Raw genomic sequence first — 70,791 nt, forward strand, 5'->3', positions numbered from 1 at the left:
ACTGGGAGCCCTGAAGTGAGAGTTGCACCACAGAAGTTGCTACACTGAGACGGGGCTGGGCTTTTATACTCCTACATCAGTCAGTGATTGCCCACTAGTCTCCCAGGCTTGTCTCTGTGAGGAGACCGTCCTAGGCTAAGGGCTGGCCTCTGGAGAAGTTTGCTAGGAGATGGGGAATGGGTATGCTGGCCCAGAAATGGGGGTCTGGCAGGGCACCAACAGCATTTGCTACAGAGCTCTTCCACTCCCACATTTGTCCTCTCCTCTTTCTCTCCATGAAACATCACATTAATTAAACTCAAGAAATTCCTCATAGGGACTTCCCTGGTGGCACAGCGGTTAAGAATCCGCCTGCCAATGCAGGGGACACGGGTTCGAGCCCTGGTCCAGGAAGATCTCACATGCAGCAGAGCAACTAACCCCGTGCACCACAACTACTGAGCCTGCACTCTAGAGCCCACGAGCCACAACTACTGATCCCATGTGCCACAACTACTGAAGCCCGAGTACCTAGAGCCCATTCTCCACAACAAAGAGAAGCCACCGCAATGAGAAGCCTGTGCACCGCAACAAAGAGTAGCCCCTGCTCGCCGCAACTAGAGAAAGCCTGCGTGCAGCAACGAAGACCCAACACAGCCAAAAAATAAATAAATAAAATAAATAAATTTATTTTAATAAAAGTGATTAATTGCTGGGATAATTCTTCCTTGACTAATCACATTTAAATGCTTATTTTAATAAGCATTCTTAAAATGAATTTTCATGTTAATTGGATTCTCATGAGGGCACTAAGAACCCGTTTTGTTATTATTATTCCCATTATACAAACTGCTGCTAAGGTGGTTAAGTGTTTTACTTTATGGGACTTAGCTAGTCAAAGTAGTCCATTTCTAATAGTAAAATTTCAGGTGTACTACAGATATCAGGGACTATTCCTTTTAGGGGAACTCTTTTCTGAGCAACTCTTTAAATCATCAATGTCTTAGCACCCTTCCAAAGCATCAACCTCAAATGAAAATATTTATCAACAATCTTCTGTGTTCAAGACACTGGTATTTTGTGGGGGCTTTAAAAGGGTTGCGGCGTCTGCCTGAGAGGCTTTCAGTCTAATCAAGGAGCCAGATATGTAACAAATGGGGAGGTTTGATCTATCGCCAAATAAGACGGTAGGTGGGCATAGTAGGAATAGGGTATGGGGGAGCTTCTGAAGGGGAGAGAGATTCCAGGCTGGCTTTCGGAGAAGGATGGGTCTTGAATCAGTTAGATTCAAGCTAGCTGCTAGACAGTCCCTTCCTGCCAGCTGGTTGTCACTGGGACACCTGTGCCAGGAAGTGGCACATCCATCCATTTATGTATTCATTCACAAACACATGTCAGCTGAGCTCCCACTACATGGCACGCTCTGTGCTTGGCTCTGGGGAGGCAGTGAGGAGAGGGCTCCCCTCGGAGCTCACAGTCTAATGCAGACATGGCCCACACTGCTGTCAATTGTCCAGTCCCTCATCCCAGGTCCTGGGCAGTTCAGGCTGGCAAATGCACCAGTGTCTGCTCTTGACCTCACTCAACTCTAATTAAACAAGGGGTCAGATCGATATCTCCCTGGAAAGCGGAGGTTCTACAGGAGGGAGTGTATCACTTAGGAATGTTTTTGGCTGCAAGAAACAGAAAACACTGCTTAAAATAACTTTAGACATAAGGACTTATTTAATCACTTAACAAGAGGTTTGGAGGTGGCAGCAGCTGCTGCTCTTCGCTCACTGACTCAGCAGCAACAGGAGAGCCTTTTGTCCTCCTGGTCTGTCTCTCATAGTATCGAAATGGCTGCTACAGCTCAGGACATCACATTTTTCTGCATGGCAGGAAGGAAGGGGTTAGAGACAGCTGAGTCTATTCTCTTGTAAAGAAAGCAGCACTTTTCCAGAATCTGTAGTTGCCTGCTTAGTTCTCATTGGCCAGAACTATGCACATGGCCACCCCTAACTGCAGGAGAGGCTGGGAAGCGTCTCACCTGGCACTGGGAACGTTGCCACTCTGTGCAACATGGGGTTCGTTACCCAGGACGATGGGGGAATGAATAGCAGGGAGGCAACCAGCAGCGTTGCTGCAGGAGAGCTGTGGACTTCCTTGTGCAATCCTAGGCGCTGAGCTTCTGCTGAAGAAACTTCTGGATGGGGCTTCCCTGGTGGCACAGTGGTTAAGAATCCACCTGCTAATGCAGGGGACACGGGTTCTAGCCCTGGTCCAGGAAGATCCCACATGCTGCGGAGCAACTAAGCCCGTGCACCACAACTACTGAGCCTGCGCTCTAGAGCCCACATGTCACAACTACTGAAGCCCACACGCCTAGAGCCCGCGCTCTGCAACAGGAGAAGCCACCGCAATGAGAAGCCCACACACTGCAACGAAGAGTAGCCCCCTGCTCAATGCAACTAGAGAAAGCCCACACGCAGCAACAAAGACCCAAAGCAGCCAAAAATAAATAAATAAATTTAAGAAAAGAAAGAAAGAAAGAAACTTCTGGATGAATCAGAGTGACTCCTGATGAAGCACAAACCTGCATCTTCCCAGCCTGTCCTCTTCCCCTTTAGCACACGGGGACCATCACTTCCCTCCCCTCCCCTGCCCTGCCTCCAGCCAGGACCTCCCATCCCATTTCCCAAGTCTGCCCTCCTGGTTTCTGCTTCAGTTTCACCCACCAGGGAGTCCCTGGGAAAGGAAGACGGGAGGGAGGATGAAAGAGGAGGGAAGGTGTTAATTAAACACCAGATGTTTAACTTTGTTAAGTAATGGCTCTGTCACCCTGAGTGGCACCAGCCTTCTCTTCTCTGTCTCTTTCACCCTCACCATTCTCCCCACCTCTGGAGGGCCTGACCCTAAGGCTGAAAAGCCCAACATTGGTTCAGTGGGGCCTGAGATCAGCAGAGGGAAGAGGAGAAAATGGCCCAGGGAGACCTTGAGGAGGTGGTTCCCTTGGCCAGGAGGTAGTGAGGACATACTGGCACTGGGGACGGAGAGAAGGAAGAGTGGGAGAGAGACTGAAGGGGGAAGAGCCCTGAGGTCACAGACAGACAAGTTTTGTTTGGCACACATCGGGATTTCCAAAAATGCAAGTAATTGCTTGCATTTAAATATAAAGGAATTTCACATAAATCCAGAAGCACAGACTTTCTTTACAAATGGGTGGATCTGGGCCCCTGTCCTCAGAAGGCAACAGTCTGGAGAAGAGGAGAGCTGAGTCCCAGCTGTCCTGTCCAGATGGGGATGTCCTGTCCCACCTCCCCTGCCCCTGTCCCTCCCCACCTCACCCCCCACCCCCACCTCGTGCACTTAGCTCATGTGTTGCCCGCCATCCCTGGGTTTGGGATCCAGTATTAAAGTACAAGTGCCAGGACTTGACAATGGGTTGGACATGGGAGATGAGGGAGAGGGGATCTGGGAATGCTGAGATGTGAGTCAGGATACCTGAGGGGTAGGGGGTGGGGCTGGGGGTGGTTCCATTGACAGAAATGGGGGATGTGGGAGGAGCAGGTTAAGGGAGAAAGGTGACAATTTCATTTCGGGCAGGCTGCAGTAGAAATGTCTGGGTGCCGCTGAGATGGAGATGGCCTTGTGGTCTGGAGTCCAGAAGAGTAGGGCTGGTGACCTGGGGAGGTGATGGAGCTGGGGTGGAAGTGGAAACCCTGGAGAGGAAGGAGCAGGGACCACCCAGAGCAGTCAAGAGTGAGAGAAGAGGGGATTGAGAGGAGAACCTTGGAGAATCACAGATCTGGGAGAAAGAACTAGAAATGAGAGTTAGGGCCAAGTGAGAGGTTGCAGGGAACCTGGACAGTGTAATGACAGAAAAGTAGGTACAGGGTCCAAGATTTTTATGGCACTGTCATCTATATTATCCGCTCTGCAGCCCAAGGAGTGTTTCCCGCAGGCTCCATGGCCAAAGCCCTTGTTCCTGCTGGTGTTGCGTGTTTGCTGACTCCCCAAAGAGACAGGAAATCAGCCATTTACATCATGGCCGTTTTACCCCTTTCAGGCCATTTGGAGCCTTCTGTCTAATAACTTTAGAATGAAAGGCTTTGTCCCTAACTGAAAATTTCAGTATCATCCCAGAAATGGGGAAGCAGGTTGTGTGCACGTAGGAAGGATGTAGCTTCTGCTGCTGACACAGACACACAACTCCACTGCTCCAAAAAAATCTCTCTAAGGAAAGGCAGAAGGCACCAGGATCTGGAGTCAGAGAGCCTGACCTGTGGCTTTCCTTCCCTCACCTCTACCCTTGGGTCGTGCATGTGTGAAATGAGGGAAGGTTGCCTGAGGATTAAATGGAGGCTGGAGTCTGAGCCCATCCCTCCCACCGGCAGTTCCTTCCCGCTCCCTCTGACACCACCAGCACAGAAGGCGGCAGATGTTACTGGTCTCACTTCATTTCCATAGATTTACAAGCATCCCTTTATGTGTTACTGAAAAATTGGGTGTAAATCCTATTTTAAGAACACAGTGGAACTCATTACTTGAAGAATGCTTTAGAAAATCCTTTTGGGAAGTGAATAATAATCACCCTTTGGTAAAACTTTGGTGCCAATGTTCATGAATTTCTTTGTCTGGAGTGCAGTTCACCTGTAAGGTCTTTCCCGCGGTCTCCCTTTGCATTTTGTGACCTCCTTCTTTCCCACGGGACACACTGCTCCCCTTCCCTGTGCTGTCATCTCCCATCTCTGGTCCTCTCTCCCCACCCCCTCAGGCTCTGAGCTCCCTGACCGTCCCCTCAGCAGTAGCCTCTTTCTTCCTCCCCAAGACTGTGGCCGTGACTTGATGGTGATCTTTTACCTGCTACTGCTCTTCCTTCTTTAGAAATTCAGGCACAGATGAGTCTCCAGGTGCCAGAAATGTTTGCTGCGTGTGAACGACTGGGTGGGAGTACGTATGGTGGGTGTAGTAGGCAGAATAATGGCCCACCCAAGACATCCCTGTCCTTATCCCTGGAACCTGTGAATGTGTTACCTTATGTAGCAAAAGGGCTTTGCAGCTGCGATTCAGTTAAGGACCTTGAGATGGGAGAGCATCCTGGACTATCCAGGTTGTCCCACTGTGATCACAAGGGTCCTTAAAAGTAGAGGAGCTTTCCGAGCTGTGATAGAGGGCCATGTAACTACCAAAGAAGGGTTAGAGAGAGGCAGTTTTGCTGGCTCTGAAGATGGAATGTGGGTGGCCTCTAGAAGCTGGAAAAAGCAAGGAAATGGATCCTGCCCTAGAGCCTCCAGAAAGGAATGCAGCTCTGCCTACACCGTGATTTCAGTCCAGTGAGACCCGTGGCAGACTTCTAACCTACAGACTGGAAGAGAATAAATGTGTGTTCTTTGAAGCCACCAGGTCCATGGTAATTGGTTACAGCAGCAACAGGAAACGAAGACAGCGGCCAGCACACAGTTCGCCTGGACGTCAGGCCTCACACCTAACCTGTCTCTTTTGCCTTGTTCACTGGATATCCAGGGACTCACCCAAAATTGCCCCCTGTGGTTTCAGCTAGTCCTGGGTCTGCATCTAACTCCTGTTGCCCACACCTCTGCCTGGGCTGCGTGATGCCCCAGCCAGGTAGCCAAGGTGCGATGGACAGTAGGGGGCTCACTTCACTCACTGATCAGTAGCAAGCACGCCCTGGGGGGGAGTGAGGGTCTGGCAGTGGGCTCCACACTGCGGGGAGAGTGGGAGAAGACCCGATCCTCTGGGGTGGGGCTGGGAGGTCAGCCGCACACCCCCTGGGATCTCCTGGTCCTCCTCAATCCCGTGGATTTTAGGAGCTCTTCTTTAAAAAATTGTGGTAGCATACACACAACATAAAACTTACCATCTTAACCATTTCTGTGTACAGTTCAGTAGTATTATGAACATTTGCATTGTTGTGCAACCATCACCATCACCCATCTGCAGAACTCTTTTCATCCTGCAAACTGAAACTCTGTACCCAGTAAATAGCAGCTCTCCATTCTCCTCTCTCCCCAGACCCTGGCAACCACCATTCTACTTTCTGTCTCTGTGAATCTGACTACCCTTCATATGAGTAGAATCATACAATATTTGTCCTTTTGTGTCTGGCTTATTTCATTCACCATAATGTCTTCAAGGTTTGTCATGTTGTAGCGTGTATAAAAGTTTCTTCCTTTATAAGGCTGAATAATATTCCATTGTATGTTTATACCACATTTTGTTTATTCATTCATCTTTTGATAGACACTTGGGTTGCTTCCCCTTTTGGCTATTGAGAATAATGCTGTTATGAACATGGGTGTACAAATATCTTTTCGAGTCCCTGCTTTTGATTTTTGGGGGTATATACAGGCATAGCTTGGAGATGTTGTGGGTTCAGTTCCAGATCACAGGAATAAAGTGAATATCGCAATAAAGCAAGTCACACGAATTTTTTGGTTTCCCAGTGGGTGTGAGAGTTATGTTTATACTATACTGTAGTCTATTGTGTGCAACAGCATTATGTCTAAAAAACTGTACATACCTTAATTTAAAATACTTTATTGCTAAAAAATGCCAAAACAGGAAGTTCCCTGGTGATCCAGTGGTTAGGACTCAACACTTTCACTGCTGGGGCCCGGGTTCAATCCCTGGTGGGAAACTAACAGCCCCACAAGCCGCACAACCGGAAAAAAAAAAAAAAAAAAGCCAAAACAATGACAATAGTAACATCAAAGGGCACTGATCACAGATCACCATAACAAATATAATAATAATGCAAAAGTTTGAAATATTGCAAGAATTACCAAAATGTGACAGAGAGCAGAGGAAATGAAGTGAGCAAACGCTGTTGGAAAATGGCACCGATAGATTCATTCAAGGTGGGGTTGCCACAAACCTTCAATTTGTTAAAACAAACAAACAAACAAGCAAAAACAAAACAGTATCTGCTAGGCACAATAAAGCAAAGCGCAATACAATGCGGTATGCCTGTACCCAGAAGTGAAATTGCTGGATCACATGGTAATTCTATTTATATTTTTTTGAGGCACTGCCATACTGTTTTCCATAGCAGCTGCACCGTTTTACAGTCCCACCAACCTATTTTAACCATTTTAAAGTCAGTGGGATTAGGAACATTCACACTGTGGGTAACCATCAGCACCATGCCTTTCTGTAGGGGTTCTTTGGGTTATAGAACTGCCTCTCCAGGTGTTGAGAACCATGCTCTGGTGAGTGAATAGAAATGGACCCTCCCCACAAAGGTTTCTTTTGAGCAAGTGGATCTGTCATTGAAACCCCAAGGAAGCGCACGCCTTTAGCTGGATTCGTGGGCTGTTTTTGAGCTGTAGGCATGTTTTCAAATGCAGTTTTCATTTTATACAGCAACTGAATATCTGATAGCAAAATATTTCCATGGAGAGAGCTTGCCCACGGGGAGGAGAAAAAGGAGGCTGCTCTAATGAATAGATAAGCTTGATTTGTGTTTGGCAACATCCTTAGCATTTAATTCCAGCAATTAAAGTAGGCAAGTCTCCTTTGTTTCCTTCTCCTTGCCAAAACAATTAAATATTACAGAATGTTTGGAAAACAGAAAAAATTCCTACTCATGGACATACCACCTGAGGGTGAGCACCGCCATCACCATTCACAGTATTTGTCCGACAAGGTATGAACCAAATATGCTGCTCACCTTATTTCATTTAAGCTGCGCTGCAACCGTGAGGCAGGGTCCTGGTCCCAATCCATGGCGTGTCCCTGAACGCCAGGTTCTCTCCTCCTGTGTCTGGTCCGCCCGCCTCCACCCACATGCCGTCCCCTACAGAGTTGCCCTCACGAGGTTCACACTTGCTTGTTGTGCAAAGTGATGTAAATATTCCATTTCTATTCTTGTTTTCAGTCCTGACCTCGTGTTGACATACTCTGTTCATAGGAGCAAGTCCAGACTGATGATAAATGCAGAATGGCTGTGGACTGCACTTTTAAGATTTCCCCATCTGCAAATGTTTGCTGGAGCATCCTGAGCTCCGGCAAGAAGCCCTCCAGGCCTGGACTCTGCTCACAGGGCTTTGTCCAATAATGCCATTTTCCTGTGTGGTGCTGAGACTGTGCAAGGGGCAGGCTCTGGAGCTCGGCTGCCTGGGTTTGGGTCTGACTTCTACCTGTTTGGCCTTATGTGAGTTACTTAGCTGGTCTGTGCCTCAGTTTCCCCATCCATGAAATGGGAATGAGAATAGTACCTGCTCCATAGGATTATTGTGTGGATTACATGGCATAATATAAAGAGCATAGAGCACTGCCTGATACATAATAACATGGTCTTTGTTGTTATTATTTAGTCTTGGTTTTCCCACCAGCTCCCTGCCCAATCTCAAGCTTCACTTTCCTCATCTATAAAATACAGGGTTGAACCAAATGATCTTTAAGAGCCCTTCCTATTAAACTTTCTGTGATCACACTTTTCCTTTTATCTTCCCCATAGGTTTACTTGCAGTTAGGGGGATGCGGGTGGGACTGCAGGAAGCATGCCAAACACTGATGGGACAAATGCATGACTTGGAGTTTGCTAGGAATAGACAGAGGAGAGGAGATGCCAGCCTAGCCCGGCCCAGCCCGGAGAGCAGAGTGCAAAGACAGGGAATGAACTTGCCCCTGGGAAAGGGGGTAGGGGTGGGGGTGGCATCCCATACCCTCACCCTCAGGTTACAGAGCTGAAAAGTGCTGGGAAGTCTTTCGAGCCTCTGCCCCTCACCCACCTGGTCCCAGCCTTCTCTGGGGCCCCCATCGACCAGATGGTCTAAATGGGAAGAATAGAGAGAAATCCGTATCCAATCTGCTCTATTCAGAGCAATGGGAAGGAATCTGCATCTCAATTTTATCTTTGTGCTGAGCTTGGCTAAGCTTTGCCCCCCCAAGTGGTGAGTGATGGGTGGGTGGGAAGATGGCATTCCTGGTCCTGGGCAGGAGCAGGGGGAGGGGGAGGGAGGAGCGCCCCCTCTCCACACCTTCCCCTCCCCACCAGACCGCAGGCAGATTGCATTCTTTCCTGCTCTTGGTTCCCCCTATTTCCTCTTCTTTTCTTTTCCTTCTCTTTTTCTCCTTTCCCAGGCAGGCAGCCAAGTGGAGACTTTGAATCGAAGCAAGGAGGGAGGGGCCCGGGAAGGAGGACCAGCTGAGCCCCCTTCCCTGAGGGTCCCCAAGGGCTCGAGGGCTGAGCTGAGGTGGGGACAGAAAGGAGCATCTCACTCTCTCCCACCCACCCTGGCCCCTGGCTGTCCAGTCTAGGCTGGAGCCCAGGGCTGCCAAGCGACTGTCAGTGCCCTGGGTGTGGGGCTCTGGACCCTGCCCTGACCGTCCAACCTCTGGAATGTCTTTCTCCAGAGCCGCTCAGGACCTGGAAAAACTGGCCTCCACAGCCAAACTCACAGGAGACTGATTTGCGGCAGGAAGTCGGCTTAATCGCAGGAAAGCACTCTCCCTGGTCTGGAAGCCGACTCAGGAAACCAAATGAAACTCCAAAGGCTGCTTAGAGAGTGTACGCAGCCAGGCAGCCAGGGCTCGGCAGGTGCCAGGAGGGCTGGGACCAGTCCTCCTCGTGGGAGGGCGGTGTGTGGAGTGGCCCAGAAGTGGGCTTCTGCAGCACACAGCCCGGGGTTCAAATCCCCACTCTGCTATCAACTGGTGCTGGGAGCTTGGGCACGCTGCTCAGTTTTGCTCACCTCTGTTTCCTCTCATCAGCTGAGAATGGTGGTCTCTTGGCAGCTCTCAGCTTTCTTGCCGAACTGCTGTGAGATCTTGCAGGGAAAGAGTTTAGCACAGTGCCTGGCACAATCTCAACAGGCAGCAGCCACGTTTATTCGAGGTCATTGGTTGTCTTTTCCTTTCTCATTATCCCTTTTTTTTAATCAGTCAAATGAAAAGAGATCCCTGGCTGCTCTGGAGACAACCCCCTTGCAGCAGTAATTTGAGGGGTCTCCACTGCTGCCTTGGTTCAGCTCTGTGACCCTTGCCCCTCCTACCTGGTCCTCCAGGCCCTCCCGGCTTCTATGCAGGGCCACCCACTGCAGTTGGGCTGTTGTGTTCTCCACTGGGTGCCAGTGGGGGCTGAGATCCAGCTGCGCTCTGAGTGCACCTAATTCCACTCCTCAGGGTTGTCCTGCAGACAGGTGGCCTGCTCTAACCCGTCCCACCCGCCGCCCGCTGCCACCTAACTTTCCAAAGCACAGGTCCAGCCACGTCCTTCCCCTGCCCCAAACCATCAACATGTCCTCCTTTTCAGCAGAAGAAAACCTCTTGATGCTTCAGGTTCGTGCTAAAGTCTCCATGATTTGACCTTGGTCTTCCTTTCCAGACTCATCTCCTGCTGCCCATTTCTCCAGCCTCGTTAGTTTATGCGAGGATGGACAAGGGCCAAGTCTCTGCCTGTGCCCTTGCCATTCCGACAGTCTGGAATGCGCTTTGCCCTGAAGGCTGGGCGAGCTCCTCTTCCTTCCTCAAGGCCCTATTTGAGTTCTACCTTCTACATGAGGATCTAGACCTCCATCCCACTGGCATCCTCTCACTTCCCTTTCCCAGGGCACCTTGGAATCTGCTTCCTGCTCATCCTCTCCTCATGCTTCAATCTCTTGTGGGACCATAACCTGCAGGAGAACTGGGACACCCCTTCGTTCATCCTTATACTGAATGGAATGACGGATGACCTGATGGTCCTCAGTGCGGCCTTTCAGTGTCTCCTGCCAGAGGCCAGTGTGGGCAGTGGGCTCTGGCAAGCAGGGAGGGCCCGGTTGTGCAGGGAACGTGCTGGGAGGCCAGCGTGGGCTCTGTGGGGCTCGGCTCACACACACACACACACACACACACACACACACACACACACACACACACACACACACACACACACACTCTCTCTCCACCCCTGTCTCCCTCATCTTTTGCCCCAGAGAGCCAGACAGGAGCAAAGGTCCCTCTAGGACTGTGGGCCTTCCAACAGCCCCAGACCTGGCCCTCTGTGCTTCTTTCTCTCTCCTTCACTCTCTGTCAGCAATTTCATCCCCTCCCACGGTTGCAGCTAATCCTCCTCCCACTATCTGAGCTGGGAAAATGAGCCCTGGACAAGTCCCATAGAAGGCGAGGAGTCTCAAGGGGCGGTCCGCGTGGGTGTGCATTCTCTCTCTCTCTCACACACACACACACACATTCACATGGCTTCAGGCACCATTACGGTGACCCCATATTGAGGACCACGGGGAATTGGGGCAGCAGCGGGAGAGAAGGCAACAGAAGCTCTGGCCAAGGCTTTGGGAAAATGCTTTCCTTGTCACTGAGGGTTTCCCAAAATAGCAAGTCAGCTCGTGCTGCTCTCCCTCCCCCTCTCCTAGAGCACCCCGCCCCGGTGCCAGAGACAAGCGCTTGGAGACAGGGCGAAGCACAGGCTTTTAGTGACCCCTTACCATCCAGACCCCAGGCCCAGGTCACTGTCTCTGCCTAGTGACTTCTCGTGCCATGGGAGACTGTCTCCGCTCCTCTAGTGAACCATAAGCTCCTTGAAGGTAGGGGCCAAACTTTTGTCCTGTGACGTTCCACCTCCCTCGCATCCTTTATCTATATAGGAACCTGCACATAGTAGGTATTCAGCAAATGCTCAGTAAAGTATTGTATTAACAAATGCCATGGGTGAACCTGGGAAGACATTTAGGTGACTAGTTGAATGTTTTATGTACGTGAAACTTTCATACAAATGGATTTCATAAAAGACCTACTCTGTGCTAGACTTAGTTCTGGGAGCATGACAAGCATTCTATCCAAGGCAAGGACATATTAGCCGTATTTTACAGGTGACAAAACTAAGATTTGCACTCAGGTCTGGCAGCCTCCCAAGCTCCAGACTTTATGTGGTACTCTACAAGCCTCAAGAAGGTGGGATGACCTCTGCTATGCACTGCCAGTGGAGAAATTCTGTGATTATTTTCATGTCAGACTAGACAAACATATTAGAAATAGAAATTTCTGTTTGTCTTAGGCGTGATGGTTGTAGGTATGAGAAACCAAACTGTGTGGAATAGGAATCGTGCTTGGCTAATGATATCTGAGGCCTGAAAAAAAGGGCTTAAATTAGGAGTGAATTATTCAATAATAATAATAATAATAGCCAACCCTTATACAGCGTCTGCTTTGTGGCAGGTGCTGATCTAAGCCTATTAGACAGAATAACTCATTCAGTGTTTGCAGCAACTCTGTGAGGGAAGTATTATTATTCTCCCTATTTTACAAACAAGGAACAGACACAGAAACGTGATGGTCAAACATGAGAAAGACGCCTGGCGGTAGGCAGAGCAGAGCTGATTCTGTCATCAACAGCCCAGGTTCCACCTGTCTTTCTGCACCACGATCCTTATCATGTGGCTAGAGGTCACCTAAAGATGCAAGGCTGTCCTATCTGCAGGCCAGGCGGGAAAGGAGCCTTCTCAGATATGTCCCCGCAGGCCCCAAGCGACTTCCTTGCGCGTCTCACTGGCCACTGGTCTGAAGGCCAGGACAGGCCCTGAGCAGGGCAAGCTGCCCCCACTTCACCCCCAGTGATGCACGGGCACCTTTAGGAAGAAGGAGGGCAAGAATGGACACCCAAGAGGCAATAGTGTGTAGGCGACTCCTGGTCTGGCACAACTCCAACAGGCTTAGGCAAAAACAGGGACTTTGATTACAAGGATCTGGGAGCGGGTGGCTCACGGAAGTAGAACGTAGTCAGACCTCAGGAAAGGGCTAGAACTGGGAACTGGAAGGCTGGCAGCGTCCCAGGGAGACTGCTCTCTCCTGCCACTGGTCTCTGACTTCTGCTCCTCTCCTCAGCCCACAGGACAGGTGGAAGACAGCGCCCCCATGGGGCCATTAGTGTTCCAGGTTCCTCTAAAAAGACTGACTTGACCCTGGGGTTGGGGGTGGGAAGCATACACCCAAATGACCAGGGAGAGCATCTGATTGGTCTGTTTTGACCACATGACTTCCCTGGGTGCAGGCAGCTATGGTGGGGGGGGGGATAAGGTGTGTAAGGCTGCTGAGGGTCCACCCCTTTAACGTGTGGATGGGGGGGAGATCATTTCCAAAGATGGGGAATTCTTGGGAGCTGGGAAGTCAGGCCCCACCCCAAGTATCTAGAAAGGGTTCAAGAAGTCAGACCCTGTAACCCTCTCAGTGATGTGCAGGTTAACTGCCTCCTTTTTTCACTATGGCAGCCCCTGCTCTGCTGGCATCTGCAGGCCCTGGTTCCCGGAGCCCTGGCCATCTGCACCCCATGCTCCGGCCCCATCCCTTGCCACCCTGTTCCTTCTGTCCCTCCTCTGTACCCCTCTTAGGGTCTCCTGGCTTCCTTGCCAAGGGCAGAGGAGGTCCTTGAAGGTGGTGGTCAAAGAGGCTGGGCACGGCCCCTGTGGCATTGCTGAAGTCAGCACCTCGGCCACCCCGCATCCTCAGGATCAGAACCCTCCCCAGAACAAAGACTCTTCCTGTCTGCTCCCTAATCAGAGTCTGCCTGTCTCTGGGTGACTCTGGTCTGCGTGCCGCTTGCATGTCCATCGACTGCTCGACTGCTCGGGCTCTCTCTCCCTCTTTTCTCCTCCCTCGCCTGAGCAGAGGAGATCGGAATCCAGGCTCTGCCCTCACTCCTTCCCGCCCTCATTCCTGTGCCGTGTACCCTTCCCTTCTCCTCAAGCAGCAGATGTGCTGTGCTGGGGCCAGGTGGACAGAGTGATATTAATCTAGCAATTATTGATTCAGGAGGGACTTGGAGGGCATATTTACATGGAAACCATAATGTGAGCAGAACTTCTGCTGCGGAAATTAGGTATTTTTAGGCCTGGGGTCTGGGGGAGAGGAAGGGGCCTAGGATGTGCTCCTAATTCAGGCTGGGGGGACTCAGAATCTGGCCACACAGAGGGCCAGGCCTGGGGACTCTGGGGGTGGCAGGGAGGCCTGGGAAAGAAGCATAGCGCAGGGGGAGGGTTGGGAATAATGGGGGGAGGGCAGTTGCCTTACCACCTTCGATGTCCTGAGAGGCCAAAGGAAGAAACACCCCAGCTAAGGTCTAAAAAGAGTATACTTGCATATGCATTGAACATTGACAATTAGGGGTTAATATCAGTCAGGGTCCCCACAGGAAACAGATGGCACATGCAAATTGGGAAATGTGAGGGCAGTTTAATAAAGGAACTGTTGACAGTGGTGTGGGAAGGGTTTGGGGAACCATATGGGAAGGCTCACTGTGCAATACCCTGGGGCCGATAACCAGGGGCAGTACACCCCCAGGCCTGAAGGGAGGACGTGGGGAGCGATTGTGGAAACCTGGAGGCCGAGAAGCTGCAGGAACGAGCTCTGACCTTCTGTGGAGGGATGCAGCGGCCCACTCTGCTGCCTCCTTCCTCCCTCCCTCCCTCCCCCTCCCCATCTTCTGCCAGTGCCCCCCATTGACCAGAGGGAAGGAGGCCCCCATGCAGTCCAGACACAGAACAGGGAGGGGGAGGGAGAGTGGAGGGAAGAATAGAAGGCATCCATCGCAAGGGCGCAAGGGAGTTTCCCCAGTCCTCCCCGCTCCTCTTCCTTCAGGGCACCAGAATAGCTCTAATTGATGTTCACTCTCTGCCGGGCACTGTTCTAGGCCTTTAAAAGGTAGGGAGGGAGACGCAAGAGGGAGGGGATATGGGGATACATGTATACATATAGCTGATTCATTTTGTAATACAGCAGAAACTAACACACCATTGTAAAGCAATTATACTCCAATAAAGATGTTTAAAAAAAAAAAAAAAAAGGTAGTACACTCCAATATCCATGGAGGATTGGTTCCAGAAACAGCGCCCCCATACCAAAACCCTCAGATGCTCAACTACCTTATATAAAATGGTGTAGTATTTGCATATAACCCATGCACATCCTCCCATATACTTTAAATCATCTCTAGATTACATATAATACCTAACGCAATGCAAATGCTGTGTAAATAGTTGTAAATGCTATGTAAATAGTTGCTGGGAGCATGGCAAGTTCAAGTTTTGCTTTTTGGAACTTTCTGGAATTTTTTTTCCCCAAATATTTTCGATCCATGGTTGGTTAGAGGCAGAACCCGCAGATACAGCCACCTGTAACTCCCTTAACTTTTACAGCTGCTGAGGGAGTTGATATTGTTATGCTCACTCCCAATTCGGGGAAACTAAGGCAGGGAGAGGTTAAGTATTTTTTCCTAGAGTCACACAACTGGTGAGGAGAAGGCTGGGATTTGAACTCAGGTTGACTGACTCCAGAGGGTTGGCCTTGCCTGTTGATTCCTCACTCCCCCAAGGCCAGCAATCAGCGTCAAGGAAAGGAGATGATGGGCACCCAGGACAGGACAGCAGTGCCAAGCCCTCTGCAGCAGGAAGGACCCAGCTTAGCGCTGAGGAATAAGTTCCAGTGAGCAAGAGTGTGAAACATCGCTCCAGGGAGTAAGTTTGAGCCAAACCTCCCTCCCAGAGGGTCTCTGCTCAGAGAGATGGCCAGGCTCTACTGGGGAGGGACAGAGAATTGAGCCTAGGAATGAAGGAATGAAAGAGGTGCTCTGGGGACTAATGACCCGTGGGGTGCAGGATGGGGTAGGGTAAGTAAGGGTGCCTGGACGGTGTGGTCACTGGGGTACTTCTGGAAGCCTTGCAGCAATGCAGTGATAGGTTTTAATACCATTTCACACACAGGTGAGGGGACTTAAGAAGAAAATCATCCTGCTGTAGCTTTCCAGCCCTGGAGTAAGTAGTGGCAGTAGGGAGGGAAGAGAGAGGAGGCGTTAGGAGCAAAAAAGAGCACGAAGGAAACCCAGGGGCCTCTAGGGCTTGGAGAGGCTCATCACAATCACCTTTGGGACCACTTACCTGCTGGCCCCAGGACTCTGCCCCCAGTGGAAGTGATTCTGATTTGCTCCTATCCCAAAGGGGAATCCCTGATCTAGTTCAACCTTTCCCTTCACAAATAATGAAAGTGACATCAAAGAGGTCACTCAGTGGGTTAAGGACATGTGAGGGATGTGGGATCAACAGGGCTTGGTGACACATTGGATGGGCCAGGGAAGGAAAGAGGGGGGAACTGATTCAGAGGAACCATTGGGCAGCTCCATATTAGAAGTTTCAGGGAACCAACACTAATTTTTAAAAGGTTTTTAAAATTTTTATTGAATAGGTATTGTTAGACAAATTTAATATTCAAAAATGAAAACAATATAAAAAGGTATATATTGAGAAAACTGGATCCCCATTTTGCTACTTTTAAGTAACCTTTTTTTAAAGAATTAGTTTTGGTTTATTTTTCCACTGTATCGTAATGCTAATACAGCAAATATAAATATATATTCTTATTTCTACCCTCTTTTTTAAAAAAAATTTATTTATTATTTATTTATTTTTATTTTTGGCAGCGTTGGGTCTTCGTTGCTGCGCACGGGCTTTTCTCTAGTTGCGGCGAGCGGGGGCTTCTCTTATTGCGGAGCACAGGCTCTAGGCACGTGGGCTCAGCAGTTGTGGCTCACGGGCTCTAGAGCGCAGGCTCAGTAGCTGTGGCGCACGGGCTTAGTTGCTCCGCGGCGTGTGGGATCTTCCCGGACCAGGGCTCGAACCCGTGTCCCCTGCATTGGCAGGCGGATTCTTAACCACTGCGCCACCAGGGAAGTCCTCTACCCTCTTGTTTTACACAGAAGGTGCTATTACACTGTTTTGCACCTTTCTTTTTTCGCTTAATATACCTGGAGATTCCTCCATAGCAAAATCTGGAGCAAACCCCCATTCTTTTCTGGAGCTGCATCGTATTTCCTTCCAAAGACACACCGTGGCGTGCTTAAGCAGTCTCCAGTTGCTGGATATTTGGTTGTTTCCTGTCTTTTGTTATTTCAAAAAATACCACAAGCAATAATCTTGTGCATAAGTCACCTTGCCTGTGTGCAGGTGCCCTTATAGTCTATTTTTGTTTCTTAACTAACTGTGGTGAAGGAGCGGGTGTTACCTTTCAATTTACAGTCTGTCGCGGATGGATACTTATGTAAAATTCAATAAAAGCGAATTCCTTGAGGAGTGAATTGAAAAAAAGAATCTAGGCAAAATATAAGTCCACATATTTTGTTATTACATCCAATAGACATACAAATTGCTCTGTCAAATTACTATACAGGTTTTAAAAACCACTCTCCAAATTCATTTATCTTATCTCAGACTGGTCACAGCTTGTGGATCGGGCTACCGCTTTACTCCCAGGAATTAGGTCAAAGGGTAAATGCCTCTGTTGTTTTGCCAGATGTTGCCAAATCCCTCCCCACCGGGTTGTACAATTTTGCCCACCCACCAGCAGTATGTGAGAGCGCCCCTTTTTCCACTGCCTCACCAAGAGCTGTCATCTCACTTGGATATGTGCTAAACTGACAGCTGAACAGCGATATCTCAGTCCAAGTTTTCATTTGTGTTGCTCTTATTATGCGTGAGAATAGCGTCATTCATATTTTTAAGTCCTGTTTGTATTTATATTCTTTGCCATTTTTCTACTGGATTGTTCGTCTTTCTCCTCTTAATTCTCAGGAATTCTTTGTGTATTAGGAATATTAGCCCCTTGTCTCTGACATGAACTGCATTATCTTTTTCCCTTTCTTGTCATTTGCCTTTTGATTTTGCTTGATGTTTGTTTTGGGGAGAGAGGGAGCATGCAGCAGTTTGTGGTTTTTATGTAGTTGAATTTGTCAATCTTTTCTTTAATAGCTTCTGGATTTGGAGTCATGGTTCCCCACTCCAAGGTTATAAAGAATTCTGCCCACATTTTCTTCTAGCATTTTTCTGGTTTTATCCTTAACATTTAAATCTTTCATGCAGTGGAATTTTTCCTAGTTGGTGTGAGTTATGGATCTAAATTTATCTTCTTACAAATGACTACCCACTTGTCCTAACTCCATTTATTAAAATCCCTAAGATACCACCTTTATCATTAAAATAAATTTTAAACCATTTGGGATCATAATAGAAAAAGCTCTATAATTTGTCAGTTTTGTCCAGAATACCATTACAAGAGAAATTAGCTTTCAAGATATGATCTATAACTTTACATTATTAGAGCAGAGCAAACTCTTAAGTATTGTAAAAAAATTAAATTTATTTAAACAAACAAAAAAACAGATCCCGTGGGGCTACCGACAGGCACGGAGGAGATCAGGAGAGGTGGGCCCTGCCGAGGGAGCGTGTGGTGAGAGTGAGTGTTTGCATTGCAGGTCTCCCCCCAGCCCGCCTCCAGGAGCTGGGAGCACAGAGGGGCCCACCATGGTGTTCCCGGGACCCCTGGCTATCACCCTGCTGCCGCCCAGCCTCACACTGCTGGTGGTGCACCTCGCCAGCTCCCAGGATGTCGCCAGTGAACCCAGCAGTGAGCAGCAGCTGTGCTCCCTGAGGGAACACCCCATCGTGGCCTTTGCAGGTGAGAGCCACTTCCCTCTCGGTCCTTTTTTGCAATGACTGTGTCCTGAAGGACTTAGGTGGAACCTCCGCAGGGTCTCTTTGGCTGTTGGAAGTCATTTCCTGTAGGGTACGGGAGACTCTTCCTCTGGGGATAGATGTAAGAAGGATGGGCAGCCATGGGCTGGAGGGATCTGATTTTAGTCTCCAGACAATTTGTTCAGGCCCTTCTTCCATTTTTCCCTGGGGAAGGAGGTGGTCTTTCTCTGGAATTCCTTTGCTGGAGAATGAGGTTATGGATGCCCGGGGTGCTGTAGCCAAGGGTTGGTTGGTCATCTTGTGCTTCCAGCTCTTCTGGAAGCACAAGCTCTATTTCTTGGCTACCCTGGGAAAGAATGAAGCTGACTCACTCATTAGGAAGTGCCTGGAGATCTCTGGAAAGGTTCCCTGTGCTCTAAGATGGCTGCAGGGATGCCCGTCTGTGGCGCCTTGGGAGCCCCCAGGAAAAGGGGCCTTGATGACAAATAACTCCTTCTGTCAAGGGAGGGCATGAGAGTGTCTTATCATAGTCTTTCCCAGACTGGAGTTTGTGAATGGCTGGACATATTCTGAGGGGTCCATAAGTTCTCAATAAGTTTCTAAAATTAGTGTATACATTTGATGATAATCTAAAAACATAACAAAACACAAATTCTGGAGTATCCTGCATGTTCTCCCTCAACCTGTTAGCCAGTTTGGTGGTCACTGGGGGTGTTAGGACCACATCGACACTTCAGGGTCCATCACCTAAATGATGGAGCTCACACTGGGACCTGCAGATGTGGTCTCAGGGGTCCCCAGGTTCTTAAGTTTGATAAACACCCATCCTATTTCCTCTTCACAGTAACGCTGGCAGTGAGGCAGGGCAAGGGCTCTCACCTCTGTTTACAAATGGGGAGGGCTGAGGTGTAGACGGTTGGAGGGACTTGTCAGAGCCAGGTCTCCGTATCCGCCTCCTGACTCCGTCCCGGGCTCTTCCCACCCCCCGCCGCAAAGGGACCAGGCGCTCCACCGTCAGATGCACAGCAGCCCATCCTCTGCGATTCCACACAGCCAGCTGAGAGGGGCCAGATGGAAACCAGAGTGGAGAAATGAATCCACAAGACCGAGGCGGGCATGGGATTCGGGGGGTGGGGAAGGCAGTATGGATAGGAGTTGGGGCAGCGAGGTGGGGAGGCTGGAGGCGTTTCAGATGTGTGGGATTCCCAGCTGTGGGCTGCCTCCTGTCTCGGGGAGGAGGGTTTCCAGCTGTCTTCTCCGAGCTGTCTTGTTTGAGCTGGGATCTGAGGCTTCGAAGGCTTAAGTGGATTAAAGCAAATTAGTAATGTCCTTAAACCTACAAAACGCACGCACACTCTCCGACTTCTGATGGCTCCCGGAGGCTGTCACTGAAGGGAGGGACCAAGGAGCAGAATTCTGAGGGTGTCCTCCTCATGCGGGGGCCGCCTGTGGCAGCTCCTAATGAAACCTTTCTTCTCAGGGGCTTTGCTGGGGCACAGTTGGCCTGGCTGATCCTGGGGGCCATGGACAATGGAAGGAGAGCAGGGAAATCCCTGTCACCCAGCCAGGCTGGTCTGTACTGGAACAAACTGGCTGGTGATGGGAGGAGGGTGGAGAGGTGGAAGATGTGTTCCTTGAAAGCCTGGCTTCCTTGACACCATTTCTGATCTTCAGCTGTAAATTACTTGAATGAAACTGACTTCCCACCCCGCCCCCTTTCAGAAGGAAGGAATGAGGCTCAGAGTGACATAGGCAGTTGACACAGAGTGACTAAGAAATCCCATGAGTCCCAGGTGAGCAGAGATGGTCCGTCATAGACTGACAGCCCTGGAGACGGGAGTCATCTCTGTTTTTCCTCCTCAGGCCTCCTGGCTTCCCCAAAATTCACCCGTTCCCTCTTTCTGATGGCTTTGGGTTTTCCTGTCTATTGGCCAAATTTTTCTTGGGCCCCTGACCCAATACCTGACTCCAGGCACGGAGCTGGATGCTGCGGGGCCTCAGAGGTGAAGAAGTTTCCTTTGAGTACTCGTGTCCCTGTTGTTCCTTAAATGTCGCTCCTTTTGGTCCCCCAGTGCAGTTAGTCCTGGATGAGGGCTGGCCCTCTTGTCTCCCCACATCCTTTAGTTCTGCTGGGCACAGACTAGGGACTCCATTCATGTTGGGTGACTATGTTCTGGGTGATGCCATGTTCCAGAGAAGCTGCCATAATCCAGCCCCGCACCAACCCCCAGCTTCCAGATGTTACATTTTACTTCTGACAGTTGAGTAGGCTTCTAACCCTGTAGCTGTGAGTTTCCCTCTCCCCTGACACCTGGCTGATCTGTGAATAACCCCTAAATACCCCAGAGGAGCTGCCAATTGCAGAATCTGACAGACGTTTTTCTGTTTTGTAAGGTTAAATTTTCTCCTATGGGTTTCTTTTAAGGGGATCCATCTGTGTTTCCCTCTGGCCTAAACGTTATTCCTTTTGCCACAGCTTGGCCTTTCTAGGTGGTGGGGAGAAGCCAGTATGGGGTTAACACTGGCAGTGGTTAATCCACAAAGTGGGTAATTGAATTGACTATAATTAAAATCACAGGCACGTCATGGAGAATGTCATTTTTCTCTTAAAGTCACTGTCCAAAGCGTTCACTGCACACGGAGCTCAGAACGTGCTCGGTGTTTTAACAACAGCCTTCCCTCTGGTCCTCTTTGCCTGTGTAATAAGAGGAATCTGGCTCCCTTCCCAAGACAGCTCCCCCAGGATCACCGCGCTGTGCCCACTGCATCTCCCCCCTTGCCCCTTCCCCCTTGCCCTTGTCAGTCACTTCGGGGTAAGGAAGAGGGACAGAAACTGGAAGGGACCGCCCCCCCTCCTCCACCCCCACCTCCCACTGTCATCCTGGCTCCTGCCCTGTTTCCTCTTCCTCTCCCTTCACCCCAGGAAAGGGCTGGAATGAAGGCTGAGCTGAGCTATCTCCAGATGGAGTTTCTCCTGGTTTGCCGCAGACCAGTCATGCCACGTCTTCCCCTGTTCAGCTGCCCACATCTGGAATACCCCTGTCAGAAGGGAAGAAGGGGATTAAAGTGCAAGCCGGTTGCTACTATTGGAGAGACCCAGTATGCTGGGGATGGCAACCCCTCTCACACACACATACACATACCCCACCCGGAAAACAGATGAGCACATTCAGAGTGACAAAAACGTGCAGTGTGAATGGAACACGAAGGGTGGAGAGAATATGGAACAAAATAAGATCAGGATGGAGAGGTTATAATCCAGGAAGCCTTCCTGGAGAAGGAGGACCCTTGGCTTAGTCTCTAATGTACCATGATATCCTATCAGGGTTTCTGAGAGCGGCCCTGAGGTCAGCTAAAAACCTGGCCTACCTGACTCCAGATCCACTCCTTATACTGTGATCACCCAAATGCCATTGCAACTTCGTGGTGGTTCTTGCCAACCTATAGTCACCTGCTGAGGGCAGAGGCAGACACAAAGGATTTGCTTCATTTTGCTGCAGTTTTTCTTTCTTCTTTTTTTTAATCGTGCATATCACAGTTTTCTGAAAAACATCCAACTCGCAAAACCTTCAGTTCTCCAGGGAGCGATTAAGTGTTTGCCTGCCATGCAGAAATGAAGGGCTGCTTTTACTCTGTAGTGGAGGGATAATGAGCACTGATTTATTTCCCTTGGATTACACACACACACACACACACACACACACACAGAGACACACACTACTCTGAGCCTTCTGGGAGCCAGTTACTAATACACCGTGAGGAAGAAATCTCAGGGCCTCCCTCCTCACATTCCCCTCATCTTTACCCTATCGGCGTGAAAGTTCCTCTGCCCCACAGCTTTCTCTCTTTACTGGTCAGTTCCCTCACATCCATGAGGAAGGGGCTGAAGGAGAGCTGTTAAGGGGCTGTGAGCCAAGATGGGGGAAGTGGTTGTCCATTTGGAGGGAAAGTCAGCTGGGCACTGTTCCCCAGGTGTACCCTCTCCAGACCACTGCCCCATCCATCCAGAGGGCTTCGAGGTCTCCTCTGCCCACCTGGTCCCCATGAAAGACTTTGGCCTTGGCTGGGAAGATCCTTCTTGGAGACAGAGATGGGCACTGCCCACCCACCCTCCATTTCTTCCACCTCTGTGGAGTCTTGTCTGAAAACCTGAGGTTTCTTGTACAAAAGGGAGTTGACGATTATTCATACATTCATTCAAATACTTCCAGGTGCAGGTGCTGGGCGGAGGCTAGAGCTCCGAGAAGCAAGATTTTCCCTGTCCCCCAGGGCAAACTACCAGATTAGACACCCAGTGAGATAGGAGCTTTGATGGCAGTCAAGAAGAGGTCTATAGGAGCCGGTCACCTTGTGTGGGGGAGTCAGGGAGGCCTTCTTGGAGGAGGTGGGGTGGGGACGGGGACAAACAGGAACTGTTCCATTGAGGAAGAATAGAATTGCAAAGGTTTGCAGGCTCCTGCAGGATAGATCTGGAGATGTGCACTGTGTTCTGGTTGAGTGTGGCTGGAGTGGAGGGTTTAAGGGGGAATGTATAAGCAGAAGCATCATTCTTTCAGTGGATCACTAGATCACTAATGTGCCAGGCATTCATTCTACTTGGGAGGACAGTGGGGCCAGAACCAAAAGGAGTTGGGACTTTTCCTGGAGGAAACTGGGAGCTATTAAAGAGTTCCAAGCTAGAGAGTGACATAACCAGCTTTGCATTTTAGAGAGATCACTTTGTTGCTGTGTGGGAAATGGGCTGGAGGGGCGAGAGTGGAAGCCATGCCAGTTAGGATGCTGTTGGCACCAGTCCAGGCAAGAGATGATGGTGGCTTGGCTGGGGGATAGGGTGCGGAGGGCGAGATGGATGGATTTCAGAGAACGGACAGGATTTGCCAGTGTGTTTGGTGTGGCTGGTGAGGGTCTCGGGGGGTCAAGGATGATTACAGGTATCCCTTTGCGCAGCTAGGGGGTGGGTGGAGCCCTTCTCTGAGCTAGGGAACAAAGCAGGAGCAGTGACACCACCCCCACTCCCTGTCCCCCAGCCGGCTGCTCACAGAGGTGGGCAGGTAGAACCCAGGTCTCCGGGGTGCCCCTGCCTCACTGCAGCCCTTCCGTTCTTGGGTCCGATGCTGGTGCAGCTGGGAGCCCCTGGGCCAACAGTAACCGAATGACTGCTTCTCCCTCCCCCAGATCTGAAGCCATGGGTCTCTAACTTCACCTACCCTGGAGCCCAAGATTTCTCCCAGCTCGCTCTGGATCCTTCCAGAAACCAGCTCATCGTGGGAGCCAGGTAATGAGGTACAGGAGGGTTGGGGCCAGGACTGGGGGATCAATTCTAAGCGAATTGAGTGGAGGGAATATTATTTGGGATGACCCTCTGTGGGCAGACCCTCACCCTGGGCTCCTGTTCCACCCTACCAGGCCCTCTCTGTGTCTGAATGTCTGTCCCCCAGAAAAGGAAGCAGTGGATGGGTGGGTGGGGGGAGGTGGGAAGGAAGTGACCTCCAGATCTCAGCAAGCCACATTCCTCAGTGTCTGGCAGTTATTAAGGGCAGGAATGCCCGCTAGCAACCTCCTAGCCCCTGTCCCTGCCATCCTGCCAGGACCTACCTAGCTGGTGTCCTCCCTGGGAGCTCCATGCAGAGAAGGTGCCCAGGAGCCCCCTGCTGGCCGGCTGGCTGCCTGCACCTGGGACATGGGACACAGGCCATGTGCTTCTTTTATGAAGGACCTCACCTCCCTGTTGCCTGATATCAGTTAGCCCCACTGCCCAGGCCTGGTATTCAAGGGATAATACACTCTAGGGAGGACTTGTAGAGACTTTACAGAGTGGAGTAGGAGGAGAGAATCCTCACAAAATCATAGACCGTCAGCTCTGGTAGGGAAGGGAGCTTAGAGATGGTCTGTTCCAGTGGGAATAGCAGCATCGGTAGCATTGGGAAACTCGTTAGAAATCAAATTCTTGGGCCCTACCCCAGACCTGATGAGTCAGAAACTCTGGGGGTGGGGCCCAGCAACCTGTGTTTTAACAAGTGCCCCAGGTAAGCCTGATGCACACTGGAGTTTCAGAATCACTGGCCTAATCCAACTGTCCTCGATTTAAACATGAGGAAGCAGAGGCTGGAGTGGGGAAGGTGACCTTCCCAAGACCACGTAGCAAGATGACAACAGAATCTGGGGACGAGAACCCAGGTCCCCTAACCTCAGGGCTAGAGTTTTTTCTGCCAACCCACGTTACCACCTCCAACTGCACTGGTGTTTTTCAGAAGCTCTCCGCCCCAGGGGTTCTGATTCAGCAGGTCTGGGGTGAGGGAGGACGGCCACTGGGTTGGATGCCTCCAGGCTCCACTGTGTAGCTGACCATCCTTGACTTCTGGGCTTTCCTGAGTGGCCCCACCCCTTCATTTGCCACGTGAAAAGGAGGCAAGTCGAGGACAGAGCTCTGGACCAGATGAGCTGCATTCTTGTCCTGGGTGGTCTTGACCTGTGAGCCTCAGTTTCCTCATCTGTAAAGTCCAGGTTATGTGATGCTGCCAACATCACAGGGCTATTAAGAAGCTGGGGCGGGGGCTTCCCTGGTGGCACAGTGGTTGAGAGTCTGCCTGCTAATGCAGGGGACACGGGTTCGAGCCCTGGTCTGGGAGGATCCCACATGCCGCGGGGCAACTGGGCCTGTGAGCCACAACTACTGAGCCTGCGCATCTGGAGCCTGTGCTCCGCAACGAGAGGCCGCGATAACGAGAGGCCCGCGCACCACGATGAAGAGTGGCCCCCACTTGCCGCAACTAGAGGAAGCCCTCGCACAGAAACGAAGACCCAACACAGCCAAAAATAAATATAAAAATAAATAAATAAATAAAAGAGCCTTCCCTAAATTAAAAAAAAAGAAAGAAAGAAAGAAAGAAAAGCAGCTTCATTATTAAAAAAAAAAAAAAAAAGAAGCTGGGGCAGGATGCATTTTATTATTTTAATTTTGAAATTAACTTATTATTTTGCATCAGTGATATGTGTTATGGTATAACATTCAGAAGGTACAAAAGTGAAAAGCAGGGCCAGCCCGCTATACACCAAGCAGGACCCCTCACTGGAGGCATGCCCTGTGGTGAGTTTGCATGTCCTCTCCAAAGTAATCTCTACATATGCAAGTATACAAGAGTGTGGACCTTATTTTCCCAGCAAAGAGAATCATTGTTTTACTTTTTATGTTGAGATAATGGTAGATTTACATGCAGAAGTAAGAAATAATACAGAGATCGCATCCTTATATCCTTCACCCCGTTCCCCCCCAACAGTGGTAACATCTTGCATAACCATAATACAACACTGCAGTCAGGAAGCTGACATTAATGCCATCCTTCCACCTGATTCAGTGTCCACCAGCTTTACATATGTAGTTTTTAGAATCCTGATGCCTTTGAAATAAGTAAGACAGAGAAAGACGAACACCGAATGTTATCATTTATATGTGGAATCTAAAAAATAAAACAAATGAATTAATATAGCAAAACAGAAACGGACTCACAGATATAGAGAACAAACTAGTGGTTACCAGTGGGGAGAGGAAAGGAGGGGGGCGATAGGAGTAGGGGATTAAGAGAAACTACTGTGTATAGGCCACAAGAATAAACTGTACAGCACAGGGAAATAAAGCCAATATTTTATAATAACTTTAAATGGAGTATAAACTATAAAAATACTGAATCACGGGGCTTCCCTGGTGGCGCAGTGGTTGAGAATCTGCCTGCCAATGCAGGGGACACGGGTTCGAGCCCTGGTCTGGGAAGATCCCACATGCCACGGAGCAACTGGCCCCGTGAGCCACAATTACTGAGCCTGCGCGTCTGGAGCCTGTGCTCCGCAACAAGAGAGGCCGCGACAGTGAGAGGCCCGCGCACCGCGATGAAGAGTGGTCCCCGCTTGCCACAACCAGAGAAAGCCCTTGCACAGAAACGAAGACCCAACACAGCCAAAAATAAATAAATTAATTAAAAAAAAAAAACTGAATCACTATGTTGTACACCTGGAACTACTGTAATATTGTAAATCAACTAGACAATAAATAAATAAATAAATAAATAAATAAATAAATAAATAAATAAATAAATAAATTTTAAAAATCCTGGTGCCTTTGCTCTGAACCTTGTGGAAGCATTTTGAAAGCTGCCATTCATTCTGCACCTGCCATGTGCCAGGCACTATTTTGTGTACCAAATGTATAGTAAAACGTCTAAAATGTATAGTAAATCAGGCATGTAATAAGTCATGTCATCTTCACGGTAACCCCAGGCAGTAGGTTCTATGATTATCCCCATTGTATGGACCAGGAAACTGAAACGCAGGAGGGTTGAGTCACCTGCCTGTGCTCACACTGCTCTTCCTGATCCTCTTCCTCCCCCACATGCGGGTGAGGGGAGACATCCCTTTGCCTGGGTCCTTGAGCCTGGCTATGTCCACAGAGAACCGGGGGAAAACCTGGACCGGGTCCCTTGCACCGCTTACAGCAAATGAAGTGGGTCCTCAGCTTCTTCCTTCTCCCCCTTTCTCTTGGAGCTTCTTTCCTTCCTCCTTCTCTTCTCCCTGACATTTTCCCCCTTCTCTGTGACCCCTCTGGAATTCAGGCCAGGGAAATTTTTTATTCATTTATACCCCGCCTTGTTGCGTAAGGGGTTTAGGATGGGTCAAGCTTCAGAGATTTCTCTCTGTTCTTATCTCCCAGGGAAGCAGACTTCGATGTTGTGATGAATGATTTTTGTTGAGATAAAAATGAATAAAGTGATGCAATGTTTCCCCTAATTTTTTAAAGCTGTGAGCAGACGTCTGTGTTACCTGAGCAGACAGCTGGGGCAGAGCCTTAAGCTGGAGCCCATCCGTCCCCAGGCTGGGAGGGTGGGGGCAGAGGAGGGGCCTGGGGAGCTACCTCAGAGGCCTGGAGCCAAGGTCCCCTAGTGAGGCCCACCAGGACAGAAAAGCAGCCGAGTGGGTCCTGGACCCAGAGCCAGAGGTGTCTCCTTCAGGCCCCTGGATTCATTCAGCAGGGCCTCTCCCTCTCTTTCTGACCCACTCTACAACCTTTCCCCTCATTTCTCAGCACAGCTAAGGTGGGCCAGAACTTTCTAAAGCGATCATTCCTGAAAACTTCAGGAACCAAGAGGAATGGCCAGAAGAAGATGTAAGAAGGAAAGAAAAATCTTAGGGAAAACCCAAACTTTACATCTGTTTGACATTAATAAAGCCTTTCACATGCGTCACACCATTCCTCTGTCTCCATGGCCCTATGAAATAAGAATGACAGGCATTAGTTTCTCCATTTTACAGATGCGGACACTGAGCCCCTCAGAAGGCCCCCAGCAAGTGGCTGAGCTGGAAGTCTCTCTGCCTCTGCCACAGGGGCTACTCTGAACCTGCAATCACTTTCATGTGGCTCTCTGACCCGGGGGTCCTGCCACCCTCCGAGTTCACGCGTAGTGCCTTGTGGCTCCAGAGTCTGTGCAAAGCAGTTTCAGCAGCGCCTGACACCATGAGCGCTCAGTAAGTGGGTGATAGTCATAGTAGTGATGGTATCATCATTACTATTATTTAAGGTTTTTGTTTTTTTTTTTAATTAAGACTTTATTTTTTTAGAGCAGTTTTAGGTTGGCAGCAAACTTGACAGGAAGGTACAGAGAGTTCCCATAGGCACCCCCGCCCCACACAGGCCCAGCTTCCCTCACCACCAGCAGCCTCCACCGCAGGTGCATTTGTTACGATTGATGAACCTACACTGGCACATCATCATCACCCAGAGCCCAGAGTTTACCTCAAGGTTCACTCTTGGTGGTGTACATTCTGTGGGTCTGGACAAATGTATAATATCATGTATTCATCATTAGGGTGTCATACCTAGTAGTTTCACTGCCCTAAAAATCCCCTGTGCTCTGCCTGTTCATCCCCGCCGCCACCCCACCCCCTGGCAACCGCTGATTGTTTTAATGTCTCCATAGTTCTGCCTTTTCCAGAATATCATATAATGAAATCATACAGCATATAACCTTTCCAAATCGGCCTTTTTCACTTAGTAATATGTATTTAAGCTTCCCCTACGTCTTTCCATGGCTTGATAGCTCATTTCTTTTTAACACTGAATAATATTCCATTGTCTGGATGCACCACAGTTTATCCACGCAACTACTGAAGGACATTTTGGTTGCTTCCAAGTTCTGGCAATTATGAATAAAGCTGTTATAAACATCCGTGTGCAGGTTTTCGTGTGGATATGAGTTTCCTTATTTAAGGTTTTCGAGCAGCAGGCTGGTATGATGAAAGCAGCGTTTGAGGAGGGTGAATCTGGCAGCCCCGTGCAGGTGGCGATGTGGAAGAGAGGAGCCACGAGGTGGCAGAGGGGCAGTTTGGGCAAGAGGAGACAGGCTGGTCCAGGGAGGTGGCCGTGGAAAGGTCAGATCCAGAGTCACTGACCGCAGGAGGGACTGCGGGAGATGAGGAAGCAGACAGGACCCCAGGGGCCCAGGCCGTGGAGCCAGGACAGATGGCTGGCCTGTCTGAGGAGGGGAAGTGGGTCAGGGAGGTAGTCGAGGGAAGGAAGAAGATGACCTGCCTGGGTCCCCACAAGAGCTCCATGAGGCTTTATGTTGAACAGAAACAGATTCCACGGTTGGGAAAGGGGTGTGGGAGGCTCTGCCCTGGGCCTGCTGGGGTGGCAGGGAACAGAGACAGCGTGGGCTTTGGGGGCAGATGCGTCTGGGTTTCAATCCCACCTCCTGCACTTACTATCTCTATGATTTGGGCCATTTACCCAAACTGTTTCCTCGTCTGTAAAATGGAGTTTTCTTTCTACTCCCGGCGTGGCAGTGCAGATTAAATGAGCACACGGAGGTGGAGCTCTCCCTGGGGTCGGCCCACTGGCAGCCGTCTGCAGTCGGCACCCAGTCCTGGCACCCCACGAGGCAGGAGCCGAAGCTGTTCCTGGAGACCTACCTGCAGAACCGGCCTGACTTACCATCTCTGTTTCTGTTTTCACAGGAACTACCTCTTCAGACTCAGCCTTGCCAATGTCTCCCTCCTTCAGGTACATTTGCTTCCCTTCCCTGTAATTTCCCTGGTATTTGGGGGCTGGGGCCAGGGCAGCACAAGGAGCGAGATTCAGAATTGAACCCCCAAGGTTGAAAACAGGAGCCCTGTGTTCTTTTCACTGGCTGTGGGCTCACACCGGCGGTCGGGGTAATGGCTGGGAAGATATTTGGAAGTGGGGGCGCGGCCACAGGAACATGGGGGCACACTCAGGGCTCCTGCGCTGTGAGGACAGGAGCTAGGTGCTCCTGTTTGCCTGGACTGAGGGGTCCCAGGACGCAGGACTTTCACTAGAACCAGTACAGTACTGGGCAAACTGGAACGGCTGGTCATGCTAAGTCCAGCTGCTAAATCCACAGGAGGGTCTCTGGGTTTGGGCCTCGAGGGAAAGGGTGTCCCTGGTTCCTTTCTTAGCCTGGCCTGAGTGATCCCATTGTAGCTCAGCATTTTCACTGAGCTGCGATTGATTTGTTATCTGCTGCCAAGAAGGACTCCCCCAGCATAATTCCCTAAGTGCTTTGGGAGGCACTTTGATGGGACTCCTTGATCCAGAACATTTATCCCAGATTGAGAAACAGATGCCATATCATCTCTGCAGAGGCTGGACATTCTAGAGAAAGGAAGGCCATCTCTTTGTCAATGAGGGGAGGGCCTCAGTTCCTGTGTCCAGGGGAGGCTTGCTGGTCTCCAGTGATCAAGTGTTGCTTGAGCACTTGCTGTGTATCAAAAGTGAGCTGGGGGAGGAGGGGCTATAAGACAAGCAGAGTCTCTGGCCTCTCTCACAGCACAGCCAGGAAAAGATGATGTGTGATACACAGAACCTAATTAGAGAATGGTACAAGGAGTTAGTCAGGGCCTGGGCTATTTGGTGTAGTGTTTCACAACAAAGGGCAGTTGGGGAAGGGGAGACCTCCTTGGTGAGCTAGTGTGACACTCTGGTCTAGTTTCTTCTAGCTGCACCTGGGTCTAGACCCCAGGGGCCATTGCAGCTGGTTGCCACAGAGGAGGTGCTCCACAGGGAGCAGAAAAGGTATGACCATCCGAAAGGAGGAGCCAGGAAGAACTAGGGGAAATTGAAAAGAAATTCCATTCATCCATTTTTAATAAACATTAATAAACATTAACAAACATTTATGGAATACCTACTAAATGCTGGGTCCAGTCCCAGGCATGGTACTAGGCATTTGAGATCCAAAGGTGAATCAGGCTCTGTCCCTTGCCTGAAGGAGCAAGCACATAAGAGATCATAAATGATTCCCTTTCCTGGATGGGACATGTTCCTGGGGCCTGGGCTGGAGCAAGGTGGAGTAAATTCCCAGAGGTAGCATCCCATGTCCTGCCAGCTTGCTCGGTCACAAGCAGCCCAGCCAGAGCCTAGTTTCCAAGTGACTTCCATGGGAAATGAAGTCAAGATGCCAAACCCTGCAGGTCAGGGCCTGGGGGCAGCCAGTGCAGAGATGGTCCAAAGTGGGTGGGAGGAAGTGGATCCAAGGGTCCTGCCTTGTGCTCAGGAGGCAGTTGGCTTTTTATTAAGTTCCCATGGTCTGCAAATGAAAGTCTACTGGGAACAGTAAAGTGGCCAAAGTGGGGAAAGAGAGACAGATGCACAGAAATAATGGCAGCGCTGTGGGAAGCATGTAAGAAGGGGTGCATGCCAGGTGCCAGGTGCCCAGAGGCATGAGGAACCCACAGGCTCCACAGGGTCTGAAAAGTCTTCCCAGAGAGCTGCCCTTGGGCTGCAGTTTGAAGGATGGGGTTTGGCCAGGCAGCTAAGGAGGCGACAAGGTGTGAAATAGCATGGAGCACCGAGGGGGGCAGTGTGGCAGGATCATGGGGTGGGAGTGGGATAAAGGTAGGAGATGAGGCCCAGGAAGAGAGAGAGGCTACGTCACAGAGGGTCTTCATGGCTGAGCAGAGGGGTCCATATTTTATTTTGAAGGCAAAGAGGTATAAGCCGAGAAGTGGCATGAACAGATCTGGTGTTCAGATCACCTAGCCCAATGCAGAGAATGGATTAGCAGAGGAACTGGTTGGGAGAAACGGCAATAACCCAGGTGATTGATGGGGAGAATTGAATTAAGGCAGCAGAGTGGGGATGGAGAGAAGAAAGGAAATGATCTTCCGGTGGCAGAATCATACAGCGTCACAGCATCACACGGCTCCACAGAGCACCAGGCACATTGTCTTCTGTGTGAAGGTGACCCCTAGAGTTGGGAAGGTGGCAGCTCTGGAGGGCTTAGCGAAGGCTTGGACTACAGTGGTGCCACTAGGTTTCTGGCTTGCAGAGCTGGGTAGCATAAATCAGGATGGGACTGGAGCTAGCCTGACTCTAGACACTGGTTCTCCCTTGGTTGCCCCCTAGAATCACCAGAGGAGCTTTAAAAAGCACTGATGCCTCAGAGGTTCTGTTCTAGGGTACAGCCGGGCACTGGGATTTTTAAAGGCTCCCAGGTGATTCCTTTGTGCAGCCAGATATAGGAACCACTGCTCTAGGATGTTAAAGCCTTTTTTGTAGATGCTGCCCAACTGGTTTGGCTTCCCCAGGTGTCCTTGACAGTTGACCTGCAGGTCCTGGGTCCCGTACCTTACCAGATGTTAGGACCCTCCGGCTTGATGCTGAGGCCTGGCGTTTGGTTCATTCTGCTCCGTGTGGATCTGGTCTCAGCCATGGGAATGTACCTTCTGCCAGCCCTATCACTCATGATTGAGGCAGGGGCTGGGCCTCTGGGGCTTTTCTGAAGGCTTTTCTGCAGACCAGCCACAACTGCACCAGGAATTGGTTTTACCACCTTCCCAGGGTGTCTCTTAGGGCCTGACTCCAGGAGTTCAGATTGGATTCTTTGTAACAGAACTAAGGAGATAAATAAGTACAATTCATGGTCACATCCCCACCTCCCCACCACAGGGGGAACCACCTAGCCACAAAGAGAAGGGAACGAGAGAGAAGTTAGAGCGGGCTGTCCAGCATCCCCTCGACCAGGCAGGAGGCCGACCTCAGCCTCTGGTCTCCTGGTTTGTCCTCTGATGAGAAAGCCCTGCCTTTTGACCATGAAAGCTGGACTTCATTGAGCGCTCCTCCATTGCCCTGTCTGGGGCTTTGGGTTCCTGTTTATCAGCTTTCAGTCCACAGCATCTGCTATCACAATTGACTCACAGCAACTAAGTGCTAAAAATGAGCTGCACCCCTTTGCTGAAAAGAGGAGACAGGGTCAAGGCCTCCCCGTTCCCCAGCCCAACTTCCTTTACTCTCCATCCTGCCTGGGGCACACACGCAGTTATAACTCTCCATTACAGCCAACAGATCCTCCCACATGGCCCCAGGGTATGATTTAACCAAACTCAAACCTCAGTGCTTTATTAATAGTTTAAATAATTAACATCCCTTAAAGAAAAATCTAAGTGCAAACAGTTTATGCAAACCAGTGTCCATTAAAAGGACTTCTAAGTACCTAACCCCTATTAAACAATTTGTGTAAACTACTCTTCCTTAAGGAAAATAGAAAAACCCAGCTTCCTTCTCAAGTCTCTAAGGAACAAGGGAGGAGAGATGCAGGTAGCGGCAGAGGGGCAGAGTGCGTGCATGCCTGCGTGTGTGTGCACACGCCCGTGCTTGCAGAAGGGGAGGGGAAACCAAGTCAGCTCACCAGTGATTGTTATTTGTCACTGTAACTTAATAAACTGGTTGTGGGAAAGAAAAGGTGGCGAGTGGTCGACAGTGTCAGGGGGCTGCTGAATGATAAGCTTACTTGGATTTGTCAATCAGGAGCTCACGAGCCACCTGTGCCAGAGCAGTTCCAGAGGATGACGTGGCTGGAGGCCTAATTGCAATGGATTTATGATCTTGGGCTGCCACATGTCTTGCATGTGCAGACATGGGGACTGTTCTGCACATTCGCATCAGGATGCACATGGGGCTTTGTTTGCGCCTGGGCAGATGGTGAGGCTGATCCTGAGCTCTTTTCTAGTTGTCTCCACGTTGTCCAGACTAAGCTGGCAGCTCCATAGTTTTTTGAAATCTAAACTCTGATGAGTGGTGGACTTAATGCTCAGCTGTTTTAACGTTCAGCCATTGTCTCTGGTGTCCAGGGGAGTTGCTGAGTCTATAAGGAGATTATCCAGTTCCTGGCTGTCTCAACTGCTTTCCCCATACCAGAAAACCACGCAGTTTCTCTTTACTAGAGATTGCCATCCTGGAATTTCTGGGACAGTCCTACTTTAAGGCATTCTGCATGGCCGATTGATCGTACACATCTTATCTCCACTCCTTCACAAAATTCACTAAAAGGACAGTGAGAAATTTTAGAAGGTACAGATCTGCAATGACAGAGAGAACAAAAGAGATGTCAGTAGAGAAGAGATTAATGTATTCTGGGAAGGTGGAAAATGGATGGAGCAAATCATAACCAATTTAGTAGAGCAGAACAGTTTACAGAGGGATATATGGCAGAGAAGCGTGATGGTTCCCCAGAAGGCCTCAGAAATTGGGGTGTTGGATATTGTGGAATGTGAGGATGAGGTACAAGGCTAAAAGGGGGAAATGGTTGAAATTATCTAAATTGAGAGGTCAGAACCCAGATCTCCTGTCCCATCCCACACAGTAATCCCTTCCTCCATTTACCCCTCCCCCAATAAAGGGAGATTAAGACCCTTTTTTTTCATTAAAAAAAATTTTATTGAAGTGTAGTTGATTTGCAAAGTTGTGCTAATTTCTTCTGTGCAGCAAAGTGACTCAGTTATACATGTATATATACTTTTTCATATTCTTTTCCATTTTGTTTTGTCACAGGATATTGAATATAGTTCCCTGTGCTATACAGTAGGACCTTGTTGTTTATCCATCCTGTATATAATAGTTTGCCTCTGCTAATCCCAAACTTCCATTCCTTCCCTCACCTCCCCACCCCCCTTGGCAACCACAACTCTATTCTCTATGTCTGTGAGTCTTTCTGTATTGTAGATATGTTCATTTGTGCCATATTTTAGATTCCACATATAAGTGATATCATATGGTATTTGTCTTTCTCTTTCTGACTTACTTTGCTCATTATGCTAATCTCTAGGTTCATCCATGTTGCTGCAAATGGCATTATTTCATTCTTTTTGATGGCTGAGTAACGTTCCATTGTCTATATATACCACATCTTCTTTATTCATTCATCTGTTGATGGACATTTAGGTTATTTCCATGTCTTGGCTATTGTAAATAGTGCTGCTGTGAACATAGGGGTGCATGTATCTTCTTGAATTATACTTTTGTCTGGGTGTACGCCCAGGAGTGGAATTGCTGGATCATATGGCAACTCTAGTTTTAGTTTTTTGAGGAACCTCCATACGTTTTCCATAGCTGCTGCACAAGTTTACATTCCCACCAACAGTGTAAGAGTGTTCCCTGTTCTCCACACCCTCTTCAGCGTTTGTTATTTATAAACTTTTTAATGATGGCCATTCTGACAGGTGTGAGCTGGTACCTTGTTGTAGTTTTGATCTGCATTTCTCTAATAATTAGCAATGCTGAGCATCTTTTGATGTGCCTATTGGCCATCTGTATGTCTTCTTTGGAGAAATGTCTATTTAGGTCTTCTGCCCATTTTTCGATTGGATTGTTTGGTTTTTGTTGTTGTTGAGTTGCATGAGCTGTTTGTATATTTTGGAAATTAAGCCCTCGTTGCTCGCATCATTTGCAAATATTTTCTCCCAGTCCGTAGGTTGTCTTTTCATTTTGTTTGTGGTTTCCTTTGCTGTGCAAAAGCTTGTAAGTTTGAGTAGGTCCCATTTGTTTATTTTTGTTTTTACTTCTATTGCCTTTGGAGACTGACCTAAGAAAACATTGGTACAGTTTATGTCAGAGAATGTTTTGCCTATGCTCTCTCCTAGGAGTTTTATGGTGTCATATCTTATGTTTAAGTCTTTAAGCTGTTTTGAGTTTATTTTTGTGCATGGTGTAAGGGTGTCTTCTAACTTCGTTGATTTGCATGCAGCTGTCCAACTTCCCCAGCACACGACTTGCTGAAGAGACTTTTTTCCCATTTTATATTCTTGCCTCCTTTGTCAAAGATTAATTGACCCTACAGTGTGGGTTTTTTTCTGGGCTCTCTATTCTGTTCCACTTATCCATCTGTCTGTTTTTGTGCCAATACCACGTTGCTTTGATTACTGTAGCTTTGTAGTATTGTCTGAAGTCTGGGAGGGTTATGCCTCCTGCTTTAAGACCCTTTCTTTAAAGACCCAACTGGTGAGGCTCCAATTTGGAGACCCCAGGAAAGGTGAAATCGCACTGATGGGGTACGGGGCTAGAACAATATTTCTTTTTCTCTCTTTGTGCAATTTATTTATTGAAGAAAACTGGTCATATGTCCTATAGTGTTTCCCACAATACTGACTTTGCTGATTGTAATCCAAATGGTACAATTTAATGTATTCCTCTGTTCCCTGTATCATCTGTGTATTGATTGTTAGATTTAAAGACTTTATTTAGTTTAGATTCTGGCAAGATTACTTCAGAGGTGTTATTGTATACTTTTTTAGGCGGTACGTAGTGTCTGATTTTCTCTGTTTTTTTTTTTAATGTTAGCAGCCATTGATGATTGTTTCCCAGATCCATTAATTCTTTAGGTGTTACAGTACATTAGCCAGACTACTTCTACAAGGAGAAACTTCTCCTCATCTCCTATTTGATTACTCAATGATACAGTCATATAGAAAAGGCAGGATAAATATTTGATACTCTGTCTTTATTCACGAGTTTTCAAATAATGAACTGGCTTGGAAGTATCTGTCAATGATGATCAGTTAATTTAATTTTATTATTATTATTATTATTATTATTATTAATTATTATTACAGACTTATGGCTTTAAACATTGTGGGTGTTGCAACCCATTGCAGTTATCTCTCATGACTATCCCATCTTTCGCCAGTAGGGGGCCTCTTCAAATTGGCTCCTGGGCCTATGACATTATGACCCTAGTGGTCTTTACTTCCTTACTATTTGGTGTGAGGAGATATTCTAGGCTCATCTTGTACATTTCCTGCCCCAGACCTAGAATTAGTCGTTTCTCCAAGAAACCTTGGCTCCTTTCAGTGGGAAATGGTTAGTGATTTATTTTTAAATATAAATAGCCAAAAATCACCAGACATCTGAGGAAAGCCTCTACAGTGAAAGAGAAAGATCAAAACAAACAAGCAAACAGAATGAAGAAAGTTGTAAGAAACAGGGACAATGCAAGACATACAAGAAAACACTTCATAAATTAATTTAAAAAACTAATTAGAATCTTCTGAGATATAAAAATATATTTTGTTTATAAAACATTAAATTAAAAATGAAAATTTAAAAAGTGATTGGGGAAATAAAAATTGAATGGAAGGATTAGAAGATAAAGTTGAAGAAAAATCTCTCAGAAATTAGAACAACGACAAAAAAAAGAAATGAAAAACAGGAGAGAAATAACAGAAAACTAGAGGATCAATGCACAAGGGCCAACAGTGGATTGGATTAATAAGAGTTACAAAAAAGAGAACAGAGAAAAAAATGAGGAAAACAGAGAAAAAAAGAGTTACAAAAAAGAGAACAGAGAAAAAAATGAGAAAAAAATTATGGATGAAATAACATAAGAAAATTTGCCAAAATAGAGGATGAGTCTTCACATTGAAAGGGCTGACTGAGTTCCCAAAAGAGACCCTGCACTAAGGCACATCAGTGTGAATTTCAGGACACTGTTATCAAAGGTGATTCTAAAAGCTTCTAGCTTTTTTTTTCTAAAGAGAAAAAGAGAAAGGAAACGATCACTACAAAAGATTGGGAATAAGAATTACACCAGACTTCTCAGTAGCAACACTGGAATCTAGAAGACAATGGAGGAATAAATGCCTTTACAATTCTGAGTGAAAGTTATTTTCAACTTAGAATTCTATACCAAAACGATCAATCAAGTATGAAGATAGAATGAATCAGACATGCAAGAATTTTAAAAAATTGATCTACCATGTTCCTTTTCATAGGAAGATACTGGAGATGTGTTCTACCAAAATAAGCAAGTAATTCAAGAAAGGGGAAACACAGGATTCAGCAAACAGGAGAGGAGTGGAGGTAAGTCCCAGGTTAACAGCAAAACAGGAGACCTCAAGAGCAACCAGGTCATACTGGGGCAGAAGGCTGGAGGCTGGCAGGAGGAAGAGAATGGGAATTAATAGGTTATCTGAACCATTTGTGTGTACAGTTGTTAGCAGATGATATTGAGAGGGACTGTTGGGCATTAGGGAAAAATCAGTGATAGGTACGTTGTAAAACAAGCCAATGAAGAAAATCAAGACAATTATTCAGTCCAGGAAAAACAAAAAGTTGGTCAAGAAAGGATACCTCATCAGAATAGGCATATTTCATTGATTCTCAGAGGCATATGTTTTCACATTTTACTGAGTCTGAAGTCAGGCCATGTCTTTCTGTCAAAGGCATCTTACAGTCACCATTGGCCAGACCACAGTCCTGATGGAGTTGTCTCTACCTGTGAAGGTGTGAACTTGGTCATTATTCCTGGTGTTCTCACCCAGCAACAGCCACCCATTGATATCTTAGCCCACAAACCATTTTAGGATCATATGAAGAGGGACTAGGAGTCCTGGTTTGTCAGAAAACCTTCTGTGGACACCTGCTGGTAAGATCAAGAAGGTGCCAGCATTCAACCTGCAGAATGGGGGCAATGACTTGGAAGAAAATTCTGGAAACCAGAGAGGAATACTCTTGAAGAATTGCTGCATCACTGGCTTCCTGGGTGGTTCAAAAAACGATAGTCTAAAACAAGCAAACAAACAAAACAACAGAAAATGAGCACTGATGACAATAGACAAGTGATTCAGAAGAGATGAACTCTGAATTCAGAGAAGGTTTAAGAATATTTAATTAATTTTGCTTACATTTTTCTTTTTTGTGTGCACAAGATTAATATATAAGAGCACTTCCAATAAGCTTACTTTAAAAATTTAAGTAATAAAGGAGTACGGCAGTATGTTTTCTTTCTTCATGGTTCCTATTACGATAGATGGTGTCTTACATTCAGTGAAATCTGGGGTTCTAGTTGGTAGCAGTGAACAATTTTCACACATTCACAATAAAGTAAATACCGGTGTTGATTTGAAAGTATTAAATAATTATATTAAAATATTAAATAATTAATATTACATAATTATAACGGGAGGACAGGGAGAGGGGAAATGTATGTGTGCTTTGGGGTGGGGGAGAATGGGGATGGGTAAGTGGAAAAAAATCTTCACCTCCGTAACAGGAAGTCAGAAGATGAAGTCTGAGATTGACACATATTTTTGAGAAATTGGATTTTAAAAAAACACATACAGAAAGATAGCTAAAGGAGTCTAAAGTAGTCTCCTTGGGAAATGGGGCTGGGGTGTGAGAAGAGACGGTTGCTGAGGGCTTCTTAAATTACTTTTTCATACTGTTTAACTTTTTCAACTCTGCGCATCATTATTTTGATAAAAATAATTTTTAAAATAAAAATAAATAAAATGACTCAAGCCTGTTCTGTGCTGTTATCATTATAAATATACATGTTCTTTTCAGGCCATATGTTCTAACTTTTGGTTTGAGAAATCTACTCACTGTGAGAGGCTGCAGGGTGTAACAGAGAGAGCTTAGCTCTAGTGTCAGCTGTCTGGGTTTGCATCTTGGGTTTGTTGCTTACTAGCTTTGTGACTTTGGGAAAATTGCTCAACTTCTCTGAGCTTCATTTTCCTCACCTGTAAAACGAAGAGAGAGGTGCGTCAAGTGCCTGTCCTGGTGCTCAGCTCCATGTGACTGTCTAACACCTTTTGATTGTACACAGCTGTCCCCCACGAGCCCCCAACCCTCACAATGGGATTCCCACCCCCTTAGAAATAAGGCTGACCCCTTTAAAGTGCCCCGGTGCTCAGGGACCCCAAGGCCCCAGCAAGGCCCCTTTGTCCACACAGTCCCCCTGCAGCCACCCACTGTCCAGAGCTTTAGGCCTGGACATCTGCAGTATATGTGGGTCATTGCCCTTTTCTGCCCCCAGAGGCCCTGAGTTTCCTTGTTCATATCCCTCTTTCTTCTCACATCAGGCTCAGTCTTGGAGCTGACGTGGTGCTGAGTATGACAATGCCTCCATTGTTCCTGGCCAGAAGCCCATGGCTCTGTGGCCAGATGCCAGGGGTCATTTGCCCTTCTCCAAGGTCTGGGAGCAGAGACCTGAGCTCCAGGCCTGGCACGGCAGGATGAGCCCAGCCTGGTCATCGGCCTGATGGAGGCATGACCAAACTCACCACCCAGTTCCCGAATCCAGGGTCTGCAGAAGTCAGCCCTCCCACTGCCCGACCAGGCAGGCGCCCTGGGGCTGTGGGTGAGCTGCAGTCTGGACGGCAGAGAGCAGCCCAGCCGCTCTGGCTCCCAGCACCTCTTCCCCTCCCACATCCTGGGTCCTGGAGCTCGGCAGGCAGTGACTGCACGCCTAGAAGGAGCTTTGTTAGAAATTAAAAGCAGGTGGGCTGTTTTTCTTTCTTTCTTTTTCTTTTTCTTTTTTTTTGTTTGCCCGTTTGGATAGAGGAGCTGCTTGCTCAGGGCTCCCTCTCCCAGGACAGGTAGGCAGTTCATGTTTATACATGTGACCCAGAAGTATATAATGAGCCACACTCCAGGGCTGACACTGCCTGGACGTGAAGGGTATCACTCCTCCCTCCAGCCGCTCTTCAGTGACTGGGAGGGCTCTCAGAGAGTAGATGAAGGGGAACGGGGTTTTCTGGGTGGGTACAGCCCTCTCTTAAAGCCCTGGGCACTGGAGAACATGCAATGTCCTCTGAGTCCCTGAGTGGAAGCTGTGTTCCCAAAACATGACCCCACGATAGAGCATGAGTGATACTACAGGGAAACAAGGAAGCAGCCTGTACAGAGGTGGGACGAGGGTAGCAAGTAAGCAAGGGGAAGTCCTAGGTCCTTGAGACAGTGGGATGAAGAGGAAAAAAACACATGGCCTTTGAACCAGGGATGTGGGTTCCAATCTCTGCTCTACCACATACCAGCGGCAAGTCATGCAGAACTTTGCAGGGTTGTAGTGGGCAGGTGAAATCGATCTCCTGTATCTAAGATTGGCCGATCTAGCCTTTCCTCCCTCCCTGCCTCCCATTTCATTCGAGGGACATCTGGCACAATTCCGATCTCCCACTCAGGGCCTGGGGTGGGAATGAAGGTCCTTGGCCACCCAAAGTTCCTTGGCTAACCTGGGGAAGGAAGGGCTGGGGAGGTCCCAGGCCAGAGCCGCGTGGGGACGATGTGGGATAAGGCCGTTTTTACTCCAGACTTCCCCGACCCAAGCAGGTGTGGAGGGTTTTGGGCTGAGGGGGTGTCTCGGGGTAAGGAGTCTGGCAGCCCTGCCGGGTCCACGTGGATATTGTGCGAGGAACCTTACCCTGCAGGCCGTAGCTGGCCCTTTCCCAGCTCTCTGTCCTCTCCAGCCACGGCTGCTGCCTCCTCTGGCTGAGTGGCACAGCCGTGTGATGTCTGTATGCTCCTCCCACAGGCCACAGAGTGGGCCTCCAATGAGGACACGCGCCGCTCCTGCCAAAGCAAAGGGAAGACCGAGGTACGTGGCCTTGGCAGCCAGGGGCCTGGCTTAGAGCCGGCGGGAGGCTTGTGGTTATAGGAATGGAAGGGCACCGTGTGGGCACAAGGCCACCTGCATGAGAGGCCCAGCCTGGAGGAGCCAGGCACTCCTGGTGCAGGTGGGGATGCAGCCTGAGCATCTGAGTGGGCGGTGAGGCAGGGAGCCGGCCTGGGAGGGAGGTGGGGGGGAGGGGAGACATCCACAGATGCAACCTCAGCTTCAGAGTGGGGTGGATCTGGAGCAGAGAAGAGTGCTTTCGAATATTTGCGGTGCAGTGGAGGAGGGAAAGACACACAGCTCTGCAGCTGGAGAGCTTGTGCCTCTATTACTTCCCCTTTCTTGCTTCAGGAGGAGTGTCAGAACTATGTGCGAGTCCTGATTGTCACTGGCCGGAAAGTGTTCATGTGTGGGACCAATGCCTTCTCCCCAGTGTGCTCCAGCAGACAGGTGAGGGCTGTGCAGCGTCAGGCAGACAGAGGGGGACACCAAGAGCTTCTCTCACTCAGGCACACAGCCTTGGAATGGGGCTGTCAGTTCAACACAAAAACCAAAACGAAAAGGATGCCCAGTTAGATTTGAATTTCAGGTAAAAAACAGACAGTATGTTAGTATCAGTATGTCCCAGGCAAGATTTGGGGCATCCTTACACTAAAAAATTATTTGCTGTTCATCAAAATTCAACCTCACCTTGGAGGGCCCTGACTCTTGGCACACCTTCCCCTCCATGATGGCTGCTCCCTCAGAGGGACTGTGGGGTGGGCAGTGAGGAGGAGGGGGAGGGAAGCAGAGGCCCAGAGAGACCAGGGACCCAGGAGGAAACAAAACTCTGGGGTGGAAAGAACAGGCAGCCCCAGGGTCTTGGGGAAAAGTGCCCCATCTCCCCATTATCCCCAGGTGGGGAACCTCAGCCGGACCGTGGAGAAGATCAACGGTGTGGCCCGCTGCCCCTACGACCCGCGCCACAACTCCACAGCCGTCATCTCCTCCCAGGGGGAGCTCTACGCAGCCACGGTCATCGACTTCTCAGGTCGGGACCCCGCCATCTACCGCAGCCTGGGCAGCAGGCCACCGCTTCGTACCGCCCAGTATAACTCCAAGTGGCTCAATGGTAAGGAGATCCAGCCCGGGGGGCTCCCCTGGTCCTAAGCCAGCCAGCCCACCCTGACCCCCATCAGTTTCCTTCCTGCCCAACCAGAGTGGGGCAGATGGTCGCCCAAGGACCACAGCATGTTGGAGAGGGACTGTGGATGAAATCACAGATGTCCTGAGGACCCAGAGCAGATAGAGGGCAGGCTACGAAGGGAGAGAAGGAGTTAGAAATTGATGAGGAGGAAAGGTTATGGGAAAGAAGAGATTGGAGGAGGGTGATTTGAGTTTCTTGCCCCTTGGAGTTGAATCCCTGCTTCTCCACTAATGAGCTGTGTGGCCTTGAGCAAGTACTTGACCTCTCTGTGCCACAATGGTCTCATCTGTAATATGGGGACGATCATAGTATATACCTCATAGCTTGTTAAGAGGATCAAACGGGTTAATCCATATAAAGTACTTATAACAGTGTCTGGTACACAGTGAGTGCTCAGTCATCCGTGTTAACTATTACTATAACTGCACTTTGCATTGGAGGTGGGAACAGGGTTAGAGCCCCCAGGTCACCAAGCTGGTGGGGGGTTGTCAGGATGCCCATCTGAGGAAATGGAAGTAGTCAAGTACTCCCAGCTCTGCCCCCTTCCTCCCTCCTGGCCTGACCCACCCCTTATTCCTGTTCTGCCCCCAGAGCCAAACTTTGTAGCAGCCTATGATATCGGGCTGTTCGCGTACTTCTTGCTGCGGGAGAACGCGGTGGAGCATGACTGTGGACGCACCGTGTACTCTCGGGTGGCCCGCGTGTGCAAGAACGACATGGGGGGCCGGTTCCTGCTGGAGGACACTTGGACCACGTTCATGAAGGCCCGGCTCAACTGCTCCCGCCCGGGCGAGGTCCCCTTCTACTACAACGAGCTGCAGAGTGCCTTCCACCTGCCGGAGCAGGACCTCATCTACGGGGTCTTCACCACCAATGTGTGAGTCCCTGCCCTCCCCCACCCTCCCCTGGATGTCAGGAATGCGCTCTGACCTGCTTCGAAGCCTAATGGCTTCGGGCAAGTCCCTCTCTGAGCCCTTGTTTCTCTTTCTGTAAAATGGGGATTGCTGTGCCTTCTGCACTGGGTCCTCTGAGGATTTTGTGACTTGCTGCCTCTGGAGAGGTAAGCATTTGTTCTGGGTTGCTGTGACGGGCAGGCCTAGGCCAGATATGAAGAAAGTAAAAGGAGCTGGATTGTGGCTCCGGGAAGGAAGAACTTGCTGGTGATGAAAGTGAAATAGGCTGCCTTCGATGAGGGGATGGCAGCCCCAGGAGGGTCCAGCAGCTGCCCATCGGAGAGGCTCAGAGGGGACTCTTTACCCTTCCAACCTCAGGACTCCATGATCCTGCTAAATCTAACTATCAGAGTCTTCTGGCAATCCTGACTGCCCTGGAAAACCCAGGCTGGGAATTAGAACCCCTTTTGTTTCCTAGGTGTGAGGAAGGGTAACCCCCATGGAGATCATGAGACCCTCCTTCCACCGCCTCTTCTGTGTAAAGGCTGACCCATTCAGGTGATTTTTTTATAGAGAATGCTGAATGGGCGGCAGGGACCAAGAAACACATTTGTTGTACAGGATGCTGTGCTGGGTTCTTTGTAAGGACAGAAACATGTGAAGCATAGAGTGGAGTTTGCTTATCTAGGGCCCCAGATAGCAGGCATTGGATGAGGGCCAGGTTAGCTACAGGAAGGATAGTCTAAGGGGATGGACAGGGAGGAGAGTAAAACAGGGAAGCTGGAGCAGAGAAGCCATCCAAGCCAGGGGACAGACATGCAGCACAGCCCACACGGGCCATGAGCTGACAGCGGGGACTTAGTGACCAGCCCACTGTCAGCAGCAGAAGGTGGGCAGCCGTGAGCAAAGGGCAGGAGTCACTGGAGAGGCATCAAGGGAAAATAGCATTAGTGTAGACTGCAAATTGTTTATGTATTGTGCACCTTCACCATGCCCCAGGTTCTTGTCATGGTGGAGGTCAGGGGGATGGGGGACACACCAGTGAGCAAGAGCAGACCTGACTCTGCCCACAAGGAGCTTACATTCTCGAGAATGGCCAGTTTTAACTGTAATAAATTCTACAGAGGGAAAGGGCAGTGTGCAGAGAAGCTGTGATCAGTGTGGAGGGTTGATGATCAGGGAAGGCTTCCTGTAGAAAGTGACATCTACGGGATGACTGGGAATCATCCTGCAGCTAGGGGAGAGGAGCATTGCAGCCCGAGGGAACAACATGTACAAAGCTTGGGGTGGGAAAAAATGTTTGAGGAACTGAGAGGGGACCCGTGTGGCAGGAACCTGGCGGGTGAGGAGGCGAAAGACAGGAGAGTCAGCCGAGGGGTGGGCATGGGAGCATTATGCCCGGAAGGGCCTTGTAGACTGCTTTAAGGGTTTTGATCTTTATCCTAAGAGTGAGGAGACATTATTGGAGGGTTTGAAGGAGGACAGGGACTAGCTCAGATGTGCATTTTGTAACACTCACTCCGGCTGCTGTGTGGATAATGGACCCGAGGAGACCAGACAGGCTGCAGGGACAGTGCAGCATCCTGGAGGAGACAGTGGGGACTGCGACCAGGCAGAGGGGAGCGAAATGCACACATCTGGGAGAGGGACTGAGCGCAGAGAACAGCCCTGGAAACACTTGGTGTAGTGGTATCCTTTCTCCAAACTGCCCACATCAGACTCATAGAAACGTCTGAATCCATGACTGAAAGGGATCTGAGAGGTCATCTGGCTGTGGGTGGTGGGCTGCAGCATAGATTACTGGTTTGGCAACGAAGTTGTTGTTGGTTTTTCTTTTTTTTAAATAAAATAAATAAAGCAGAATCGATTGGAATAAAAATATCAGAGTATAATGTATTTAGTAAGGGTGCATATTGTTTCATGAAAATTCATTGCAAATGTGTATGTGTGCATGTATGTGTGTGTCCTACTGAGCTGTAATATAAAATATATTTCTTACAGTGGGCCAGGGACTAAAATGTTTGAAAACCATTGACTTTATTTGACCCTCCCACTGAATAAACGAAGGGGATGAGGAGGTAGCACAGAAGGATCCACCAGGGCTTCTCATCAGTGGATCTTTCTTTCCCAGAGGCTTTCCACGGTGTGAAAACCATGTTTCCTCCTTCTGTGATACCCCTGTGGTGCGGAAGGCACCAGAGTCATCATAGGTGCCTAGTAAGCCTTGGAGCTGTGCCATGCTGTGATTTGACAGCTGGCCATGGGATTTAAGGGGAAGGTGCCGAGGCCTCCAGGGAAGGCAGCATGCCTCCATCTCTTGCCTTTCAGAAACAGCATTGCCGCATCTGCTGTCTGCGCCTTCAACCTCAGTGCCATCTCTCAGGCTTTCAATGGCCCGTTTCGCTACCAGGAGAACCCCAGGGCTGCCTGGCTCCCCATCGCCAACCCCATCCCCAATTTCCAGGTACAGCTTCTCCTCCCCTTTCCCTCTCCTCACATACCACCCTCCCCCAGACTACCAGCCGCAAGCTGATTCCCAGCTACTTAGTGCAACCACCAAATGTGTCCCTGCTGATCTATGCCCATCTGTGGGGTCTGCGATGGTTCCCTAAGAGGGTGGTAACCTCAAGACTGTGGAGCAAGAAAGGGAGAGTGGGTGGGATGCAGAACAAGGGAGCCTGCTCTGAGCCATCTCTAAATGTGACCCCTCACCTCCAGAGAGGCAGGGAGGTGGGACCTCAGCTCTACTCAGGGTAGGGAACCAGGAGAGCAGTCACAAGCTATGTGGCCAGAATTCAGGGATTTTTAGCTGGAGTTTGCTTGCAGTCTACCCAGTATGGGTACTAATGCCTGGAGGATCTCTGAGCACCAGGAGTGGTCAGAGCCCAGCCATGGGTGGTGTGAGCATCCCCAGTGTGGAGAAGGGGAAGTAGCCATGGGACAGAGAAAACTGCAGATGGTTGATTTGCATATCCATCCAGCTTCCTGACCAGGAGGCAGAATGGAGCAGGGAAGGACCTCAGGCTTTTCAGTAGTACAATCCTGACCCAGATCTAGCCCTCTCTGTGTGACCTTGGGCAAGTCACTCAACCTCCTTGAGCCTCTTTACCTTATCTGGCACATGGGGATAATACCATCGACCTCATAGATACGCTGGAGGGTTGATATGCACCTGAGGTGGTCCGTAGAATGTAGTAGGTGCTCAATAAATGGTAGTTGCCTTCCAGCTTTGGTTTAGAAGGCGTAAGAACCTTGAGCTGATAGGGACATGGGAGAAGGAAGGCAGGGCTTGGCCCAACATGGGGGAGGGGCACCTACAGCGACAGCATGAAATAACAGGACACTTGTTATCCACACTCATATGATCAGTTTCTAGATAATCCAGCCCCCCTTTCATCTTCCTTGTCCTCTTCTCCATCCCTGGTAGGTCCCTCATCCTCCGTCTTCCCAGCCCCATTTTCCCTTAGTTCCCAAAGATGAGGCATCTTCCTGGAAGAGGGTGCAGGGCACTTAGCGGGGGATTTTGGGGGGCGGGGAGCAGGGATTGGAGAATCAGAGTCTGGGTTGCGAGGAAGGAGGGATACGGGATCGCGGCAGCCCGGCGGCTGGGCACGCGTGACCCGGTTCCCTGCCGCAGTGCGGCACCCTGCCCGAGGTGGGCCCCAACGAGAACCTGACGGAGCGAAGCCTGCAGGATGCACAGCGCCTGTTCCTGATGAGCGAGGCCGTGCAGCCGGTGACACCGGAGCCCTGTGTCACCCAGGACAGCGTGCGCTTCTCACACCTCGTGGTGGACCTTGTGCAGGCCAAGGATACGCTCTACCACGTGCTCTACATCGGCACGGGTGAGGCCGCCCCGCCCCGCCGGCGCTCGGGGTGGGAGGAGGTTGAGCGGCAGGGGCTGGGCCGCGAGGTTCCGGGGCCTTTAAGGCCACCCTGATCTGGCCCCTCCAGAGTCCGGCACCATCCTGAAGGCGCTGTCCACGACGAGCCGCAGCCTCCGCGGCTGCTACCTGGAGGAGCTGCACGTGCTTCCCCCCGGGCGCCGGGAGCCGCTGCGCAGTCTGCGCATCCTGCACAGCGCCCGCGCGCTCTTCGTGGGGTTGAGCGACGGCGTGCTGCGGGTGCCGCTGGAGAGGTGCGCCGCCTACCGCAGCCAGGGGTAAGCGGGCGCCGCGGGAAGGCGCCGGGCGGCCGGGCGGCCGGGCGGGCGGGCCTCCAGACGCAGATCCCTGGCGATCGCGCCGAGAGCTGGCGCTTAAGAGGTGGAGCTTCGGAGTCAGGTCGTCCTGGGGTGGCATCCTGGCGCAATCTCCAGTTGTGTGCCTTTCGACAAGTCATTTAACCTCTCTGAACCTTGGTTTCCTCCTCATAAAATCTCTGCAGGGTTTTTGTGAAGGATAAGTGGGATAATCTGCCGAAACCACTTATCACTCACCTGGGGGGATATATGTATTGAGCAAACGGTGGTGGCTGTCGTTATCCCTGTTGTCAAGCCCACAGTTAGGGCCTGGTGGCCGTCTCTAGACCACTTGATTTACTCTCAGTCCCTTCAGTTCAGAGAGTGGTCTTTATCTTTGAAACCACAGCACTTACTGTCCAGATGTGAGGGCAGATAGGAGATGATGCTTTGAGTCAGCCCCAAGTTTGCTTCTGTAACTTCCCCACTTAGAAGAGGCAGAAAGGCCTGGCATGGATGGGGTGGAGGTGAGGAAACATGTGGCGATGGGACGTTGGCTTCCCAACAGCTTCTGCAATCAGTTCTCCATACGTTAGCTTCAGGTGGATTCACAAATTTGGCAATAATGACATTGACGTTAAAGGGGGAAACAAAAGCCTATTCCAAAGCCAAATGCAAATGTTATCTCAGACTCCTAAGCATGTGAGGCTACCCTGAGCTGCACTCGCTCATTTTGGAGATAATTCAAAAATTGCCTTTAGCTGGCATAGCCACAGCCATGTGGGCTCCTGTGGCCTTTGCAACACAGGGACCTCCTGGCTGTGCCCATCTGTCCTCAAGATTTGGGAGACAAATGGCATCCAGGCTGCCAAGCGTTGTTTTCCAGCCCCGGTGGAGCATGCTGGGATCTGAGCAGAGGCCTCGAGGGCCAGGGAGGAGGCTAGAAGGTCATGGTGTGACAGCGGGGAGCCGGGGGGGGGGAGGCGAGTGCAGTGGGCAGGTACCCAAGCTTCCCTCAACCTCAGCACAGGGCTCCATCAGCAAAGCACCAAACATTTGCGAAGCCCTCCCATGCTCAGAGCACTTCACAGGGCTGTCGGTGTGAGAAGAGGGAGGCAAGATGAAATAGGTCTGGAACACTCTCATTTCCCTCAGGGCTCTAGATGTCTGGTTGGGGAGAGAAACCTTGGCCTGAATCTGACATGTGGGGAGAGAATGGGGTACAATGGGAGGGACTTGCGTGGTGGAATTGGATATACCTGGGACTCCATCTCAGCTCCATCATCTGCCAGCTATATGATCTTGAGCAAGTTACTTACTTAACCTTTTGAGCTTTGGCTTTCTCCTGGGGAAAATAGGAGGAAATGTGATGAAGCAGATGGTATTTACTTTTGGCAGAGGAGTTGTAAGGATTGGGAATAATGCTCACGAAGTGCCTAGTCCAGCGAGTCATCATTGGTAGCTAGTGTCCTTATTCCTTTTTTATCTCCGCAAATGCATTTAGGGGCCCTCCAGTCTCCTGGGCTCTCTGGAGTCTCAGAATTTGTGACATTGGATACAGACAGCACTGCTTGGCAATGAATCATGGCATTTCCCTCTTATGTTCTTCTTTAACGGCTGTGTCATTATTAAACTTTTCACAGGTACCGTGTTCTTTAAGAGGTTGTAAATCCTTGAAGGCAAGCCCAATGTCCCAGTATTTTTTATACTCCACCAGGGGACCATGCCCAGCCGCAGACACAAAGTGGCCTTCTACACATGACTGATCCTGCAGTTGATTGATTGCTTGGCCTGAGAGCAGGCTGGTGCAGGAGAGGTGTGGGGAATGGGACTGGAAAGTGGATTGAGGCCAGCTGAGAATGCCAAGGGAGGATTTTGACTTGAATCCTGTGACTGGGGGCACTGAAGTGGTCTTTGAACGGGGGAGTGGTGTGATGGGCAGTGTGAATAGGTGTCTTACAAAGATCAATCAGACAGTGGCGAGCAGCATTGTCTTGGGGCAGATGGTTGGCCAGCGTGAGCTGCTGTGGCTCTGGGCCAGATATGACGTGATGGGGTCTGCAGTGGAACAAGAGGAGGGACGATGCCGGACGTTTCCCCATTCACGTGGTGCTGCAGACAGGGGACAGGGAGTTCGCGAAATGTGGCCAGGTGGAACAGCAAGGTAGACAGAGGTCAGCTCGGGGTCTGATACTTTTGGTTTCCTGAGTTTGGGATAAGAGGCCTTGATATGTACAGTGGAAACCCTGCCATAAAGCTATAGGTGGATCTAAAATGTGAGGTCTCATTACTGCAAAGTTATAAAATGACCAGAGTAAGCCCGTGCTGCCAGCAAACTGTGTGCTCCGGGAGTCTGGGAGCCAACTGCCCATCACACTGTATCAGAATTTATGCTGTTGTGAGGCAGTTTGTCATGGGGTTTTACTGTGTCCCACGAGAGACATTTCCTGCTTCTTTCCTCATTCCTTCCAAAGCTGGCAGGAAGCTGAGGGTGGGTAAGCAGAGGCCCCTTCAGGCCCGCTCCTCTGTCCAGAATGCTGGGGCTTGTCTCTAGCACCCTCCTTTCACTCAGGCAAACCTCAGCCCCATGGGGCACGACCAGGACCCTGGCCTGGCCAGAGAGACCGGTGCTCACAGGAGGAGGAGCAGAGGGAATGAATGGCTGGCTGGCTCTACAAAGCAGGTGTTTTATGTATGAAGAACTGCCCCCTTCCTCCTTCCAGCACGCCTTTCATGCTGCCCTGGAGGGAGGGGCCCCTTATTGCCAGCTTATCCCAACCTCCCTCCCTGGCAGGGGGTCTGGGCCCTGTTCCACTACCATCTTAAGTAATGGCCACTTGCTCCCAAGCTCCACCCTGGACAGCTCCCATTGTGAGATTATTGCTACGCGGTGCTGGAATCCGCCTGCTTGCAAATTCCACCATCCATCTCTGTCCTGCTTTGGAGCCCATGAAATGAACCTGTTGCCTTTTGTAATGGCTGCTTGAGACACTGCAGTGAAAAAGACATGATGATATATTATTGGTCTGATGGCTGCTTTTATGAAAGGAACTCTAAACTGCCACCCACTCCTATAGTCAGAGACACACTTTAACTCTCCTCTGCTTGGAGCTTTAATTTTCTTAAGAACATTCTCTGCTCTGGAAGCTCTGGAGTGGCCTTTGGCCAAAAGCAGCAAATGTGGACAAGAAAATAGCTCAGGCGCTGGTGCCAGGGGAGTCTCGCAGGTCCCCTCGGGCGGCCAGGACTGGGGCAGGGCAGGGCAGGCGTGTCCATGGAGAATCTGGTCTCCTCTTTCTTCTCTGGGAGAATTGAGAGCAGGAGAGGCTGAGGGTGAGGGATCCTGAGTGAGGGGCTGGGGCCAGCATCTACTCTGTGTTTTTCTTCACTCTTTTCTTATCCTGTCATGGATTGGAAAGACAAGGCACTTCATCTCTTGGCTTGAGAACCCTGACAAAAGTGGCCCTGGAACAGCAGTTCTAATGCTGTTCATTGCAATCACCTGAGGAGTGTTTCAAAGACTCTCGTGCCTGGGCTTACTCCAGTCCAGAAGGCCCGGAAATAGGAGGGTTTTTTGTTTTGTTTGCTTAAGCTTTTTAAAAGATCCCCAGGAGATTCTAATTTGTTGTCAAGACTGGGAACAACTGTTCTAGAACTGGTTAGGCCCTAGATGAAAGAAGTAGCATGAGGCAAATTGCATTCCTCCAGAATCTTCTGTTTTTATCTTGTGTAAATCAATTCAAATTATCTGCTCTCATCCATTCTCTCTATTGGCAGACATTTGTTTTTGATGGATAGAATTGTATATATGTATGTATGTATGTATTATTATTATTATTAATCACTCGTCATGGCCAGTTTTTTTTAAACTATTTAATCTATGTTGCTTATAAAGTGCCATATCAGTGCTTCTAGAGTTTGATGCCCATTTCTGAGAACTGAAGGAAATACACTCAGGAGTGGGCTTTACTGAGTTCTGATTGGCTGAATCTGCTAGCAGCAAATTTGACCCAAATGTCAGCCAGTAAGCAGAACCTCAAAACCACAGGATGCTGAGACTACTTTTGCACATGTATTGTATTCAGTCCTATGATGTCTAGTTTGATGTATTTGCTGGCGAAACACCCCTAAATCAAACCATTGATCCCAAATGAAAATATGAGCACCTGTACATTGTATAATTCACACAAATTGCCCTTGAGAGAATAAAGTGGAAACATAGTCTTGAGAAACAGATGAGTGTTCTGGATTCCCAGGTGGGCCAGGGTATGTTTACTGGGGTCCAGCGAGGCTGTCACTCACTGAAACCCCGCGCATCGCCTCCTTAATCGAAGGTCATGGGTTGCTGAGGAAAGGGACAACACTGTCTTTGCCCTCCTCTGGCAACAAGAGGGAGCCCCACCCTCTTCTTCTTTTTTTTTTAAAATTTATTTATTTAATTTATTTATTTTTGGCTGTGTTGGGTCTTCGTTGCTGCACGCGGGCTTTCTCTAGTTGCGGTGAGCGGGGGCTAGTCTTCACTGTGGTGCGCAGGCTTCTCATTGTGGTGGCTTCTCTTGTTGCGGAGCACGGGCTGTACGCACGCTGGCTTCAGTAGTTGTGGCACGAGGGCTCAGTAGTTGTGGCTCACGGGCTCTAGAGTGCAGGCTCAGTAGTTGTGGCGCACGGGCTTAGTTGCTCCGCGGCATGTGGGATCTTCCCGGACCAGGGCTCGAACCCGCGTCCCCTGCATTGGCAGGCAGACTCTTAACCACTGCGCCACCAGGGAAGCCCCACCCTCTTCTTTATAAGGTCTCTGTATAACCTCTTTTCTCTTTGGTCTGTTGAACTCACTGAAAATAAAGAACTCACCTGACAGGTGACTTTCCCTGAAGCTTCAAGAGAAAAGAAAGATTCTATCCTGGAGACACCATAAGGGGCAGCCCCTTGACTCCTCTGTGTATCCCTTTAGCCCTGGGCAGCCTTGGCCCCTTTGGCCAAAGGAAAATCCCTCTGCAGACTCATGTCATCGCATGGGCTCCCCCACCCTCTTTGTCATCCAGCACCTCCTTAACCCCACACCTCTTCTGCTTTCTAACCTCCAATTACTGCCTCACTCTCACTCTCAGTGCTCTCCTAGGCCCTCTGCAGCAGGCCCACTGCTGTGGAGCAGCCAGGCCTGGCCAGAGAGGGTGGAAGTTGGCGTAAGGAGGCAGAAGGGACCCAGCAAATCCCCTGAGCTTGGCAGTGGGCTCTCTGGGTGTTGGAGGGAACTTCCTTCAGGCTCCAGAATCTGATGTTCTGTTTACTTAGCAATGGACAGCAAATTCTGATTCCACAATTCCCATATTGTTTTTCCCCTCCTTTGGAGTCTTACCAGTAGAGATTTAACTTTTGTTGTTGTTGTTAAAAACTGTAGAGGATACAATGACTAAGTCAGAAGTAAAAAGGGAAGAGAGGAGCCTAGGTTATGAGAAGTGGGGGCTTTGGCACATGCATCAGCGTGTGAACCGTTACCTCTCCTGGCTCATTTGAGATAGACCTGCCTGGGAATGGGGACCTGGGATGTGACCCCTGGCTCATCCCAGACGGAGCTCATTCTTATGATGCCAATGCATTGGACTCTGGGTCCTGCCACTGAGCAGCACAAACATGTGGATGCCCAGGTGACCCTGGACTATGCCCAGGTGTCCCCTGACCCTGCACCTGTGTTTTGAGGCGTGGGCTCACGTTCACTCAGTGTGTGAAGTAAGACACAGCCTCCAGCTGGGGGGCAGGAGCATGAGGGGAAGAGTGTGGTGGGGGGGTCTAGGTTCTAGCCCCAGCTCTGCCATGTACAGTTTGCGTGATCTTGGGGAAACGCCTGTTCCCTTCTCTGTGACTGTTTCTTCCTTTGTACAATGAAAAGGTTGTTTAATGGATCCCAGTGATTCTCAGTCTGGCTCCCATTAGAATCACCCTCAAGCTTTTAAATCCCCAGCCCACCCACCCAGAAATTCTTGTCTGGGGTGGGCCCAGGTATCAGTATTTTTTTAAAAGATCCTTTAGGGACTTCCCTGGTGGTCCAGTGGTTAAGACTCTGCGCTCCCAATGCAGGGGGCCTGGGTTCGATCCCTGGTCAGGGAACTAGATCCCACATGCCGCAACTAAGAGCCTGCATTGCACAACAGAGATCTCTCACACAGTAACAAAGATCCCGCAGGCCGCAACTAAGACCCGGCGCAGCCAAATAAATAAATAAATAACTACTATTTTTTTTTAATGAAGGAAAATTTTTTTAAAAAGCTCCTTTAGTGATTCTAACGTGCAGCCAGGATTGAGAACCACCGGGCCAGATCATCTGTAAGGTCCTTTCCATCACTATAATCAGGGTGTCTAGCAGGGAGGAACTACCTCTTTGGATTTCTGTTCACCACATCTTCACCTGTGGCCCTAGATGAGGACTGTGGGGCACCCAGACTCAGGGAAGGCAGTAATCTCTTGGCGAAGTGTGTGGGTTCTGGAGCACCACAGTGTGAGTCCATGGTCGGCTTTGGGTTTCCTCCATGTAACATGAAGATAATAACAGTACCTTCCTCATTGAGTTGTTGTATTGAGTTAATTCATGCTTCTAAAGTGCTTAAAACGATGCCTGGCACACAGTAAGTACTCAGTGAACTTCGTTATTGTTGTGGAGGACAACTGAATGAAAGAAGTGCCCAGAGGAGAGTGTCCAGGTGTATTCTTGGGATGCAGGTGATGGTGGGAGTCCAGTGGGCTTGAGTCTCTGGACCTCTGTCTGGCAGGGCATGCCTGGGGGCACGGGACCCGTACTGCGGCTGGGACGGGAAGCAGCAACGTTGCAGCACGCTCGAGGACAGCTCCAACATGAGCCTCTGGACCCAGAACATCACAGCATGTCCTGTGAGAACCCTTTTGTACCCCCCACCAGGGACCTCTTCCCCCAAATTCAGGCCATGACTCTCCATCAGTGTCCCCACAGCCCTGGGACCTTGTACCTTCCCTGCCCATGCCTTGTGTGACAGGGTCCTGCTCCTGGTGTGTGTCTGCAGGTGCGAAACGTGACTCGGGATGGGGGCTTCGGCCCATGGTCACCATGGCAACCGTGTGAGCACTTAGATGGGGACAACTCAGGTTCTTGCCTGTGTCGGGCCCGGGCCTGTGACTCCCCCCGACCCCGCTGTGGGGGCTGTGACTGCCTGGGGCCAGCCATCCACGTTGCCAACTGCTCCAGGTATGTGAGGACGCAGGGCTTGCCGGCGGTGGCCTTGGAATGGGGGAGGGGGGATGGAGGGACCGGGGCATCCCCAGCCAGCTGTTTGCACTAAGGGACAGAAAACACTTCAGGGCTGTGCAGGGCACTGGACAGGTGGCTGGTGTCTGAGGCAGGAAACATGAGCTCTGGGAGAGTTTCCACTCCAGTGGGAGAGAACTTTCTGCCTTGCGGTGCTCTTAATACAAAGAGGCATGGGAGTTACCCTAGCCAGATCATATCCTCAATAAGCCTTGCAGTCCCAAACAGGAGGGACAGCATGGGATGGTGGTAGCTGCCTAACCACTCTGAGCTTCTCTAAATGAGCATTACAGTGCCCACCCTGAAGGTTGTTCGGAGGGTTAAATGAGATCATATTATATATAGAGAGAGAGAGAGAGCTTGCACACTGCCTACTGCCTGAGGACTCCCTAAAGTGGTTAAAATAAATAACCCATAATTCTTGACACTCTTAAAATAATTTTATATACACTACATTTATTAATTTAACCATCACAACAACCTCATGGGGTAGGAATACAATCATTATCCTTACTTTAAAGATAAGAGTATGATGTGGCACAGAAGGTTTCGGTAACTTGCCCAGCCTTAAACAGCCAGTAAATGGTAGAGCCAAATTTTGAAAATTAGGGGCAAAGGAGAGAAGAGTGGGTGGTGTCTTGAGGTTGAAGCAAAGCATGTGCACTAGTAGAATGGGGGAGAGAGCATGGGTTTGAATACCAGGGTCTGCCAACCAACAAGGCTGAAACAAACGTTGCAGATGGCAAAGGCCTTCTCTAGAGAATATGTCCTTTTCCCCTGCAAGTAGAGGCCATGTGGGTATATCTTTGTGCTCTAACCCTAAGCACAGCCTGATATATGGAAGAAGGCTCTCAATGCATGATCGAGGAGTGAACAAATGAATGAATAAGTCATTCCTGAGAAGGCCTGGTTAGGAACTATCTCCTGTCAATGGCACTTCCTGACAACAATACAAAATCCATCTATGCAGATGTGATTAGATCTGAGAAGCTAGAGCTCAGAGGGTCATTTGTCTCTAATCCCCTCCGTCCCCACCAGGAACGGGGCGTGGACACCGTGGTCATCGTGGGCCCTATGCAGCACCTCCTGTGGGATTGGATTCCAGGTCCGCCAGCGAAGTTGCAGCAACCCCGCTCCGCGCCACGGGGGCCGCATCTGCGTGGGCAAGAGCCGGGAGGAACGGTGAGCTAGGGCGTGGCTATTGGTTTCTGCGACAAGCCAGCCCCGAGGTCCCCGACTTCCCGGGCCCCCTAGAAGGTGGCCTGGATTCTCCAGCTGGTCCAGTGGACCCTCGTTTTCCCAGTCTCGCAATCCCAGTGACCTCTCATAGGGAAAGGGGTGCCCGTTCCCTAGAGTAACGACTCCTCCCCCTCTCCCCATCAGGTTCTGTAACGAAAACACGCCTTGCCCGGTGCCCATCTTCTGGGCATCCTGGGGCTCCTGGAGCAAGTGCAGCAGCCACTGTGGGAGCGGTGTGCAATCGCGGCGTCGGGCCTGTGAGAACGGCAACTCCTGCCCGGGCTGCGGCGTGGTGAGGGCCGGGCCGGGGGCGGGCGCGGGATGCCCGGACCTCGAGCCAAGGGGAGGGCAGAGACGGGGCGGGGGGCGGAGCGCGGGGCAGGCCTGGGGCTGCGAGGCTGTGCAACAGCACCAGTCCTCACCCCGAAGGAGTTCAAGACTTGCAACCCTGAAGGCTGCCCCGAAGTGCGGCGCAACACGCCGTGGACGCCCTGGCTACCGGTGAACGTGACCCGGGGCGGGGCGCGGCAGGAGCAGCGCTTCCGCTTCACGTGCCGCGCGCCGCTGGCCGACCCCCACGGGCTGCAGTTTGGCCGGAGGAGGACGGAGACCCGAACCTGCCCCGCGGACGGCTCTGGAGCCTGCGACACGGACGGTACAGCCCTGCGCCTCCCCACCTGCCACCCTCCCTCCCAGGCCCAGAGCGATGGGGCGGGGCCGGGAGTGAGAGCTGGGGGAGGAGGGGGCGGGGAGGGGCCGTGCGGTTTGGAAGAAGGCGGGAGGCCTTTGGGCTGCCGTGGGAGCCCTCTGTGGCTGAGGCCAGCCCCCCGTGGCTGAGGCCAGCCCCCCTGTATCCCCCCAGCCTTGGTGGAGGAGCTCCTGCGCAGCGGGGGCAGCTCCCCGCACACGGCGAGCGGGGGCTGGGCTGCCTGGGGCCCGTGGTCCTCCTGCTCCCGGGACTGTGAGCTGGGCTTCCGCGTCCGCAAGAGAACGTGCACGAACCCGGAGCCCCGCAACGGCGGCCTGCCGTGCGTGGGTGACGCTGCCGAGTACCAGGACTGCAACCCCCAAGCTTGTCCAGGTGACCCTCCACTAAGGAATCTCGGCCCAGGGAACCCCCATCGGGGAGACTCCCAGGCCTACCCGGGCTACAACTAACTCCTGCTTGGAGACCTCTCCTCCCTGCCAACTCTGTACAGGGGCCCCAGAGCAATTTTCTGCCCTGAACATGGACACGGCAGCTACTCCCAGGGACCAGGGCATTTCCTCACCCTCCGTGTCACTGTTTTCTCTCCTTTAACGGGTTAGCTAGACAAGGAGCTTGATTTGAGGCGGAGTTGGTTTTTGGTGTCCCCTCTGCAGCCCGCGTTTCCCCTGCCACCCCTGAGGGGAGGGGGACTCCCTAACAGTGGACTGTAGCGCTGGGGCGGGGCGGACGTTGAGGGCAGTGTGGCCCTGAGAGGCCTAGCCTGGGATGGGGTAGAAGACCGTCTTGGGCCATGCCTGCACCTGCAGCCCTCTTCACCCACCCCATCCCCTTGCAGTGCGGGGTGCCTGGTCCTGCTGGACCTCTTGGTCCCCATGCTCAGCCTCCTGCGGTGGCGGCCACTATCAACGCACCCGTTCCTGCACCAGCCCCGCCCCCTCCCCGGGCGAGGACATCTGTCTCGGGCTGCACACGGAGGAGGCGCTGTGTGCCACACAGGCCTGCCCAGGTACTCAGTGCATCTGGCCGGGACTGGGGAGCAATGCGGAGCCTGCCCATCCCCACTAAGGGGGTCTGCGTGGTTAACCTCATCCCAACCCACACCCCACAGAAGGCTGGTCGCAGTGGTCTGAGTGGAGTGCATGCACGGAGGATGGAGTCCAAAGCCGTGGCCGGCACTGTGAGGAGCTGGTCCCCGGGCCCAGCACTTGTGCCGGAAACAGCAGCCAGAGCCGCCCCTGCCCCTACAGGAAGATTCCCGGTAGGTCTTCGAGCCAACGCCTTCACACCAACCCTTCCTGCCCTGAGCCCCCAGCTTCCTTCCCCTTCTGAAGTATCCTGGGGGTGCAGGATGAAATGCCGGGGTGGGAGGTTCGCACACTTCGGGCCTTTGCCCTTCCTCATTTAATGGATGGGCCGACCTTTCTTAGAGGTGGGGCCTGGGGGGAGACCAAGGGAAGTGAAGGTCCCCAGGTGCAGTCCCACAGGTCAGCGCTGACCCAGGGGTCCTCCGAGACACACACCGACACACACCGCCCTGGAGGGACCCACGTCCTCTCCTCCCTGCCTCTTACACCCACTCTGCTTGTCTTCCTGCAGTGATCCTGCCTGCCTCCAGTGTGGACGAGGCCACTGGCTGTGGAGGTAAAAGGAACCTGCCCCACCTCATGATGCTGCCCTACGATCCACGCCCCGCCCTCCCCAAGGAGGAGACCCATCTACTCCGAAACCTGGAGTCTCTCCACTTCTCGCTCCAGACCCACAAACCTTGTTGAGGTCCCACACTGCTTTAGACCACGTGTAGGGGAGTCTGGGCAATTCCATCCATGCCCCTCAGCTAAGAAGTGGTGGTCAAGTCTGTATTCAAGAAGAGTCCCCCAACTCCACAACACTGGCTGCCTCCTCTGACCCAAGCCACAGGTGGTCCTGTGAGACAGGCCCCTGGTGACAGGCCACGCAGCCTTCCTGTTTCTGATGACTCTGGCTTCAAAGCCCTTCCCTTTGTGTCTCAGAGCCTCCTATTGGGAGGCAGCTGGGGGTCTTCACAGTGGTCCTCTCCTTATCTCTTGTCTCTTCCCTCTCCCAGGGTTCAGTCTCATCCACCTGGTGGCCACAGGCATCTCCTGCTTCCTGGGCTCTGGGCTGCTGACCTTGGCGGTGTACCTGTCCTGCCAGCACTGCCGGCACCAGTCCCAGGAGTCCACGCTCGTCCATCCCGCCACCCCCAACCACCTGCATTACAAGGGCGGGGGTGCCCCCAAGAATGAGAAGTACACACCCATGGAATTCAAGGTGGGAGCCCTCTCGGAGAAGCAGAGGGCAGCGTGAAGGGTGCAGTGGTCCTGGCCCTAAGCTGGACATAACTAGGCTGGGCACTCGGGAGAGAGCAGTGGTGTTGTGAACAGAACACTGTGTCAGCAGCCAGAACGTTCTCTCATTGACTGGCTCCTGATTTCCTTGCTCTGGCCTGTCCTCTTTCCCCGTCTCTCCCTTCACCCCTTCCTCTCTTGTTCTTTCCTTCTCCCACAGACCCTGAATAAGAATAACCTGATCCCCGATGACAGAGCCAACTTCTACCCATTGCAGCAGACCAATGTGTACACAACCACCTACTACCCGAGTCCACTGAACAAACACAGCTTCCGGCCTGAGGCCTCACCTGGACAACGGTGCCTCCCCAACAGCTGATACCACTGTCCTGGGGACTTGGGCTCCTTGCCTTCCTAAGGCACAGAGCAGGTGGAGGTGGGACGGTGCAGCCGGTTTGGTTTTCTCCCTCTGCACTAGGCCAAGAACTTGCTGCCTTGCCTTGTGGGGTCCCATCTGGCTTCAAAGAGCTCTGGCTGGCGGTGACCATGGGGGAGAGGGCTGGCTTCAGGCTGGCACACGGCTGCAGTTCCAGCTCAGCCCAGGTCTCTCATGGCCCCCTTGGAACCCACCATCATGCTGATCTCCCCTGCCATGTCTGGGCTGTGGACCTACTAGGCGTGTGAGGGAATTGGAGAGTGGAGATGGCAGGAGGGCAGGCTTTTAGGTTTGGATTGGAGATGACGGCCCGTGTAGCTATCAGGGGCTGAGTCTGCCCCTCTTTGGCTGGCCCCAGGAAGGGCCTGGGCTACATCCTGATTATCTCTGAAAGAAACTAGTCAAATGGCCCCAGTAGTTCTGGATTCTCTGCCCAGGGCTGGGTCATTGTGGTGCTGCCCCAGTGTGACATGGGGACCAAGGCTGGCCCAGGTTGTCCACCTTTGCCTAGCAGTCTGTGCTTTGCCCAATTACATCCCTCTGGTCAGAGGCAGTGAGGACTGGGGGCTGGAGACTGATCTTTGCTGAGAAGTCCTTTAATCTGGGCTGGCACATTCCTCAGCCTTTCTCTCAGAGTGCACGGAAGGTGACCTAGGAGGAAGGGAGGCGGGAGTCCAGTCTCCGTGCTGCTCTGGAGACTGCTTTCCAGTTGCTGCTCAACAGAGCTGTTGGCTGAGACCTGCTTGGGAGTCTCTGCTGGCCCCTCATCTGTTCAGGAACGCACACGTATACACACATGATCACAATCTGCCACAGCAACAAAAAGGATGTTGGGCTGCGGTATTAATAATTAAAGATGATATCCAGTCTCCAAATGTAACATTGTCTTCGTGCATATATGTGTGGGCTCCTCTTGGCCTGGTCTGGTCAATTAGAGCAATGCACTGGGGTGGCAGATGGTCTTCTCAGGGTGGGGGAGATGACCCCAGTAGAGTTTGACTTTAATAGAGGATAACTTTCCATTTGTAAGTAAATCTCCACGTACACACGTTGCCCTAAACCCTTGTTGGAAAAGAGGCATAATCACAAATTCACAAGTAGGGACACAAGTACACCAAAGGCAATACAACAGGAGATTTCTGCCCATTGCCTTAGCAGCTCTACTCGGCAACACTTCCGCGGTGGAAATGTGTGAGTCCAGCAGGGGAGTATTGATGAAGGTTATTTAATGAGGTGCTTACATTGCTGAGTTTAATAAAACCAGAATTGACTGAGAAATGAGTAAATCTGTGAGGTGGGGGAAGCCCTCTGTAGTTTTTGCTGGATTAAATCAAAATAGCCTCAAAGCCTCAGCCCACCGAATCAGTGCTACCATTTTGGATGAGATTGATGGACATGTTAAATTCAGAGAGCAATTTCCTAACTTAATTGGCTGGATCAATTCTTACAGGATTTGCAGCAAAATCTATTTGTAGCTCAGGCTGTGAAGTGTGAGATCCCGGTGGTAGAGGATCTTGGGGAGGGGAGGAGGAGGAAGAAAAGAGCACTCCTGGGCCTCGTGTCTTGGACTCCCTTGTGCTTACTGGGTCAACTGCAATAGCAGTGTCCTCAGGCCAAGGTGGAGCCCAGTCAGTGAGAGCTCAGGGGACATAATGACTATTTCTGCAGTTTGGGGATTCCTCACTGGGTTTCTATTCACCCCATGAATCCAGAGCCTGTAGGGACGTGTGTTAGATCTTGGGGTTTTGTATTCCCTTGAACCTGGTAGAGCCAGTGAAGTTCAAGAGTGTTCCAGGGCCCAGGGTGCCTGCTTCACAGGGGCCACTCATATATGTCAGGCACTGGTCAGGTCTGTAGCAAGCAGTCATGGAGAATTCCCAGGTCGTGCCCAGCCACTATTGACTGGAATGGCATCAGTGGAATGGAAACCCATGTGTGTCATGGCAAAATACACACCGCACGTGTGTGCATGTGCACACACACACCCTGAATTCTCTGTTTATAAAAACTGTTGTGTTTTTGTAGGCATGACCATTCATAACTCAGGAAAGGATCCACACTGCGTGCAGATTAGCTTGCATGGTTGGCAAAGGCTACTTCCTAACCAGTCGTGGCCCAGAGGTGAAGAAACCAGGAATGTGCTCCCTAACAAGGAGGGTGTCGTGCTCTCTGGCAGGTGTTGGAGGCCACATGGATGGCTGCATGATGTCAGGAAGCTGAACTGTGAAAGATAAAGGGGCTTCATAGGCCCTGCTGGCTCAGCAAGAACCTTCAGCAAGAGGGAGGAAGATGCCGGATTGTTGCTCCAGGCCTTCTTGAGCCCTCTTGTCTTGAAATATCTGTGTGTGTGTGTGTGTGTGTGTGTGTGTGTGTGTGCGTGCGCGCACGCATTTTCTTATTAAAGTATTACGTGTTCATTGCAGAAAATTTAGAGAATTCAGGAAGCCAAAAAATACAATAACAGTTATATTGAAAAGCAAGGCAGAGACTTGGGGATTTTAAATGGTGGTGTCTCAACATCACTCCAAAAGCAAAGAGAACAAAAAAGCTCTGTCACTATTTTCAATAAAACTAGGATGTATCTGTAATCCCAAGTCATAATACATGAAGACAAAGTAGATGAAGGAATAGCAATCATCTAAAAGAGTGGATGTGGGTCAAACTTGAGCACCCAAACAATTTCAGAAAGAATCAGAAATTGGAGGAACAAAGTATTGGGGAAGGTGGGGTTAAGGTAGGAGCCTAAAAAGAGAAGGGTTGGTTGAAAATCTGTGTGTAAGCTTCAGTTAGCCCTCAAGTTGTCTTCACTCTTACAGCTAGGTCACCACTCCTCTCTCTCCACAGAGGATGCTAAGAACAATATGTTCCCTTGAGATACTGAACCAGAGAGGCCCTGAACGTGAGAATACCAGGCACAGAGGTGGGTGTGTTGCGAGGGGCTCTTTGGACAACTGGGAGACAACAGACTATGATTATCAATGAAATTCAGCAGTTGCCTTTTCCAGCTAATCCAAGACTCTGGTACCCAGGTTTCTCCCCCTCCTCTTCTCTCAGGCAGAAGATTAGAAGAGGATTCTTTGAAGGAGCAAATCAAACCAAAGATTCTAAAAGAATAAGCCATCTGGTCATTTGTGTAGCAGGTCCTACAGTGAAATACACTCATTAGCAAGCAGTGCCCAAGTGCACAGAGCTTGCAGTCAGTTTCTAGTAGCTCACTCTTAAATAAGAAGGGACAGGGACTTCCCTGGCAGTCCAGCAGTTAAGACTCTGTGCTTCCACTGCAGGGGCCACAGGTTCCATCCCTGGTCAGGAAACTAAGATCCCACATGCTGCGTGGTGTGGCCAAAAAAAAAAAAAGAAAAAGCCCCAATGCAAAAGAAAGACCAAAACAAGTACACAGATACAGAGAAACCCAATGAAAACAGAGAAAACTCAATGAAAACAGAAGAACATTTCAAAGAAATGACAATTCTTCAGAAATAAGTGAAGGTATTGCATTCAGGAAACAAGAACAAGGTGCAATAAAAAGGATAAATTAAAGCTCTTAGAAATTAAAAAGCATGACAGCAGAAAACAAAAACAGTAAAAGGGTTTAAAGATAATGGAAATTTCCCAGAAAGTTGAACAAAAATACAAAGAGATGGAAAATCGGAGAGAAAGGATAAGAGAATTAGAGAATCAATCCAAGAGTTCTAACAGCCAATAAAAAAAATTCAAAGGAGGAACTTACCTAAGAAGGAATACAGGAAAATTTGACAGAAGCAAAGAACGAGGTCTCCAGATCAAAGGACCCACACAGTAACTAGCACCTTGAGGAAAAAGATTTACCCTGAGGCACACAAACATGGCATTTTAAAATTTCAGCCTTGAAGAGAAGACTCCAACAACAGACAAAAAGATTAGGAATATGCATGGTATAAAACCTCTTACAAGATTTAAAGCTAGAATATAGCAGAAATTATCCTCAAAACTCTGAAGTAAAAATGTTTGGTTGTGAATTTTATACCCAGCCAAACTATTATCATATGAGAATAGAATAAAGACATTTTCAGACATGCAGGGTCTCAAAAAATATATCTCACACATGCTATTCTTTCACTAAAACAAGAGAGTAAACAACAAAAACATGGATCCAAGAAAAAGGGGATCTAACAGAGGAAGGGTGTGAGGAGAGATATCAGGCTGACAGTAGTGCAACAGGCCTGGAGAGCAACAGTCCAGATTAACCTATGAGGAGAGCACGCACCCAGAGAGACCCAGGGAAGACTGACTGAAACAGGTAGATTATCTGGCTACCTGTTGATTGGTTTCCATACCAACCTTGGTATGGAAAATTATATGAAATTTTATTTTATAAAACCATTGGAGCTGTGAGGAAAGACTTAAATTTGGGTTCAAAGAAAAATAAGACAAAAAAAAAAAAAAAAGCCACTCTTTCGTTCTTATTGCATGATTTATTTAAACTTTTTCTTTCTTTTTGTTTTTTTAACTTTTTCTTTCTTAATATAGCACAGGAACAGAAAAACCCCACAAAAGTATAGCTTAATGAATAAAGAGCAAAAACATTTGCAATGACCACCCAGGTGAAAAAATAGAACTTTGACAAACACTCTGAATCCCTATCTTCTGTCCCATCCCTGTCACAACCACCTCTCCACCCTCCAAAAATAAGGTAATGATTAACACTAAGAAAAGCAAAAGAACATACAGGAAAGGAAAGTGTGCAACCATGATATTTGTATAATCATAATAATCAAAACACTGTATATGGACTTAAGCATTACTTCCAATACAGATATATTACAACTTTTTATCATGGGAGAGACAACATCAGAGGGACAGGCCTTTGAGCTTTTGGTGCCAACTGAATGTTGGGGTAAAAAGTGGGAAAGAAAGGAATAAAAACTTTTTTAAAACGATATATTTCCTGATTATAACTATGGTACATATTAATTAAAGAAATTTTGGAAAATAAAACGCAAAAAGTTATAAAAAGAAAATACAGGACTTCCCTGGTGGTGCAGCGGTTAGGAATCCCCATGCTAATGCAGGGGACACGGGTTCGAGCCCTGGTCCAGGAAGATCCCACATGCAGCAGAGCAACTAAGCCCGTGCGCCACAACTATGGAGACTGCGCTCTAGTGCCTGCGAGCCACAACTACTGAGCCCATGAGCCACAACTACTGAAGCCCGTGTGCCTAGAGCCTGTGCTCCACAACAAGAGAAGCCACCGCAATGAGAAGCCTACGTACTGCAACGAAGAGTAGCCCGTGATTGCCGCAACTAGAGAAAGCCCGCGTGCAGCAACGAAGACCCAACGCAGCCAAAAATATAATTAATTAATTAAAAAAAAATACAAATGCCCTAAAATCCAACCAGGAGATGGCCATCATTCTTTTAGTGTGTTCTCTTCCAGGCATTTTTATATGGCTTTGTAAAATGCAAAATTAAGACATACTATGTATGTGGTTTTTATTCTGATTTTAACACAATATTCTATCACTGTTTCCCCATATTGTTAAAAATTCTTCTGTGAGCCATAGGACCTCTTTCAGCTGCTGTCCAAGAGTGGGGCAGGGCTGGGAGAAGGGCCTTGTTTGCAGAGCTCCACAGGTAACAACATTCCCACCCCCACCCCTTCAATGAGAGAAAGTTCAATTTTTATGTATTTCATTGTTTATACAACTGAGGAAGATTTAGTTTGAAAAAGTTTGAATAATGGTTGACAAATCCTGACCTAAAACATCCATTATTTAAACTCTATTTCTATTACACAGATTTATCTCTTCTATTACATAATTTATTCTACTCTATTACATAAATGTATCAATCAGTCCGTTACATGAATTAATCATAATTTATTTAAACCACGATGATTTGTTTCAAATTTTTCTTTACCAAAGAATGCTATTATGGAATTTCTTATCCGTATCTCTATGTCCTTAGGATAAATTCCCAGAAGCGATTGCCCTTAACCTCTGTGACCAAATCTCTTGCTGATGGGAGTACACGCCCACCAGCAGCACATTCTCATTGCATTATTTCTAATCCTAGTAGCTAACTCTGATAAGTGCTGTCACCTCCAAGCACCATACCAAGTGCTGGTCATTTATCTCATTCAGTTCTCACAACAATCCTAAGAGGAAAGTACTATTGCCATGCCCACTTTACAGATGAGGAAACTGAGGTTTAATAAATTTAAATAACTTGCCTAAAGTCACACAGCTAGTCAGTGACGGTTCAACCCAGGCAGTCCAACTGCTTGTTATCAACTTGATAATTTTTTAAAGCGTAATTGTTTTAACTTTTTAAAATATTTACTGAGTGACCATTTCCCTCCATATACATACTGGCCATTGCATTTCTTTTTTTTTTTTTTTTTTTTTTTAAATTTATTTATTTATTTTTGGCTGTGTTGGGTCTTCGTTTCTGTGCAAGGGCTTTCTCCAGTTGCGGCGAGCGGGGGCCACTCTTCATCGCGGTGCGCGGGCCTCTCACCATCGCGGCCTCTCTTGTTGTGGAGCACAGGCTCCAGACGCGCAGGCTCAGCAGTCGTGGCTCACGGGCCCAGCTTCTCCGCGGCATGTGGGATCCTCCCAGACCAGGGCTCGAACCCGTGTCCCCTGCATCGGCAGGCAGACCCTCAACCACTGCGCCACCAGGGAAGCCCTGCATTTCTTCTTTTTAAGGAGGATATTTTGTACCTTTTCTCTTAGGTGGTCAGCTTTTCCCTATTGCTTTGTAGAAGATATTAACCTTTGGTAAAAAGATATTAACCTTTGGTAAAAAAAAAAAAAAAAGATTTAAATATTTCCTTAATTGATCCTATGCCCGTTTTGATACATAGATATTTGTATTTTTTACATAGAACTACTGGTTTGTTTTTTGTTTTTTTTTAAAGGAAACTATACTGATTTTGCTTGAATGAAACTGAAGTAATGAGTTTTCTCACTGTCACCACCATGAATCTCAGGGATGCAGGCTTTAGGGGACACGGTTCTCTCCTTCTGCATACGCTGCATAGTGTCAGTTACTCTAAACAAAGACAGGATCCAGGCTGGGGAACTATTGGTTTGGGACTTGACTTAGGGGAGCATACAGCCTTATGCACTGCAGAGGAAGGGGTGCCTTAGAGGGAGAAAAAGAACAGAGTGAGTGTTGAGAGGTTCATTTCTCTGGGAGGAGGAAATAGAGCTGGGCCCCCTCTACCTGTCAGGGCAGGTGAGATTTAGATGAGAAATAAAAACTGGGCTCCTCTCTCTGGTGGCAGACACTGGCCATGTGGTGGACAGTTATTGGGACCCAGAGTACAGGGTCCTTGTCTCACAGCCCAGTCCTTGAGCAGGTCAAATATGACCCTCAAGCATCCAAGGTTAGGAGCCCATTAACAATGAAAGAGATCATCTCCCCACATGGTCAGGCAGGTGGCCTTGACAGGAGGCAGTACACCTGGGCAAGGATCTGGGCTTCCCCGACTAGAGGCTGGATTCCAAGTCCTGGTTCCAAAGTCACACGGCACAATTCAAGCCTCTATATTCAAAGTTAAATTTTAATTTGATTTAGCACCTATCGTCTGGAGAGAGAGGATATAGACCAAACTTGCTTTGACAGCTGGCAACGGACAAGCACTCTTCCTCCAGTATCCATTCTTCGTATTCATTGTGTGGGAGGATGGCTCAGTCTCTAGCTTTACTGCTCACCAGCTGTGTGACCTCAGCAAATCTCTTCCCTCTCTGGGTTTCAGTTTTCTGTCCTATGTCATGTCAGGGTTGGGCCCAGAGTCTCTACCAACTCCTATGATTCCTAGAGCTTTGGGAAAAATTCTTGTACATGGTGCTTTTTCCCCTTTGATGCTGACCAAGTGCTCCAGTGTTGCTCTGGCCCTGTCTCTGCCACCTCTAACTTGTCTCAGAGTCGGCTGTGCTACTCAGCGCTGGGTCATCTTCAGGGGACACCAGGCACCCTGAACCCGCTGTCCTCACACAGGAGCCAGGGGAAATGTCTTCCTCAGAGTCTTACATTCTTGATTCCTGGGCCCCAAGTTCTGCTTCCTTGAGGCGAATAGAGGTGGACAGTGGATACACATGCATATAATGTGTATTTGTGTGTCACCAAAGTTTGGCTTTGACCTTGCTATTCAGCCCAAAATCTGTGGATTGGCCTTTAGCCTCAGCTCTTGGAAGTTCAACTATAACAGGGGCGGAGTGCACGCCCGTTAGGGTGAGACGTTAGCGCAGTAGTTAGAGGTCCGGCTCCGCCAGCAGTCAGCCTCGCAGGGCTCTCCCCGCAGAGCGTGCGGTGAGAGGCGGATCCCGGCCTTCTCCCTGGGGCCCTCCAGGGCCCTTGGCCGAGGGGCCGGTGGGTGAGCTGGGGGGCCCGGGGACGGGCTGAGGGCTGTGTCCCACAGAGCTCCAGAGCGCTCGCCACGGCCGACCACTGGCCGGGCCCAGGACGCAGCTCTGCGACCTAATGGGGCCGCAGTCCATGGAGGCCTCAGCAACTGGAGTATATGGACACTGCCATTAAGGTAACAGCTTCAACCAGCTTCAGTCTCTCCATTCAAGTTTCAAAAATTGGTACAGCCGAGACCGGTTGTCTACCCCTAGGAGGCGGCCAGAGGTCAGGGTTAGGCTGCAAGGACGTCGCACGTCGTTGCTTCAGGTCTGCCTCTGTGGTGGTCTGCGACTGCGAGCTGGGAATTCGCCTGATTGGTATTCGCCACAACGTGTACCCCCGATCCTACACAAATGAGTCTCTCCAGTGTAAATGAAAAGCCTGAGGGCCAGCTGGGCCTGGCGGGCGTCCTCAGTGGTGACGGCGGGACAGGGTCTGGGGACCTGGCCCTGAGGGCGCCACCAGCTGAGATCTGCCTCGTGGGCCGGGCCTGGGCACTGGTGGGTGGACCCAGCCTGGGTGCTGGATGAATGCTCCCGGGGAGGGTAGCCAGCCCCCGCAGGGACCCCCTCCTCTTAGCCAGGACCTGGGCCTCGGAGGGTGAAGGTTGAGCCTTGGGACCTTGCCCTTTCTCGTCAGAACAGAGAATAACATTTGTTTTGGTGGAGGTTTACAGGAACATCGTTACCTGACCTCAAGAACAAAGGATCTGACACCAAGAAGTTTGCAACAACTAACCACGCCCCTCCCTCACCTTTCCTATAAAAGGGCTCTGCTGAAAGCTTTTGTGGAGTTCTGGATTTTTAAGGCATGAGTCACCGATCTCCTTGCATGGCCCTGCCATAAACCTTTGTCTGCTCCAAACTCCAACATTTTGGTGTTGTTTGCCCTCACTGTGCATCAGGCACACAGACTTGCATTCGGTAACATAAATAGCTGAATGTGTACTTCATCATTTAGAGCACCCTTGAGCTTGTACCTGAGCTACAGCCATGGTTACATAGGTTACTGGTATTTCAATCAGCTCATCAACTCTGGTGACATGCACAGGGCACGCCATTTAGATTTATTGTTAATAGATAACACTCACTATAAATGTCTAGATGAATCTTGAAGTGAAAATCTCTTTATGCTTCATACGTTAAAATTCGATTAGTCAGTCGAACTATATATGCATATTTAGTACTTACTGTAAGAGTAAAATGCCCCAATAATAAACAATGATTGTGAAAGCTGCTAATTTTATGTTCAAACACAATTAAGCCCTTTAAAATAGCCAATAAATAGGGAACAAGACTCAGAGTTAAAAAGAATATTGAGAGAGAACGTTAGCTAGATAACTTTAGGAAAACATTACAGTCTTTGTGAGCTAATAAATGTTAATTTAAAATAATACAGGGCAGGGACTTCCCTGGTGGTCCAGTGGTTAAGAACCCTCCTTCCAATGCACAGGACGCGGGTTCGAGCCCTGATCGGGGAACTAAGATCCCACGTGCTGCGGGGCAACTAAGCCCGCGCTCTGCAACTACTGAGCCTGAGAGCCACTGCAACTAGAGAAGCCCACGCACCGCAACGAAGAGCCTGCGCGCCCCAAGGAAGACCCAGCACAGCCAAAAATTAAAAAAAAAAAAAAAAATACAGGGCAGAATAATAGAGATTTGATTAAATCATAATTCTAATATTTGCCAACTGGCTTGGTGTCTATCATTCATTATGTTAAAAAAAATAACCTTTAACCATTATGTTTAATTTTGGTATTTAATTCCATTTAGGTTATGAGTCTCTCAAGAATAAATTCTATTTGGGAATTCACATCTTATGAAAATGGATTTCTAGAAAAGAATGTCAGTTTTTCTACTTCAACATTTCGTAGGCAGAAAAAATTACCAAATCATGTATAATTTCCATGATAAATCACCTTTAATCTAGACATAATAAAGAACATAAAAGGAATGGAGAAAAGAAAAAAGTCCAGGAAAATGTAATATCCAAAAAAATGTCTGGCGTCTCTACTGTTCTCAGTGAAGTGACCATCTACTTAGCACCACAAAACTGCAGCTGACTACGCCAAGCAATTACTTTTCCTGTACTGTAACGTCAAGTTTAAAATTTAAATATGTAATATTAATTATTTGATTTCATTAATATTAATATACTTTTAATAGCAAAATTATAAGAATATTTACATTCTTTGGGATGAGATTTCAGATTAATTCCTGAACCCCAGATGTTTTGTTTTGAGATGGTGATATGTGGCTTTGGCCTCAGTTTTAACCCAATATTGATCTTAGCATTTGCCCCAGTGTGCATTGGAGGCAACATACAAGGCCACTGGCACACACTGCTCAGCACCAGCCTATCCATTTGCCCATCTTCCTGCAGAGTGCTTTGTGGCTGTCTTCTTTTCCTAACAATTAAACCACCATTTATTTAACCCAACCCCTAATGATAGACTTTGAGGGTATTTTCAGTCTTTTGTTACAAACAGTGTTGCAAAGACTATCCTTGTATATGTACAACTATAATGGCAGAATGAATTCCTAAAAACAGAATTACTCAATGAGTATACACATTTAAAATTTGATAGATTATCCAACTTATTGCACCTCACTTAACACCTTCTGGTTTTATCTGTCTCTCTGTTTCGGAGGTAGTTCTCCAGTTTTAGTGGTTGGGCTCAATCTGGGGGAAAGAGAATCAATCAAGGTGATTTCATTGTGCCTCCATCTCCAAGGCCCTCTCTTCCTTCCTCCCCACCATGGTCCTGGTCCCCCAGGTACCTGGTCAGACCCCTATGAGGGCCCCACCACACCTGTTCTTTTTTTGCCATCAAACCTTGTCTGCTCAATGTCATAGGTTTCCTGGGTCCCCGTTCTCTTAACTGGATAAGCAGAATCCAGCTTCGGTGTGACTGGTTGACACTGCATTATAATTAAGGCTTTCAGGGCCTAACCTCAAAGAAGTAAATGAGGCTGGGACTTTTAGGAACTCTACCTGGCAGGTGAGACAGAGATTTTGGGCAGAGGGATCCCCAAAACCCTCTGCGTCAAAGCTGCCTGGGACACCAT

General features: G+C 49.5%; 1 protein-coding gene across 2 annotated transcripts; it reads left to right on the plus strand.

Annotated features, from left to right (window-relative positions):
- Positions 1-18,236: 18,236 nt before the first annotated feature.
- Positions 18,237-60,157, plus strand: SEMA5B (semaphorin 5B). 2 transcript variants are annotated; one of them, XM_068545500.1, is made up of 21 exons: positions 18,237-18,417; positions 23,610-23,709; positions 29,436-29,481; positions 41,027-41,089; positions 41,459-41,557; positions 42,005-42,218; positions 42,885-43,170; positions 45,515-45,650; positions 46,824-47,031; positions 47,141-47,348; positions 54,131-54,248; positions 54,398-54,579; positions 55,678-55,821; positions 56,023-56,170; positions 56,308-56,533; positions 56,741-56,959; positions 57,423-57,593; positions 57,696-57,845; positions 58,184-58,228; positions 58,671-58,876; positions 59,114-60,157. In XM_068545500.1, exons 1-21 carry the CDS (start codon positions 18,264-18,266, stop codon positions 59,270-59,272), a joined length of 3,282 nt encoding a protein of 1,093 aa, XP_068401601.1. In that variant the 5' UTR covers positions 18,237-18,263; the 3' UTR covers positions 59,273-60,157. The 2 variants fall into 2 exon arrangements, with proteins under 2 accessions (XP_068401601.1, XP_068401600.1); XM_068545499.1 differs by having other exon boundaries at positions 18,251-18,417; positions 56,741-56,954; positions 57,526-57,593.
- The last annotated feature ends 10,634 nt before the right edge of the window (positions 60,158-70,791 follow it).

The sequence above is a fragment of the Eschrichtius robustus genome, chromosome 6 (genome assembly GCF_028021215.1).
Source record: "Eschrichtius robustus isolate mEscRob2 chromosome 6, mEscRob2.pri, whole genome shotgun sequence".
Lineage (NCBI taxonomy): Eukaryota > Metazoa > Chordata > Mammalia > Artiodactyla > Eschrichtiidae > Eschrichtius > Eschrichtius robustus.

Bases quoted from the DNA above. Each gene is read 5' to 3' on its own strand.
- SEMA5B (XM_068545500.1), top strand. From the start codon at position 18,264: ATGGTGTTCCCGGGACCCCTGGCTATCACCCTGCTGCCGCCCAGCCTC. The intron at 29,482-41,026 runs GTACATTTGCTT...CTCCTCCCACAG, and splicing joins CCAATGTCTCCCTCCTTCAG to GCCACAGAGTGGGCCTCCAA. The intron at 54,249-54,397 runs GTGAGAACCCTT...GTGTGTCTGCAG, and splicing joins AGAACATCACAGCATGTCCT to GTGCGAAACGTGACTCGGGA.